The 72,089-nt window shown below is 47.1% G+C and overlaps 1 protein-coding gene, 1 long non-coding RNA gene and 2 other non-coding genes across 9 annotated transcripts; 3 read left to right on the top strand and 1 right to left on the bottom strand.

Moving 5' to 3' along the window:
• Nucleotides 1-39,752: 39,752 nt before the first annotated feature.
• Nucleotides 39,753-43,067, bottom strand: LOC123047153 (uncharacterized). Of its 6 annotated transcripts, none has more exons than XR_006422820.1 (4): nucleotides 41,665-43,067; nucleotides 41,486-41,544; nucleotides 40,643-41,284; nucleotides 39,753-40,472 (listed from the first exon to the last, which is right to left on the bottom strand). It is a non-coding gene; the product is annotated as an uncharacterized lncRNA (long non-coding RNA). The 6 variants fall into 6 exon arrangements; XR_006422821.1 differs by having other exon boundaries at nucleotides 39,753-41,284; nucleotides 41,665-41,735; nucleotides 41,860-43,067; XR_006422817.1 differs by having other exon boundaries at nucleotides 39,753-41,284; nucleotides 41,648-43,067.
• A 118-nt stretch (nucleotides 43,068-43,185) lies between these two features.
• LOC123042468 (uncharacterized) lies at nucleotides 43,186-44,764 on the top strand. Its single transcript, XM_044464913.1, has 2 exons — nucleotides 43,186-43,445; nucleotides 43,568-44,764. Exon 2 carries the CDS (start codon nucleotides 43,580-43,582, stop codon nucleotides 44,711-44,713), a length of 1,134 nt encoding a protein of 377 aa, XP_044320848.1. The 5' UTR covers nucleotides 43,186-43,445; nucleotides 43,568-43,579; the 3' UTR covers nucleotides 44,714-44,764.
• A 1,397-nt stretch (nucleotides 44,765-46,161) lies between these two features.
• Nucleotides 46,162-46,246, top strand: LOC123047902 (small nucleolar RNA U36a). The gene has a single exon (XR_006423213.1). It is a non-coding gene; the product is annotated as a small nucleolar RNA U36a (small nucleolar RNA).
• A 60-nt stretch (nucleotides 46,247-46,306) lies between these two features.
• LOC123047788 (small nucleolar RNA Z223) lies at nucleotides 46,307-46,402 on the top strand. Its single transcript, XR_006423150.1, has one exon. It is a non-coding gene; the product is annotated as a small nucleolar RNA Z223 (small nucleolar RNA).
• The last annotated feature ends 25,687 nt before the right edge of the window (nucleotides 46,403-72,089 follow it).

Raw genomic sequence — 72,089 nt, 5'->3', positions numbered from 1 at the left:
GTGGCCTCCATCCTGCTCCGCACGCCACCGGCGTCCACCTCCCGCCGCCATCCAAGCCTCCCGCCTCTGCCCGACTGCCCCCGACGCGCGACTCCGGCGGCCTCCGGCCGGCCGCCCGCCTCCACCGCCTAGTCGCCCGCCTCCGCGCGCCTCCGGCCCCGCCACTGTCGTGCTCGGCGCTGACTGCCCCATCCGGCATCGCCCCCGGCGCCCGCACTGCCTCGACGCCCGGTCTCGCCGGCCAACAGCTCGCCCGCTGGTCCCAGCCTCGCCGGTCACAATCTCGCCCGCCGGCGCGTCCACTTCCCCCTTCGCTGCGGGCCCCGTCCACTCCCGTCGAGGAGCTGCGGCGTTGGAGAAAAAAAAGGTAGAGGGCGTGACTGCTAGTTGCTCCAGCTCCGGCGACCACGGGCACAGGGGATGCTCCCAGGGATGCATGGGCATCGATACAAGTCAAGATAATGTGGTGTTCGTCGTTGTATGTTCGCTCTTGGAATAGAGCGGTTCTCCTGTAAAAAAAATATGTTTGTAATCCGTTCATATTATGAAATAGAACAGTTTTGCCTTGGATCAGCAAGTGATGATGTATTATATTGTGAAGTTTGTCCGCTCGTCATCGATTCTAAAAACAAAGTGTGGATTGATAATGTGATGTACTGTTTATTTATTTTAATAAACAAAATTCTTTGCCGTCTTTGATTTTTAGAGGCTGACAGCAAAGGAGCTTCTTTGCCGTCTGCTACTAAATCGACTGACGGCAAAACGAGCTTTTCTTTGCTGTCTGTTGTTATGTCGACTGGCGGCAAAATATCTCTTTGGCTGACGGCAAAGACTTTGCTGTCTTCCCGTTGAAAAGCTGACGGCAAAGTATTCTTTGCCGACTTATCTTTGCCGTCTGAGTTTGCCGCCTGCTTCCTGACGGCAAACTCTTTGCCATCTAGATTTAGGTCTTTGCCGTCTCTGATCCACAGACGGCAAATTACCTGTTTCCTGTAGTGTTATTGATGTGTACCTTACCAGTACTCTTAGTAGCTCCTGGGTATTTGATACCGGTGCGGTTGCTCATATTTGTAACTCAAAACAAGAGTTGTGGAATAAGCGGAGACTGGCGAAGGACGAGGTGACGATGCGCGTCGGGAAAGGTTCCAAGGTCGATGTGATCGCCGTCGGCACGCTACCTATACATTTACCTACGGGATTAGTTTTAAACCTCAATAATTGTTATTTAGTGCCAGCTTTGAGCATGAACATTGTATCTGGATCTCGTTTAATATGAGATGGCTACTCATTTAAATCTGAGAATAATGGTTGTTCTATTTATATGAGATATATGTTTTATGGTCATGCCCCGCTGGTCAATGGTTTATTCTTAATGAATCTCGAACGTAGTGTTACACATATTCATAGTGTGAATACAAAAAGATGTAAGGTTGATAATGAAAGTCCCACATACTTGTGGCACTGCCGCCTTGGTCACATTGGTGTCAAACGCATGAAGAAGCTCCATGCAGATGGACTTTTCGAGTCTCTTGATTACGAATCATTTGACACGTGCGAACCATGCCTCATTTGCAAGATGACCAAGACTCCGTTCTTCGGAACAATGGAGCGACCAACCAACTTATTGGAAATTATACATACTGATGTGTGCAGTCCAATGAGCGTTGAGGCACGCGGTGGCTATCGTTATGTTCTCACCCTCACTGATGACATAAGTAGATATGGGTATGTCTACTTAATGAAACACAAGTCTGAGACCTTTGAAAAGTTCAAGGAATTTCAGAGTGAGGTTGAAAATGAACGCGACAGAAAAATGAAGTTCTTACGATTAGATCGTGGGGGGGGGGATATTTAAGTCACGAATTTGGCACACACTTAAGGAAATGTGGAATCTTTTCACAACTCATGCCGCCTGGAACACCTCTGCGTAATGGTGTGTCTGAACGTCGTAGTCGCACTCTATTGGATATAGTGCGATCTATGATGTCTCTTACCGATCTACCGCTCTCATTTTGGGGCTATGCTTTAGAGACTGCCGCATTCACTTTAGATAGGGTTCCATCGAAATCCGTTGAGACGACACCGTATAAATTATGGTTTGGGAAGAAACCTAAGCTGTCGTTTCTAAAAGTTTGGGGATGCGATGCTTATGTCAAGAAACTTCAACCTGAAAAGCTCGAACCCAAGTCGGAAAAATGTGTCTTCATAGGATACCCTAAGGAAACCATTGGGTATACCTTCTACCTCAGATCCGAAGGCAAGATCTTTGTTGCCAAGAATGGGTCCTTTCTGGAGAAAGAGTTTCTCTCGAAAGAAGTAAGTGGGAGGAAAGTAGAACTTGATGAAGTACTGCCTCTTGAAGCGGAAAGTAGCGCAGCTCAGGAAGATGTTTCTGTGGTGCCTGCACCAGCTAGAGAAGAGGTTAATGATGATGATCAAGGTACTTCGGATGAAGTTACTACTGAACTTCGCAGGTCCACGAGGACACGTTCCACACCAGAATGGTATGGCAACCCCGTCCTGGAAATCATGTTGCTAGACAACGGTGAACCTTCGAACTATGAAGAAGCGATAGCAGGCCCAGACTCCAACAAATGGCTTGAAGCCATGCAATCCGAGATAGTATCCATGTATGAAAACAAAGTATGGACTTTGACAGACTTGCCCGATGATCGGCGAGCGATAGAAAATAAATGGATCTTTAAGAAGAAGGCGGACGCGGATCGTAATGTTACCATCTATAAATCTCGACTTGTCGCTAAGGGTTATCGACAAGTTCAAGGGGTTGACTACGATGAGACCTTCTCACCCGTAGCGAAGCTTAAGTCCGTCCGAATCATGTTTGTAATTGCCGCATTCTACGATTATGAGATATGGCAAATGGATGTCAAAACGGCATTCCTTAACGGCTTTCTTAAGGAAGAATTGTTTATGATGCAGCCGGAAGGTTTTGTCGATCCTAAGAATGCTAACAAGGTATGCAAGCTCCAGCGATCCATCTATGGGCTGGTGCAAGCATCTCGGAGTTGGAACATTCGCTTTGATGAAATGATCAAAGCGTTTGGATTTACGCAGACTTATGAAGAAGCCTGCGTTTACAAGAAAGTGAGTGGGAGCTCTGTAGCATTTCTCATATTATATGTAGATGACATACTATTGATGGGAAATGATATAAAACTCTTGGAGAGCATAAAGGCCTACTTGAATAAGTGTTTTTCAATGAAGGACCTTGGAGAAGCTGCTTACATATTAGGCATCAAGATCTATAGAGATAGATTGAGACGCCTCATAGGTCTTTCACAAAGCACATACCTTGATAAGATATTGAAGAAATTCAATATGGATCTGTCCAAGAAAGGGTTCTTGCCTGTATTGCAAGGTGTGAAATTGAGCTCAGCTCAAAGCCCGTCCACAACAGAAGATAGAGAAAAGATGAGTGTCATCCCCTATGCCTCGGACATAGGGTCTATTATGTATGCCATGCCGTGTACCAGACCTGATGTAAATCTTGCCGTAAGTTTGGTAGGAAGGTACCAAAGTAATCCCGGCATGGAACACTGGATAGCGGTCAAGAATATCCTGAAGTACCTGAAAAGGACTAAGGATATGTTTCTCGTTTATGGAGGTGACGAAGAGCTCGTCGTAAAGGGTTACGTCGATGCTAGCTTCGACATAGATCTGGATGACTCCAAGTCACAAAACGGATACGTGTATATTTTGAATGGTGGGGCAGTAAGCTGGTGCAGTTGCAAGCAAGGCGTCGTGGCGGGATCTACATGTGAAGCGGAGTACATGGCAGCCTCGGAGGCAGCACATGAAGCAATCTGGATAAAGGAGTTCATTACCGACCTAGGAGTTATTCCCAATGCGTCGGGCCCGATGACTCTCTTCTGTGACAACACTGGAGCTATTGCCCTTGCCAAGGTGCCCAGGTTTCACAAGAAGACCAGACACATCAAGCGTCGCTTCAACTCCATTCGTGAAAAAGTTCAAGATGAAGATTTGTAAAGTCCATAGGGATCTGAATGTCGCAGATCCGTTGACTAAACCTCTTCCACGAGGAAAACATGATCAACACCAGAACTCTATGGGTGTTCAATTCATCACAATGTAATTAGATTATTGACTCTAGTGCAAGTGGGAGATTGTTCGAAATATGCCCTAGAGGCAATAATAAAATGGTTATTATTGTATTTCCTTGTTCATGATAATTGTCTATTGTTCATGCTATAATTGTATTGATCGAAAACCGTAATACATGTGTGAGTATATAGACCACACCATGTCCCTAGTGAGCCTCTGGTTGACTAGCTCGTTGATCAATAGATGGTCATGGTTTCTGACTATGGACATTGGATGTCATTGATAACGGGATCACATCATTAGGAGAACTAGCCGGGTGACACGCGCATTTGCGCTGCTAGCTTGATTATCCCTCCATTAATAAGTATATTTCTTGTGTGTATATGTCATGTGAAATTTGAGATGTTGATTCATAGATTTCTTATATACCAATTTAATATCAATGTTGCTCAATCTGGACTTGGTTCTGTCTTGGTCATACCAATCTGGGCGTGGCCATGTAAGTGTGCACCACATATATGACTAATTTACTATTAAATATTTTTTTTGTTTTTGTCTACACAAAGAAGTAAATATGTGGACCTGTAATAGCAAATACTACAGCCATTGTAGATTCACATATTTATCTTTTTGTTTAGCCCACAAATAAATATACTTCTTCATGAAATTATGGAACGTACAATGAACATCTGTATGTCATTATAAAAAAAATCAGCTTATTAAAACTTTAACACAACTATGTAAAACCATGATCCATTTATGACTTGTGATGGTGCGATGACTATAACATAGTTTGCTCGATCATATATATTTCATTAGACCGACTCTGGTAGGGAAGCGGCGACATCGTCTTGTTCTCATGGCGATAGTATCGTTCAGTAATCTACACATCTTAATGTAATTTTTATTACGTTTGAGTTGCTTTGCACTTCCGATGACAAAAAATGCATGTACTGTGTTTTATTTGATCGTACATGTATACAGATAGTTTAGTGTATTTTTAGTCCATAATGGACACCGGAGCCACGCATGACCAAGACTCCATTACGAACCTTAAACATAGTATAGGTGTTTTTGTTTTTAGTCTTAGCAGTCCGAATTAGTAATCAATGGATTAGACATTTGCTCTATGTGAAAGCATCTGGTGGCTCGTTTACTTCCATTTAATTGTATAATATTACAATAGATAGATGCATCTTTGATTGCTTCTTTCTCTCCTCATCTAATGTAATATTCCAGCTGTGTATATTCACAAAAAAATGACTTCAAAGAATTGTTGCTTAATCATCATTGTAGCACTTTTTTCTAGCCTTCCACACGATGGCGTGAATTGTTGTTTTCAAATTTCCGTACAGCACGCGAACTTACCTGTAGTTGGATGGTTAGGAGTACATTGGTATCCCCTGGCCACCAGAGAGAGTTCAGGTCTCAGACTTGACATTAGTGCTCCATTTTTCTGTATTTATTCTAGACCTTTCGGCGATCCGCGTTCAGTGGGAGAAGACGTTCCCGTCGACTAAAAAAGCGTCTGTGGCAACTTCGCCAATCTCAAGATGATTTGCCGGCTCAGTCTTTTGGAGGTGCTAATAGGGGTAGGGTGTGTGTGTGCGCGCACGTTCATAGGGGTGACTGTATGCTCATGTACGTGAGCGACTTCGATTGTACTGTGTTAAAAAAACACTGCTTTTTAAAATGCCCTACAACACCAAAAATTTATGCGTTGTTTGCTAGGTTCGTCTTTGATCTTTTTAAAGGATGTTCTTATCTCCAAGATTTTTTCTTAGTACTTAGGCTTTCTTATCCTGCCCACACACATAGAGCGTTGTACTGATTTTTTTTTTTGAGAGAGCGTTGTATTGATACGTTTATGAGAAACTTCTCTTTTGTTATAGGGTTCTTTTTTCTTCTAGATTGTGTCATTGGGCTAAATTAGGAGGAAGTGCCACATTAATAGGCTTAGGAAATATAGGTACAATCATGTGGAAGCTGGAGGAAAGCGCAGGGTACTAATTGATGTAGTAAGTTTATCTAAAAACCTGACCGCAAATCTGTGGTCTTTTCTTTAGCTATGTAGCATGTCACCATTCGTCCGTACATGGTGCACATGGCAAGGCATACTCCTCCCTTTTCATATTTTATTTGTACGTATGCGGTATGCCACCCGGACCTGGACTGTGTTTTTCCTTTTAACGTGTGCAACTCGGTCGCTCAATGCAGCTGCTTGTAATTCCTTCTTTTTTCTTGTATTAGTTATAACTCTTGTCGGACATCAATTCCCGTTTCAAATATATGGTTGCACAGTCCGGTTAAACCTATGTATCCATGTGGTGAGCGTGTCAATGACATATATGTATGCACCTCTATATTGTTGTACGTAACTCTTAAAATCTTTTAATCTTAGCCCATGTAATTTAGATCAACGCATCAAATATTTTTAACCTATGTGGATTAACGTGATGGCTTGTTTGCCTTTTGTCTTAAAAATTATATAATAGATAGATGATGTGATGGACAAGACCCAATCCTAAGCATACCACAAAATTGTGTAGTTCGTTTCCTAGAGCTTTTCTAATGTCAAGTATCATTTCCTTAGACCATGAGAATGTGTAACTCCGGATACCGTAGGAGTGCTTTGGGTGTACCAAACGTCACAACGTAACTGGGTGACTATAAAGGTGCTCTACAGGTATCTCCGAAAGTGTCTGTTGGGTTGGCACGAATCGAGACTGGTATTTGTCACTCCGTATGACGGAGAGGTATCTCTGGCCCACTCGGTAATGCATCATCATAATGAGCTCAAAGTGACCAAGTGGTTGGTCACGGGATCATGCATTACGGATCGAGTAAAGTGACTTGCCGGTAACGAGATTGAACGAGGTATTGAGGTACCGACGATCGAATCTCGGGAAAGTAACGTACCGATTGACAAAGGGAATTGTATACGGGATTGCTTGAATCCTCGACATCGTGGTTAATCCGATAAGATCATCGTGGAACATGTGGGAGCCAACATGGGTATCCAGATCCTGCTGTTGGTTATTGGCCGGAGAGCTGTCTCGGTCATGTCTGCGTGATTCCCGAACCCATAGGGTCTACACACTTAAGGTTCGATGATGCTAGGGTTATTAGGAAGATTTGTATGTGATTACCGAATGTTGTTCGGAGTCCCGGATGAGATCCCGGACGTCATGAGGAGTTCTGGAATGGTCCGGAGGTGAAGATTTATATACGGAAAGTTGTCATACGGTCACCGGAAATATTTGGGGGCATACCGGTATTGTACCGGGGCCACCGGGGGGGTTCCGGGGGTCCACCGGGAGGGGCCACCTGTCTCGGAGGGCCTCATGGGCTGTACAGGGAAGGGAACCAGCCCCTTGGAGGGCTGGGCGCCACCCCCCCTTGGGCCCATGTGCCTAGGGTTGGGGGGGACCCTAAAGGGGGCGCCCCCCTTGCTTGGAGGGCAAGCCCCCTCCCCTTGGCCCCCCCTCTAGATCTCATCTAGAGGGGGCCGGCCCTCTTTCCCCTTCTCCCTATAAATATAGGGGCGAGGGGAGGGCTGCCAGAACACATCCAAGGCGCAGCCCCTCCCCTCCCCAACACCTCTCCTCCTCCGTAAGAGCTTGGCGAAGCCCTGCCGGAGAACTGCCACTCCATCACCACCACACTGTCGTGCTGCTGCTGGAGCCCTTTTCCTCAACCTCTCACTCCTCCTTGCTGGATCAAGGCGCAGGAGACGTCACCGGGCTGCACGTGTTTTGAATGCGGAGGTGCCGTTGTTCGGCGCTTAGATCGGAGTCCACCCCGATCTGAATCGCTTCGAGTACGACTCCTTCATCCACGTTCTTGCAACGCTTCCGACTCGCGATCTTCAAGGGTATGAAGATGCACTCCCCTCTCTCTCGTTCCTAGTTAATCCATAGATTGATCTTGGTGATGCGTAGAAATTTTTTAATTTCTGCAACGATCCCCAACACGTGCGTCTTCACGATCCGACCGATCCAAGTACCGAACGCACGACACCTCCGAGTTCAGCACACGTTCAGCTCGGTGACGTCCCACGAACTCCGATCTAGCAGAGCTTCACGGGAGAGTTCCGTCAACACAATGACGTGATGACGGTGATGATGTTGCTACTGACGCAGGGCTTCGCCTAAGCACCGCTACAATATGACCGAGGTGGATTATGGTGGAGGGGAGCACCGCACACGACTAAAAGATCAATGATCAACTTGTGTGTCTATGGGGTGCCCCCTCCCCCGTATATAAAGGAGTGGAGGAGGGGAGAGGCCGGCCCTCCTAGGCGCGCCCCAAGGGGAGTCCTACTCCCACCAGGAGTAGGACTCCAACCCTTCCAAGAGTAGGAGTAGGAGAGAAGGAAGGAGGAGAGAGGGAAAGGAAAGGGGGGCGCCGCCCCCCTCCTTGTCCAATTCGGACTAGAGGGGAAGGGGCACACGGCCTGCCCTAGCCGCCCCTCCTCTTCTCCACTAAGGCCCAATAGGCCCATTACACTCCCCGGGGGGTTCCGCTAACCCCCCCGGTACTCCGGTATTTGTCCAAACTTGCCCGGAACCTTTCCGAAGTCCAAACATAGTCATTCAATATATCGATCTTTATGTCTCGACCATTTAGAGACTCCTCGTCATGTCCGTGATCATATCCGGGACTCGGAACTACCTTCGGTACATCACAACACATAAACTCATAATATCGATCGTCACCGAACGTTAAGCGTTCGGACCCTACGGGTTCGAGAACTATGTAGACATGACCAAGACACGTCTCCGGTCAGTAACCAATAGCGGAACCTGGATGCTCATATTGGCTCCTACATATTCTACGAAGATCTTTATCGGTCAACCGCATAACAACATACGTTGTTCCCTTTGTCATCGGTATGTTACTTGCCCGAGACTCGATCATCGGTATCTCAATACCTAGTTCAATCTCGTTACCGGCAAGTCTCTTTACTCGTTTCGTAATACATCATACCACAACTAACTCATTAGTTGCATTGCTTGCAAGGCTTATAGTGATGTGCATTACCGAGAGGGCCCAGAGATACCTCTCCGACAATCGGAGTGACAAATCCTAATCTCGATCTATGCCACAAGTACCTTCAGAGACACCTATAGAGCACCTTTATAATCACCCAGTTATGTTGTGACGTTTGGTAGCACACAAAGTGTTCCTCCGGTATTCGGGAGTTGCATAATCTCATAGTCATAGGAACATGTATAAGTCATGAAGAAAGCAATAGCAATATACTAAACGATCGAATGCTAAGCTAACGGAATGGGTCAAGTCAATCACATCATTCTCTAATGATGTGATCCCATTAATCGAATGACAACTCATGTCTATGGTTAGGAAACTTAACCATCTTTGATAAACAAACTAGTAAAGTAGAAGCATACTAGTGACACCCTATTTCTCTATGTATTCACACATGTATTATGTTTCCGGTTAATACAATTCTAGCATGAATAATAAACATTTATCATGAAATTAAAAAATAAATAATAATTTTATTATTGCCTCTAGGGCATATTTCCTTCAAGGATTTGGTTGCACGAGAGGCATAGTCGTCCCTCTTTTGAAAAGGAAACAAATTGTCAGCTACCTATTTAGTTTTGAAAATCTCGACACGAGTATCCAATGGAGAAAACAGTTCAAAATTTGGATGCATAGTTTAAGAGATAAAACGTTTTGAATAAACAGATCTATGTAAAAAAAGAGAACTCTTGGGTTTTGACAAGACGCACATGTAGTGCGCCATTTGTCGTAACTTTATTTTGAACATCAATACAGACACAAGCGCTCATATACACGTGCGTACACTCAGCCCCTATGAACGCACACACGCACACCCTATCCCTACGAGCACCTCCAAAAGACTGAGCCGGCATATCATCTTAAGATTTACAAAGTCACTGTAGGCGCCTCGTCGTCGACGGGAACTCGACGAGCTGGGAGTGACATTTACAAAGAGTGCTCTGTAATAAGTGATTTATTTTTGTGCTTCGGAGAGACTAGGGCCAGAACTTTGTGGGCCTATGGTAATATGGCCCAGCCGTCCTGTGGGTTATCCATTCACCTCATACAGCTAAGAAAATTGCCTAGAAAATACAGCCAAAAAATAATAATCACCTCATAAAAAAGGGTTTTATAATAAAGCAAGAAGAGAAGAAAGGGTCGGGTGATGAGGATACAGACCTGAGGTAGGGTCATAGGCCTGACCTATACGTACTACCCAAGGTGACTACCCTAGCAGACAAGAAGTTCAAGAGGCAGCATGAGACCCCCGTCAAAGATGTCGTGTGCAATCCACTCCACATCATGTCACTCGGGAGTCTTCCTACCTACTGTCACTCGACCATCCAGAGAATCAATCCACCTCCTGAAGACTAGGAGTCACTCAGCGTTACAATGGGCAGGCATTCACTCCGTAGTCTTTAAGATCATTAAAAGCACTTAAGGCTGGCGTTACCAGTAACGCCCTCCACTTTATGTACATTAAGTCCCTTGTAATGGAGGGTGATGGGGGTCCTGGCGTACTCTATATAAGCCACCCCCCTCCTCTGGCACAAGGGTTCGCACCCCCTGTAACATCACACATATAATCCAATCGACCGCCTCCGGGCACCGAGACGTAGGGTTGTTACTTCCTCCGAGAAGGGCCTGAACTCGTAAAACTCGTGTGTACACCTTCACCATAGCTGAGATTTTGCCTCTCCATACCTACCCCCCTTTCTACTATCATTCTTAGAACCACGACAGTTGGCGCCCACCGTGGGGCAGGTGTCCTAGCGACTTGTTGGTGAAGTTGCAAGTTTTTCCGATCATCATCATCATGGTTTCCGGCGGCGAATTGGCTGATGGCCGCGAGATCCGTCTCGGCGCGCTCGTTTTCATCGCCGACGACTCAGCGTGGCTTCAAGAAGCTCCCCCTGACATTGAGTCACTCCCCGTCCGAGGGGCGACACATTTTCGCGCGTGCGTTCGCGGCGTGCTTGTCCGGCAGCCGTCGACCCAGTATCAGTCGGCTCCGATGGTGTCTTCCCTTCCCGCTGTCCGCCGCTACAAGCGATCCGGTCAATCGCGGCTTCATCGGTGGGTGAAACACATGGTGGCTCGGCGTTCGGCCACCCATCAAGTCGCGGCAATCGAGCCCGACGAATCTCTCCACGGCCTGTTCGATCTATCGACTGGCTCCGCGCAGACCGCATTCGAGTGAGATAGCAACGACCCTGCGGCTGAAGTCTTGATGATCGATGGTCCGCATGGTCCACCTGGCTTCCATCACGAAGACGGCGAAGATGCTGGCGGCGATCCGTCACGCGTCCATGAGGAATACCATCCCGAACCTCTTTCTTCACAACAAAGGGAAGAACTTCGTCACCGCAACATGGATGCACTCCACACGCCCATCGTTGGAGAAACCCCCGAGGCTCGGGCCTTGGAGGAGGCGCGCCTGGCTAATTTTGCTGAGTGCCCTCTACTGGAGAACCTGCAGCGCGCTCTCGACGAGAGGGCTCGGGAGCGGCTCCCTGAGTCCAGTCGACGGCAGCTTTTCCTGCCTCCGCCTGAGGTATACCGTACTCCGATTGAGAACCTCACAGCTACGGCCCGAATAGCAGAGTCGATCCAACCTTCCCAGTCGGAGGCTGGCAGAGGGTTGATGCAGATCCGGGCCTTGCTTCGGGCACCAGGAGAGCAAAACACAACAGTGTCTCAGTTGCGGAATAGGATTCACAGCAGATCTGTAGTAGCGGATACAGTTCAGTCGGCCCACAGCCCAAGATCGCCCCTGCAGCATGAAGGCCGTGGACAGTATGATTGTCAGCTCGACCGCGACAATCGTCGTCGAGTGCCCACACCCCCTCAGAGGAATACGTCATATGTGCCTCGGCAGAACAATGATAGACGCCGTCACAGTGCCGAGCGCAGAGCACCAGTCGCCCCAAGGGAGCTAGGCTTCGATGCGAGATCCATTCTCGTTCAAGGCCTAGTCGACCGGAATAGAGCGCAGAGCACCTAGAAGACCCTGGCAGAGATCGTCCAAGTGGCAGCAGAGTGCATGTTTCAGGTCCAGAGTGTTTCAGCAGGGCCAACAGGGTGGCAGTGATTCCTCCCAACTTCAGGTTGGCAACCGGTGTCAGTAAGTTCACTGGAGGATCGAAGCCTGAAACTTGGCTTGAGCATTACCGAGTTGTTGTACAGATTGGAGGCAGAAAGATGAAGTAGCGATGAAACATCTTCCTCTGATGTTGGAATGGTCGGCCCGAGCGTGGTTGACTCAGTTGGCTCCAGGCAGTATATACAGTTGGGAAGAGCTGGCTCGAGTGTTCGTCAGAACTTTTGAGGGCACTTGCAAGCGACCAGCAGGATTGACCGAGTTGCAGCATTGTGTGCAAAAGCCGAGTGAGACTTTGAGGGACTTAACTCAGAGGTGGACCACTTTGCATAACACCGTTGAAAATGTATCAGAGCATCAAGCAGTGTGCGCCTTCAAGGAAGGCGTCAAATGACGAGAGTTGGTCCTGAAGTTCGATCAGATTGGAGATATGACTCTGACTCGGATGATGGAGAGAGCCACCCGATATGCTAACGGAGAAGAAGAGGATTGACTCTATAGCGGGAAGAGTAAACCAGTCGGCCAAGAGGTCGGTGGAGGTAATTCCAATTGGAAACAGAAGCGTAAGGCCGAGCAGGTGGCACCCGGTGAGATTGCAACGGTGGCTCAAGGAAATTTTCAGGGAAAACCTAAAGGGCCCTGGCCACCTAAGAAGGTAAAGGATCAAGCATGGAATGATGTGTTGGATTTGCCGTGTCACATCCACACGAAGAAGGATGAAGAGGGTAATCTGATCTACCCTAAGCATACCACTCGACAATGTCGACTCCTGATCCAGCAGTTCCAAGATAAACAGCCTAGTGAGAAGGAGAAAGAGTCGGACAAAGATGAGGATGAAGAGGAAGATGACGGTTATCCCAAATTCAATTCCACCCTCATGATTTTTTCTGATGTTGAGAGCAAGAGTCGGTTGAAAGTTATCAATAGAGAAGTGAATATGGTCGCTCCGGCGACGACGACCACATACCTGAAATGGTCTCAGACAGCCATCACATTCGACACATCTGGATGACATTGGTCTTGGAGTCACTCGACTTCGCTTTTTTGACCGACTAGGATCGGATGGTAAAGATATGCTTCAAAAGACCCCAGTGCGGTCGACACCCCAAGAAGTTTTCGCACATCGACACAAACGCGGCCAGATACGTAATGGTGTTGGTAGAAAAATGGTGGAGTTGAGCACCGAAGAAGTTCAAGAATCCCCGGAAGAAGGGGTGCGGAGGAAGCGAAAACCCCAATCGACGTGGGTGGCGAGCAGTGCACACTCACCCGGTTGAGGCTGAGGCTCCATCTCCCCCTCCGGCAACCTTGCCGCTCCCTTGGCAATCAGTTCGGACTCCGCCAGCTCGTCTAGATCTTCCTGCCGAATCGAAGACCGGATCCAATCGCCCTGGATCCAGCCCAGTGGCAGCCCCGCGTGCGATAACGACCCGCGGTGTTGCTTGTTGCCCTTCACCGGCCCCTTTGCCTTCTTTGCGCCCTCTAGCACCGTCGTCTTGTCCTTCACCATGGCGGCAGAGCAGCAGCATCGAGAGCGGAAGAGCTGGGCGCGGTGGAGAAACGGAGGAAGAGAAGGAGGAACGGGCGTGCACAGTGTAGACGCCTCGACCCCGTCGCCTTATAAAGGGTTGCTTCCGAGTGACTGACGCGTGGGACCAAGCAATCCTGTCAAATCCTGCAACAGTCGCGCGCAACGTACGTGGAGAAAAAGACGGCACGGAAATCGAGGTATCGCTGTTTATCTTCTCCGCCCGCTTCTGCGCTCCCCGTCCCACGTGCTTCCCCAAATATTTGTATCCCGCGAAATCCAGGATACGCAGCAGTCAATCGCGCCCAAGATCCTGCACTCTAATATAGCACTCGGCAGACGACGCCACAAGTTTAGTCGACGACTCTCTGAATGGATCAAGGCGATTGAATCGACCCTGAAGTACCAACACGAGTTTTCCATCGTGCAGAAAATGCTCACGAAGATGCAAGGCTCTGAACAAGTTCAACTCCAACCTACTTTTCACTCGAACCTTAATCCATTCGGGGGCTACTGATGAGGATACAGACCTGAGGTAGGGTCATAGGCCTGACCTATACGTCCTACCCAAGGTCACTACCCTAGAAGACAAGAAGTTCAAGAGGCAGCATGAGACCCCCAGTCGAAGATGTCGAGTGCAATCCACTCGACATCATGTCACTCGGGAGTCTTCCTACCAACTGTCACTCGACCATCTAGAGAATCACTCGACCTCCTGAAGACTAGGAGTCACTCAGCGTTCCAACGGGCAGGCGTTCACTCCGTAGTCTTCAAGATTATTAACAGCACTTAAGGCTGGCGTTACCAGTAACGCCCCCCACTTTATGTACATTAAGTCCCATGTAATGGAGGGTGATGGGGGTCCTGGCGTACTCTATATAAGCCACCCCCCTCCTCTGGCACAAGGGTTCGCACCCCCTATAACATCACACATATAATCCAATCGACCGCCTCCGGGCACCGAGACGTAGGGCTATTACTTCCTCCGAGAAGGGTCTGAACTCGTAAAACTCGTGTGTACACCTTCACCATAGCTGAGATCTTGCCTCTCCATACCTACCCCCCTTTCTACTGTCAGTCTTAGAACCACGACACCGGGCATGACGGCTAGACCTAGATCGCACACCCTATCCCAATCTCCTCGCCGCCACTCCTCGTCCGATAGCGCCAGCTTCGATCGACCCAAGGAATAAGTCCTGTCGCGGGCATTACTCTATGTTTCTCTTTTCCATTTGGTGTGTATTCATTATTTGTTTCTGTAGATATTGTGGAATAATCTCTTCTGTAACATCAGGAGAAGATCAAATACTATGATCTAATTAGTGGTCTCCGTTTTGTAGGAAGTGAAAAGAATTAAAATGAAGGCGCGGTAGTTCCTGAATGTGGTGATGCAGAGGTCCGGCGGTTGCAGCCTGTACACGGTGAGACGCATCAAGCCTGGGGAGCAACTCTTCTACCCATCCACGGCGGAAGCGCAGGCGGCGGCAGCAACTCAATCCAAGGACGAGAACACGCCGCCGCCGTCATCACCCGTTGTTGCCCCGAAGATGCCACCGCCCAGGCTCAGATTCGAAGCGTACCGCGTAGACGGCCCAAGGCTCGATTTTTTGCCCTTCTATGGACGCGGCGGCGGCGGCGATGGTAAGATCCTCTCCATGGACTCAGCGGGCAACGCCGTGCTTTGCGACGCCGGAAGCTGCTCCGTCCAGCCCGTTGCCTGCCTCAACGAACCCAACGGGGACAGCCCCGTCTCCTTCTCCATCACTCATGCGGAGACCTCCCGTCAGGCCTTGTATGTCATGGACAGGGTTCCCGCCGCCCGCAATGCTTTCAACTTCGAAGCCCTCATCTACGGCAAGAAATGTTGAGAGTGGCACCGGCTCCCGCCGCCGCCCTACGTCAACGATGCAGCCTATGAGTGCACGGCCGTCCAGTCCTACATGCTGCTGGGTGATGGCTCGACCGTCTGCGTGTCCTCCGCTGGGCTCATCGGCACCTACTGCTTCAACACCGTTAGCTGCGCCTGGCAAAAGGCTGGCCGCTGGACCCTGTCGTTCCATGGACGGGCAGAGCATGTCCCTGAGCTTCGCAACCTCTGGCTCGGCATGGCCGGCAACAATGCCAACAACTTGTGTGCATTGGACCTCTCGAACCTTGGTTGGGCTCCCAAGTTGCTGCATGACTGGCAGGTCCTCGACACGCCAGATGGATGGGTACAGACAAGGGGTAGCTTGCTATACCTTGGAGCCGGCAGGTTTTCCATCTTTGGAAAATTTGACACCGGGGAGCAAGACGCACAACAGGACAATCCGAGCAACACGGCGGCTGTGCTCACCGGGTGGAGGTGGTCGACGGGGAAATATCTTGTTGATGCCAGATTTTGGCATGACATAAAAAGAAAATGAGATGGCTTCGAGTGAAAGGGTTTTCAGCATGGAAAGTTTCACGTCGCCGAGAGGAACAACTTTGATGTTTAAGTCATAGCCATCCGACCTTATCTCTAAGGCCGAAGTTGTGCTCAAAATATTGGATTTTGTATGCAGAACACTGTTCGGCTGATTACGCTCCCAAGACGGCCTCGTATGGAAGAATTATCCGCATGAATTGTCTTCGCCTCATTGAAACGATCGATTTTGATATAAAGATCGTCGCAATTCAAGGTCATATGCAAAAGTTAGAGCCCGCACAATGAGACCCTCCAGCGAGCAAAATATGACGCCCGGAACCAGACACATATGTGGGTGTGTCTGATGAGATGCGTGAATAATTTGCTGTTTTGCACGAGCGATTTGACTCTCGGGATGATCTCTAATGATAAAACGTTCAACATGAAAGATGTTCGTCTCGTCGAAGCGGTCAAGATTACTTTTGGACTCGTTTCCATCCGAGGTTGGTTGACATCACAAAAAAGACCCGCAAGGTACAGTCAGATTAAACCGAACATTTTTGGAAAGTTCGGATAAAACCAGTCCGAATTTGACTAGGGTTTTGGATGTGAATTGATGCAATTTTCTTGTAAGGTAAGCCTAGATGAATCCTTTTCTTGTACGGGAAGTCCAGCCGCCTCTTATATATGTTGGGGGTGACGGCCGATTGAACAACACACAATCGACAAATCAATATACTACTTTACCCTAGTTTTTACATCTCTCCCTTGTTCTTTCTCTCTCGTTCTTCGTCCATTCCTCGTGTTGAAGGGCAGCGATCCTTGAGGTCCTAGGGGCGAGCGAATCGACCTAGGGCAGCCCATAGCTGCCGCACGTCCAGACGGGGTCCCTCCCGGGTGCGTGGGGTTTTTGGGTCCTAAAAAGCACCCGCTAGATTGATTGCGTACCGCGCTTCCGGACGGGTCTCCTTCGGCGTGAGCTGCGGTGCATCACCCTCGGTGTTGGAGGTACACGGTGATGTGTTTGTGTGCGAACACATTTCAACTCCAAATGATCAAGCACAAGTCCTTTGTGAGGTATGCCGGCATCCAGTGTGTTCTTTAACTCATCAAGGCTATGTTCGGTTAATCCTCTCCCATGGTAATGAGAGGGGATTTCTGGGGGTTTTGACTTGCGGATTTCATTATGCGCAACTCCTTTCAATCTCCACCAAACTGAACGGAACAAGCCCTAATGTTTATGGGAGAAAATACGCTGACAACATGCCCCCTTCTACTTTGCAGCAACCAGCTCAACATAAAAAGTGGCCCAACCAACTAACTCATTAGTAACTCATTACCGAAAACGCTCGTGTCGCTCTCCAGGGGAGCGGCTCGGGCAAAACCCAACACCGCCGCAGCCACCCCCCACTTCCCTCCCGCTCCCCCTCGCCGCCGTTGGGCCGCGCCGCTAGGCAAAGCCCGTGCGGCAGCCGGCGGCGGCGGGCCTCCCTCGCTCGGTCGCGCGTGGTGGCCAACCCTGGACGGCGCGGCGTGCTTCGCGAGGCTGCGCGCCGGGGCGGATCCGGCCGCCTGGCCAGTGGGGGAGATAGGGGGACCAGCAGGGGCCCTGGCCCCCCTAACATCCCTCATTTTAGCCTAATATGCATGTGAGCAAGTGATTATCTGCTACTAAAATGATGTATTTTTATGCGTTGGCCCTCCCCAACACAGTTGAACAGCCCTCAGCCCCCCTCATTTGATTTTCCTGGCTCCGCCACTGCGCCTGGCCACATCTGCGGGACGGTGGCGCTGGGCGCTGGGGCCGCGGCCCCATGCAGTGGCGGCATCGTCCTCCCCTCATCCTCGCGGTCGAGTGGCGTGGTGGCGTGTCGTTTGGTGGTGGATCGGGGTTTCAGGCCCGGATCCGGTTTTCGCGGGCCGTCGGCAAGATGCGGCGGCGCTGGCAGCTCTGGCCCGCGTGGGCGGCAGGGCGGCTGCGTGTGATGGGGGTCTGCGGCTCTGGTCGGCAGTGGCTGGATCTGGAGCGGCCGCTCCCGACCTGCTTCTCCTACTGGACAGCGCTGCTCGCCGGGCCAGCGTTCTGGTGAGGTTCTTGTAGTGTGCTTCAGCCGGCGTGGTGCCGGTTTGAGCTGCTGGACTTCCTGGGCGGTGGCCTCTGCGTGGTGCGGGTGGTCCTGCCGGTGGATGGGTTTGGTGGCGCTACTTCCTCCTAGGTCTAATTCTGACCATATGCGGCGTCGGGGCGGTCATGGTCCTTGTGGTGGTGCAGATCAGCTACCCTGCTCACTCAATCGGTCATCGGGAGTGTGTCAGATCAACTTTGGGCGAAAGCCTTGCTTCACCTAGAGCCGGCGGCGGCGACGCCCATGGGCGCCGCTAATCTCCTTGGAGGCGTCGTTGTATTTGCTGTCTGTACCATCCTCGTCAAGACCCCGGGGGAAACCCCTAGTCCAGGTCATCCTGTACGGATGATGGCGGCGCAACCAGCGTCGCGGCCCTTCTTGAAGACGTCATCTTTGGGGTCAATATGGTTGTTGTGTGGGTGTAACTTGCTGGCGGAATGTTGGTGGTGGTGCAGCGGAGATGCTGGTGCTGTGTTTATGCTGCCGGCTAGGGTCGACGGTGGTGTGTGATGTGGTGGTGGTGGCGCGGCCAGCTTGCACTGGTATGCACGGTGAAGCTATCCGGGTGTAGACTCGGCTCCTTGATGCCCTTCGGCTTCGCCGGCAGTGCCGATGTCGTGATGTAGCCTCGGCTGCATGTGACTCTTCGTCCGGGTGTGGACTCGGTCTCTCATTGCCCTTCGGCTACGCCAATAGCCTTGAGGCACCATGGATGGTCTCGGTTGATTGGAGCTCTTCGTCTACGGTGGTGGTGTTCTCGTGTGGCTCAGTTGGATGGTTGCTCAAGACCCTCTCATGGTTGCCATTGTGTTGCAGCGAGCGTCGTGCTCTTGGTGTTGTCTCAGCTCATCTTTGCTCAAGGTCGGCGCAAGATGTTAAATTATGATCTAAATTCTAGTACCGTGTTGGACTAGACGTAGTACAACCAGTGTGGGCCTTTGCGTTGGCGTCGACGCGTACGAGTACAACTCGTTTACTTGTCCTACAAGGACTCCTATGTGTTGCCCCTCATATATACTCCATGTAGTCGCACCTCAGACGGCCTGTCGTCTCGCGCTTGTAATACTCCTCCTCATAGTGATTGCACCTTCATGCGTTCGTGGTTTTCTCCCGCAAGGGTTCCATGTAAAAATCCGTGTCTCTCTGTCTTGTTTATTTCTCGTTATTATCTAACAAGTGGTATACAGAGCTGAGTTACAGATACGAGATTGAGATCGAGATGGATTAGGGTTACGGTCTGTTCGGCCGCCGCCGTTCTGCGATTCATCCGATCGTTTTTTAATCCACCGAGACCGACTCGATTTCCAATCGTGCGGAGATCCCTCAAAGCTACAGCCTTCCTCGTTGTTCTGCTGTGTTGCCGCTGCCGCTCCGAACGCAGCATCCACATAAGCTGCCGCTCACGAGGGAATCAAGTCCCGAGGCGATCTGTCATCCGTCAAATCGCAAGCCGTCCACACCTTTTGGTTAGGCGCTGATCAGCCACGTATCAAGTTCGTGTACAAGGCAAATTTGTTTCTGCTACTGCTACTTCGCCACGTGAACGTGCTAGTGCATAGTACTAGTACGGCTCTTGTTTTCCATCATCGATTGCTACGGCCACTAGCGACTATCAGGTGCTATTTTTCTCTGGTTCTTTGTCCGCATATTAATTCTGTCAAGAATTTTTCTACCGGCTTGTACTACTTTGTGAACACAGATTTATCGACTCATGGCATCCATGAAGTACGATTTTCCGCTGCTGGACCGTGACACAAGGTTTACCCTATGGCAAGTCAAGATGCGGGCGTTGTTGGCACAGTCCGACTATGATGAAGCACTGGATAGTTTTGGAAAGAACAGAATTCAGGACTAGACTGATGAGGAGAAAAGAATTGATTGTAAGGCTTTGTCACAAATTCAACTCCATTTGCATAATAATATTTTGCAAGAAGTTTTGAGCGAGAAAACTGCCACCGCTCTATGGTTAAAGCTGGAAGGGATTTGCATGACAAAAGATATTACTAGCAAGATGCATCTGAAGCAAAAATTATTCCTGCACAAATTACCCGAGGGAGGTAATGTTTTGAATCATATTTCAGAATTTAAGGAGATTATATCCGATCCAGCTGCCATGGAGGTTAAGTATGAAGAGGAAGATACTGCTTTAATGTTACTTTGTTCACTGCCAAGTTCTTATACCAATTTTAGAGACACCATATTATACAGTCGTGATACTCTCACACTTAATGAAGTTTATGAAGCTTTGAACTCTAAGGAGAAGATGAAATTAATGGTGCCTCATGATGTGTCGAGTTCATCCCAAGCCGAGGGATTATCTGTTCGTGGCAGGACAAAGGAGAAGAACTCCAATAATGGAAACAGAGGCAAAAGTAAGAACGACTACAGGGGCCGGTTGCAATCCAGAGACAAGAAATATTGCAGATATTGCAAGAGGGACGGGCATAACATCTCAGAGTGTTTCAAATTGCAGAATAAAGAAAAGAGGAAAGGTAACAAACAAGGTGAAAATTCTGCTAACGTTGCTCGTGATGATAGTTCCGATGATGCTCTTGTCATTATTGCTGGATGTGCTGAGACCAATGATGAGTGGGTACTTGACACCGCATGCACATTTCGTATGTGTCCACATAGAGATTGGTTTAATGCTTTTGATTCCACTACTTCTGCTGGTTCCGTTTTGGGTTTTGATAATTCACCATGCAAGATTGAAGTCATAGGTTCTATTCGAATCAAGATGTTTGATGACATAATCAAAACTTTGACAGATGTTCAGTATATTCCGAAGATGAAGAGAAATCTTATTTCTATGAGTGCCCTTGATGCAAAGGGATACAAGTATTTAGGTGGAGATAGTGTTTTGAAAGTCACCAAAGGTTCCCTTATTGTGATGAAAGGTGACTTAAGTTCGACCAATGGTCTTTATTTCCTTCGAGGTTCTACCGTTTCAGGTAATGCTACTCCAGTTATTTCAAAGAATTCTGATTGTGATGCTGCTAACCTTTGGCATATGCGTCTTGGACATATGAGTGAACTTGGTTTGGCAGAGTTAAATAAGAGAGGTCTACTTGATGGATATGAACCTGGTAAATTGAAATTTTGTGAGCATTGCATCTTCGGCAAGCACAAGAGGGTGAAGTTCAACACTTAGACTCATACAACCGAAGGTGTTCTTGATTATGTCCATTCTGATTTATGGGGACCATCTCGCAAGAAGTCACTAGGTGGTGCTAGTTACATGCTGACTATTATTGATGATTATTTGAGAAAAGTTTGGCCTTATTTCTTGAAGCATAAATATGAAGCATTCTCAGCATTTAAGGAGTGGAAGATTATGATTGAAAGGCAAACTGAAAGGAAGGTAAAAATACTTCGCACTGATAATGGTATGGAATTCTGTTCTAAGCAATTTAAGAATTATTGCAAGTCTGAAGGCATTGTCAGACATTACACTATTCCTTATACTCCTCAACAAAACGGTGTTGCTGAGCGTATGAACAGGACCATTATTTCCAGAGCCCGTTGCATGTTGTCCAATGCAGGTTTGCATAGGAGTTTTTGGGCTGAGGCCGCTTCCACTGCTTGTTATCTCATTAACCGTTCACCATCTATTGCACTTAATAAGAAAACTCCAGTTGAGGTATGGTCTGGTTCACCTGCTGATTATTCACAGTTGAGAGTTTTTGGTTGCACGGCTTATGCTCATGTTGATAATGGAAAGTTGGGGCCTAGGGCTGTTAGGTGCATCTTTCTTGGTTATAAGTCTGGTGTTAAAGATTTTAAATTGTGGAATCTTGAAACCCAGAAGGTGGTTATTAGCAGAAATGTTATCTTTAATGAAACTGCTATGTTACATGATGTTTCATCTACTAATGTTCCTGTTGGGAGTGAACAGCAGCCTACTATTCAGCAGCCTACTGTTCAGGTGGAGCATGTTATTGAAACAGGTGATACATCTGGTAATGAAATTGTTGATGCACATGATGAACCCGTCGTTGATGATGAACATGTCACTCCCACTCCAAATCAGCCTATTGTTCCACCCAGTTGGAATCTTGCACGTGACAGAGTTAGGCGGGGTATTAATAAACCTGACAGGTTAATTGAAGAGTGCAATATTGTTTCTTTTGCTTTATCTGTTGCAGAAGAAATTGAAGGTAATTCTGAGCCTTCTTCATATTCCGAGGCTATTATTTCTGGTGATAGTAATAAGTGGATGACCGCTATGCATGATGAGATGGAATCACTTGAAAAGAATGGCACTTGGGATTTAGTAAAATTGCCTAGAGAGAAGAAACCTATTCGTTGCAAGTGGGTTTTCAAGAGGAAAGAAGGTGTTTCTCCTAATGATGAGACAAGATATAAAGCAAGGTTAGTTGCTAAAGGTTATAGCCAGATTCCAGGTATTGACTATAACGAAGTCTTTTCTCCTGTTGTGAAGCATAGCTCTATTCGCACTTTACTCAGTATTGTTGCCATGCATGATCTTGAGCTTGAACAATTGGATGTTAAAACTGCATTCTTACATGGAGAATTAGAAGAGCATATTTATATGGAACAACCTGAAGGTTTTGTTATTCCTGGAAAAGAAAAGCTTGTCTGTAAGTTAAAGAAATCTCTGTATGGATTGAAGCAATCCCCTAGACAGTGGTACAAGTTATTTGACACCTTTATGCTCTCTCAAGGTTTCAAAAGGTCTAATTATGATAGTTGTGTTTATTTGAAAACTGTCAACGGTTCAACTATTTACTTGCGGCTTTATGTTGATGATATGCTTATTGCTGCAAAGAGTATGTCAGAGATTAATGAACTAAAGAAGCAATTGAATAATGAATTTGAGATGAAGGATTTGGGTGCAGCAAAGAAAATTCTTGGCATGGAAATATCCAGAGATAGACCGTCTGGAAAAGTATATCTAAGTCAGAAGGGATATATTGATAAAGTTCTTCATCATTTTAATATGCATAATACCAAGCCGGTGAGTACACCGTTAGCTGCACACTTCAAATTATCATCAGCTTTATGTCCTAAGTCAGATGTAGATATTGAGTACATGTCTAGAGTTCCCTATTCGAGTGCAGTTGGTTCACTTATGTATGCCATGGTTTGTTCTCGTCCTGACTTATCATATGCATTGAGTGTTGTCAGTAGATACATGGCTAATCCTGGAAAAGATCATTGGAAAGCAGTTCAGTGGATTTTCAGATACCTGCGAGGTACTTCTAATGCTTATTTACAGTTTGGGAAAACTGGAGATGGACTTGTTGGTTTTGTTGATTCTGATTTTGCTGGTGATTTGGATAAGAGAAGATCACTCACAGGTTATGTTTTCACCATTGGTGGTTGTGCTGTGAGTTGGAGAGCAACTTTGCATTCTATTGTGGCTTGTTCCAGTACAGATGCCGAGTATATGGCTATTTCTGGGGCATGCAAAGAAGCTATCTGGTTGAAAGGTTTATACACTGAGCTTTGTGGAGATTCATCTTGCCCTACCATATTTTCTGACAGTCAAAGTGCCATATATCTTACAAAGAATCCAATGTATCATGAGAGGACAAAGCACATTGATGTCAGATTTCACTATTTTCACTATTAGAAAAACACCTATTAGTCCCGGTTCGTAAGGGCCTTTAGTCCCGGTTCATGAACCGGGACTAATGGGTCGTTACTAATACCTCCACACAGTAGTCCCGGTTCAAACACGAACCGGGACCAATGTGCCTCCACGTGGCCCTGTGCGCCGAGCCCAGTCAGGAGGCCTTTGGTCCCGGTTGGTGGCTCCAACCGGGACCAAAAGGCATTCACGCGTCTGCATTCCAGTGGCTAGGGTTTTTGTTTTTTTTAAAGGAGGGGGGTTGGGGGTTTTGGGTGGTTAATTTAGGTGTTTCATATATTGTGTTAGCTAGCTAATTAATAGAGAGAAGTGTCCTCTCTTATGTCCTTGCTTGGCCGACGCTACATAGTATATATACATAGGTGATCGAGAGAACCATTCAGTACAGAAGTTCGTCATGCATACCGAGAGAAGTGATCGATCGACCTCTCCTTCTCCGAGAGATTGGTCGAAGAACAAGTTTTTGTATCATGTATCCGACGCTACTGGCTACATACATGTACAATATGTATAAGATCTCTTAATTACAAACCCCTAGCATTTGAAATCAATTTCCACATGGTATTCTCCGGCTTTACTGATGACGTGTGCAAGAAAGAATCCCGCCAATTCCTCTTGAATTGCTTTCATGCGATCTGGTTCTAGGAGTTCATCCCGCATCTGCCACGTCTAATTTGAAGAAGGGGGTTAATTAATACATATATATGAATGAAATTCAACATAAATGATGGTGTAATAAAATGAAATTGTGAATATTATTGCTTACGCACTTCATATTGTCTTCTAGAGTAGCCCCGCTTGTTTTTCAAAGTCGCATTGTGGATGAAATCGCACACGTAGTATCCACAGAAATCATTCCCTTCCTCCTGCCACAAGCACTTTACGAGAAATAGAGGTCAATCAAACTGATAATGAAGCATTATAAATGGCATTGATGAAAGTATAGCTATAGAATCAACGGGAGATGCGCGCAACTAGCTAGCCAGTAGTACTTACTTTCGGGTATGTATATCGCAGCTCCTTCGGCAGTCCCGGAGCTTGTGCGGTGAACTTATTCCAAACCCTACAAGACAAAGAAAATAATTATTATTACTTGAGATATCAGGAAATGAACAAAAAGTTGCCGATATGGTGCGATAATGATCGATTGAACTTACTTGCTGAGCATTTCAGTGATGTCCGCATAGGTTTCGGGATCTTTCCGTCTCGAGTCTAAGACAGTTACTAGTCCATGCTCAAGCTTAATCTCCAGAAGAATATAGTGGTACCTGCGCACGCATGCATAACTCATCAATTACATTACTATAACCTCGCTCGAGTAATAAGGGAAACCAAATATGCACACGACAGTAACACTCACGGGCCATTGTAAGGAAAGAGTATGGTATCTTTGTTTTGATTTTTGATCAATGATTGTAGCAAGTTGTCCTCGGCCTCTTCGACGTGCTTTTCAACCATAAATACATCTATGATATTTGTGTTAATGAACCCAATATCATAAATTTCTTGTTTTTTGCACTCGACGATCTTCAATCTGCATAATATATTGAGGATAATTAATTATAAATACATGCAATGAAAGAGCCGAGCTATATATAGAGACTTAATGACAGAAATAGTACTTACAGGCAGTAGCAAAAGGCCATTAATTTATCGAGGGACTTTTGATTGAAGAACTCGAAGAACTCCTCAAATGGAACACACAACAGATCATTTGAAACGAGGTCGTGCTCCTCTTTAATGTTCAGATACAAACTGTTCTTCCCCTCAAACTCTCTGCAGGTTTTCATGTACCAACTATGGAATCTTCGCATCATTGTTGTCAGAGACTTTTCATCTTTGACGAGAGGCTTCCCGTACTCGTATCTGAATTCGTCCACCTCCATGAAATTAGGAAGTGCATCGTCAGGCAGGTAATCTTAAAGATTGCCATAACCGGCCACCGTCCCCGGAGGATTAGACACATTGAGCGGGGGGCACGATTGTTGTGCTTGTTCGCCGAGCTGGGCAATTTTTTCCCCTTTGCTCGTTCTTTTAACCTTTTATCACTGACAGTAGTTCCCGACCGCTTGGCTTGGAGATATGTCTGTTCAGTAATGCGCTCATAGTTGGTTCTCGGCGGAGACTTTGGTGGTTTCCTCAGGGCATCGATAGTGCGCTTTGCTTTCACCGGATCTACCTTCTCCTCCGGAGGTGGATGTCTCTTTGCTTTCACCCCTTCAAAGAACTCCTTCACATGGGTCTGCACGATCGTATTTTTTCCCTCCTCGGTCCTCTCGTACGGTAACTTATCTAGAGGCTTTAGAGGTGGACCGTATCTGTATTGCCTCTCTCCTCTTCTTGTGGTGCTAGACGCCGGAGCAGACGGAGCGGCTGCGGCGTCTGTCTTCTTTCGTGCTTGCTTATGAGGCAGAGGAGAAGGAGTACGACACGCCGGAGCAGTCGGGGCGGCGGCGGGTCTCTTCCGCCCTTGCTGGCGAGGCGGAGAAGGAGGAGGCTGCTGGCTGCTCGGGAGCGCCGGCGCAGGCGGGGAAGGAGGCGGAGTGCCGCCACGCGCCGGAGAAGGAGGCGGAGTGCCACCACGCGTACCCTGATCGTCACTCGCCGGAGGAGGAGGCGGTGGAGGAGACGGAGTGCCCTGACTCGCCGGAGGAGGAGGAGGAGGCGGAGGCGTCCAGTTCGGAAGGTTGATGAGCTCCTTCCGCCATAGGCATGGAGTCTTCAGAGCAGAACCCAGCCTAGTCTCCCCTTCACCGGTAGGGTGCTCAAGCGGGAGGTCTTCAAATCCCTCCGTTATTTCATCCACCATCACCTTAGCATATCCTTCTGGAATCGGCTGGCAGTGGTAAGTTGTGCCGGGTCCACTAGGATAAACTTGGCCAACAGCCGCCTTGACCTTTAAATTCATCCATCGCGCCATAATGTGGCAACTTTGAGACTCCATTATACCATCCACGGGATAGCTGGCAGGAGCCGTCAAGACATGCTCCGGCTGAAGCAGCTCGGTGGAAGCCACGTTGCTTCTCCGCTGAGATGGCGGGGTAGCTTCGGGGGAAGCTTTGGCAGGTCGTTTGTTGCGATCTACTACTTCTCGTTCCTCTTCTCGATCCTCTAGCCCCATTACCCTTTCGTGCAGCGACTGCAGTTGGTCCTGCTCCAATTTCTTCCTCCTCTCGTGGGTTTTGTAACCCCCTGCGTCCGGAAAACCAACCTTCCATGGAATGGAGCCTGGCGTGCCTCGTGTCCGTCCAGGGTGCTCTGGATTCCCAAGGGCCATTGTGAGCTCGTCCTTCTCCCTGTTTGGAAGGAACGTCCCTCGCTGCGCTGCAGTGATATATTGTCGTAGTTTCTTGACTGGTATTTCCAGTTGCTCGTCCGTCCACTGGCACTTCCCTGTTACAGGGTCCAAGGTTCCGCCAGCCCCGAAGAACCAAGTCCGGCAACGGTCTGGCTAGTACATTGTCTCTGGTTCGATCCCTTTTTCAAGCAGATCATGCTCAGCCTTGGACCACTTAGGTCGGGCTTTGAGGTAGCCACCTGACCCCGTGCGATGGTGAAGCTTCTTCTTCGCAGCATTTTCCTTGTTTGTCGCCGACATCTTCTTACTCTTTTCTGATGTCTTGTGGGCCACAAATGCGGGCCATTGATCTTTGATCTTCTCATATTTGCCGATGAATTCTGGTGTCTTTTTTTTCGACAAACTGGTTCAGCTCTTTCCTCCACCTCCTCATTAGGGTTGCCATCTTCTTAAGAGCACAAGACTTGATTAATTGCTCTTTAACTGGATTCTTCGGATCCTCCTCTGGCGGTAGGGTGAAATTTGCCTTCAGCTCAGTCCAAAGATCTTCTTTCTGCATATCATTGACATAAGACACCTTAGGGTCTTCCTCCTTAGCAGGCTTATACCATTGCTGGATGCTGATCGGGATCTTGTCCCTAACAAGAACCCCGCACTGAGCAGAAAATGCCTTCCTTGTCCGGATGGGTTCAATTGGTTCGCCGTCGGGCGCGATTTCTATGATCTCAAACTTTTCATCCGAGCTCAACTTTTTCTTCGGGCCTCGTCTCCTTACCGAAGTTGTGCTCGATCCGGAGGGCTAGAAATTATAAGGAAGAAAGACGAGAGTAATTAATATGTGTACATATACCAAAACAATGGAAGCATCAATTAACTAGTCAGCACGGGCTTAACTAATATATATATACCTGGACGGACTCGGTTCGGTCACCGGAGCAGTCCGCACGGTCTCCTTCTTGTACCTCCATTGTGTCACCGGAGCCATCATGAACATAGTCCTCTTCTTATACCGGCATTAATGGGCCGAAGCCATCATGAACATAGCCCTCTTCTTCACCCAGTCCTTCGAGCTGACCATCGGTGTCGAGGAGAAATGACGCAACCTCATCACTTCCATTTGCGATTATGTCCCCCAACATCGCTTCTGTTTCTTCATCTCAGGAGTGCTCCATAGTTTCTGCAAATATTTACAACATGTCAATTATTATTCAAACATGGTACAGATGGATATATATATATTAGTGGCAAACGTAGAACTAGCTAGCTAATCACAATAAAGAATCATGTTAGTGGCCTCGACGCTGCTTCTCTAGGGTTTGGGGTCGCCTCGACACAACGCTTCAAGGGTTTGGGGTGGCCTCGACGACAATGCTCTTTTAACTTGGCAAATTTGGGTGGCCTCGAGAGAGTTAATTTGTCGGGTAGGGGCACGGCGGGAGGGGGCAGGAGACCAACATCGTTTTCTAGGGTTTGGGTGTCCTCGAGAGTTTTGGTCGAGCGAGAGGGCCGAGGGCCGGGGGGTGCTGTTGTTGTATAAGTTATCACGGTCGAGAGGGGGTATATATATTGACCGCCCCTCATGTCGAAGTTATCTAGAGGGGGTTATATCGACAACGACGCGACATACATATACATGGGAAAATAATGTTATCGGGGAGGGGGTATCGGTACCACCCCCTCGTGTTGAAGTTTCTTCTTTCTCCTCTATTCCTTTCTTTCTTCTTCTACTCCTCTTTTTCTTCTTCTCCCTCGAGAAAGGAAAATAATTAAGGAAAAGGAAGAAAAGAGGAAGAAGGAAGAAAAGAGGAAGAAGGAAGAAGGAAGAAGGAAAAGGAAGAGAAGAGGAAGAAGGAAGAAGGAAGAAGAAGAAGAAGAAAAAGAAGAAGAAAAAGAGGAGAAGAAGAAAGGAATAGAGGATAAGAAGAAAAAATAGAATTTTTTTTCTTCTATTTTTTCTTCTTCTCCTCTATTCCTTTATTCTTCTCCTCTTCTTTTTCTTCTTTTTTCCTCTTCTTATTTATTTCTCCTCTTCTTCCTCTCTTCTTTTTCTCCTTTCTTCCTCTTCTTATTTTCCTTTTTCCTCTCATTCTTTTTCTTCTTCTTCTTCCTTCTTCCTTCTTCCTCTTTTCTTCCTTTTCCTTATTTTACTTTCTCCTCTACACTAACCTAAAATGCACTAACCTAAAATCGATATCTACTAACAACATAAATATAAAATTAATACATATATAAAAAAACATATATAAACAAAAAAAATGCTATGAACATTATATTCATACATACATATATAGCCACATCCATTCATCATATATATAGCTACCACATACATATATACATTATATATATGAAAAAAATGCAATGAACAAAAAAAATACACTTATGAAAAAAATACTATGAACATGTACACATATATACACATACAAACAAATATACACAAAAAATGCAAAAAAATACATATATACTTGCTACTGGACGCCGGCGGCCGGACCGAAGGCGGCGGCGTGTGGTCCGGACGACGGCGACGGGGTTGGGGAAGAAGCGGCACGCGCGGCGACGGCGACGGGGTCGGGGAAGGGGCGGCGCGCGCGGCGACGGCGATGGGGTCGGGGAAGGGGCGGCGCGCGCGGGCGAAGGGGTCGGGGAACGGCCGGTGGCGCACGCGCGGCGACGACGATGGTGTCTGGGCCGGCAGGGGCGGAGGGCGCGGCGACGGTGTCGGGGCAGTGGCTCGGCGGCGGCGACGGCGAGCTGGACCAGCCTGACGGCATCAGGGCAGGGCTCGACGGCGACGGCGACGAGGAGCAGAGGCGTCGGGGCGAGAAGAAAGAGATGGGTTTTGGCGAAAACTGCTAAGTCCTGTATATATAGCAAGAGCATTGGTCCCGGTTGGTGGCCCCAACCGGGACTAATGCCCCCTTTAGTCCCGGTTGGTGCCACCAACCGGGACCAAAGGTCAAGCGAAGGCCTTTGGTCCCGGTTGGTGGCACCAACCGGGACTAAAGGGTGGGCATTGGTACCGGTTGGGGCCACAAACCCGTACCAATGCACCCCCTTTAGTCCCGGTTGGTGCCACCAACCGGGACCAAAGGCCCCTGTGCTGCCCGCGTCACGGCCAAAGTTTAGTCCCACCTCGCTAGTTGAGAGGGGCGCGCAGTGGTTTATAAGCCCCACTGCCGCACCCCTCTCGAGCTCCTCTCCACTGCAGGCTTACGGGCCTACTTGCTACTACTTTGCCTGATGGGCCTTCTGGGCCTACTGCGGGCCTCAATCCTGGCCCATAGTAGGGTTTCAAGTCGTATTCAGGCCGTGCGGGCCCAGTAGGAGGCATTTTTTTGTTTTTTTGTTTTCCTTACTTATTGTTGCTATTTTTATTTTTCCAGTTTTTTTGTTTTGTTTTCTGCATTATTTATTTTGTTTTGTTTTTTGCTTTATTTTTTAATTCTTTTTTTCTTTTAGTTTTAGGAAAATTATAAACTTTCTGTTAGTGCCATTACTTTTCAATTTTGAAAACACTTTTTTTGTTTTTTTGTTTTCTTTCTTGCTTTATTTATTTTATTTTGTTTCTACTTACAACAAAATACTTATTGTTGTTTTTTTTGTTTTGTTTTCTACATTATTTATTTTCTTTTGTTTTTTTGCTTTATTTTTTAGTTCTTTTTGCTTTTAGTTTTAGGAAAATTATAAACTTTCTGTTACTGCCATTACTTTTCAAATTTGAAAACACTTTTTTTGTTTTTTTGTTTTCTTTCTTGCTTTATTTATTTTATTTTGTTTCTACTTACAACAAAATACTTATTGTTGTTTTTTTTTGTTTTTTTTCTGCATTATTTATTTTCTTTTGTTTTTTTGCTTTATTTTTTAATTCTTTTTGCTTTTAGTTTTAGGAAAATTATAAACTTTCTGTTACTGCCATTACTTTTCAAATTTGAAAACACTTTTTTTGTTTTTTGTTTTCTTTCTTGCTTTATTTATTTTATTTTGTTCTACTTACAACAAAATACTTATTGTTGCTATTTTTAATTATTACGAGGGCCGAACCATAAGACATTAAAGCATTTCAAATGAACTCTGAAAAAGTTGAAAGTTGGCATGGTATGATAAATTGACCCACACATAGCATGTGCATATACAAAACAGACAATGGTATCATAATCATCAATTACAAAGTTGGCATGGTATCATCATAATAGTTGCGGGAGAAATTCTTCACTTTTTCTTCGCTTGTGTCATTTGCTTATTGCGCCGTAACCATGGATAATCTTCATCGTTTATCAAGATGCTGGGTCAGCCTTGACTTTGAAGGGAGGAATTTCATGAAACTTTTCATAATCTTCAGACATGTCTGTCTTGTCCTCCACTCCCACGATGTCCCTTTTTCCTGAAAGAACTATGTGGCGCTTTGGCTCATCGTACGATGTATTCGCTTCTTTATCTTTTCTCTTTCTCGGTCTGGTAGACATGTCCTTCACATAGATAACTTGTGCCACATCATTGGCTAGGACGAACGGTTCGTCAGTGTACCCAAGATTTTCCAGATCCACTGTTGTCATTCCATACTGTGGGTCTACCTGTACCCCGCCTCCTGACAGATTGACCCATTTGCACTTAAGCAAAGGGACCATAAAATCATGTCCGTAGTCAAGTTCCCATATGTCCACTATGTAACCATAATATGTGTCCTTTTCCCTCTCGGTTGTTGCATCAAAGCGGACACCGCTGTTTTGGTTGGTACTCTTTTGATGTATTCCCATTTATCTTGTATCCTTTCCAAATCATAACAGTCGAAGATGGTCCCCTGGACAACAAGTATAGCTCATCACAAACAGTGTTGTCACCTCTGAGACGTGCTTCCAACCAACTGCTGAAAGTCCTGATGTGTTCACATGTAATCCGGTCGTCGCATTGCTCCGGGTGTTTGGAGCGCAGACTGTTCTTGTGTTCATCGACATACGGGGTCACCAAGGTAGAGTTCTGTAGAACTGTGTAGCATGCTTGAGACCAAGAATATTCGTCCCTGCATATTATTGAGTCCCTTCCAAGCGTGCCTTTTCCAGTCAGTCTCCCCTCATACCGCGATTGAGGGAGACCTATCTTCTTAAGGCCAGGAATGAAGTCAACACAAAACCCGATGACATCCTCTGTTTGATGGCCCATGGAGATGCTTCCTTCTGGCCTAGCGCGGTTATGGACATATTTCTTTAGGACTCCCATGAACCTCTCAAAGGGGTACATATTGTGTAGAAATACGGGACCCAGAATGACAATCTCGTCAACTAGATGAACTAGGACGTGCGTCATGATATTGAAGAAGGATGGTGGGAACACCACCTCGAAACTGACAAGACATTGCACCACATCACTCCTTAGCCTTGGTATGATTTCTGGATCGATCACCTTCTGAGAGATTGCATTGAGGAATGCACATAGCTTCACAATGGCTAATCGGACGTTTTCCGGTAGAAGCCCCCTCAATGCAACCGGAAGCAGTTGCGTCATAATCACGTGGCAGTCATGAGACTTTAGGTTCTGAAACTTTTTCTCTGTCATATTTATTATTCCTTTTATATTCGACGAGAAGCCAGTCGGGACCTTCATACTAAGCAGGCATTCAAAGAAGATTTCCTTCTCTTCTTTGGTAAGAGCATAGCTGGCAGGACCTTCATACTGCTTTGGAGGCATGCCGTCTTTTTCGTGCAAACGTTGCAGGTCCTCCCGTGCCTCAGTTGTATCTTTTGTCTTCCCATACACGCCCAAGAAGCCTAGCAGGTTCACGCAAAGGTTCTTCGTCACGTGCATCACGTCGATCGAAGAGCGGACCTCTAGGTCTTTCCAGTAGGGTAGGTCCCAAAATATAGATTTCTTCTTCCACATGGGTGCGTGTCCCCCAGCATCACTCGGAACAGCTAGTCCGGCGGGACCCTTTCCAAAGATTACGTGTAAATCATTGACCATAGCAAGTACGTGATCACCGGTACGCATGGCGGGCTTCTTCCGGTGATCTGCCTCGCCTTTGAAATGATTGCCTTTCTTTCGACATTGATGGTTGGTCGGAAGAAATCGACGATGGCCTAGGTACACATTCTTCCTGCAGCTTGCCAGGTATATACTATCGGTGTCAAGTAAACAGTGCGTGCATGCGTGGTATCCCTTGTTTGTCTGTCCTGAGAGGTTACTGAGAGCGGGCCAATCGTTGATGGTCACGAACAGCAACGCCTTTAGGTAAAATTCCTCCTGTTTGTGCTCATCCCACGTACGTACACCGTTTCCATTCCACAGCAGTAAAAGTTCTTCAACTAATGGCCTTAGGTACACATCAATGTCGTTGCCGGGTTGCTTAGGGCCTTGGATGAGAACTGGCATCATAATGAACTTCCGCTTCATGCACATCCAAGGAGGAAGGTTATACATACATACAGTCACGGGCCAGGTGTTGTGATTGCTGCTCTGCTCCCCGGAAGGATTAATGCCATCCGCGCTTAAAGCAAACCATACGTTCCTTGGCTCACTTGCAAACTCATCCCAGTACTTTCTCTCGATTTTTCTCCATTGTGACCCATCAGCGGGTGCTCTCAACTTCCCGTCTTTCTTACGGTCCTCACTGTGCCATCGCATCAACTTGGCATGCTCTCCATTTCTGAACAGACGTTTCAACCGTGGTATTATAGGAGCATACCACATCACCTTCATAGGAACCCTCTTCCTGGGGGGCTCGCCGTCAACATCACCAGGGTCATCTCGTCTGATCTTATACCGTAATGCACCGCATACCGGGCATGCGTTCAGATCCTTGTACGCACCGCGGTAGAGGATGCAGTCATTAGGGCATGCATGTATCTTCTGCACCTCCAATCCTAGAGGGCATACGACCTTCTTTGCTGCGTATGTACTGTCGGGCAATTCTTTATCCTTTGGAAGCTTCTTCTTCAATATTTTCAGTAGCTTCTCAAATCCTTTGTCAGGCACAGCATTCTCTGCCTTCCACTGCAGCAATTCCAGTACGTACCGAGCTTTGTGTTGCCATCTTCGCAATTGGGGTACAATCCTTTTTTGTGGTCCTCTAACATGCGATCGAACTTCAGCTTCTCCTTTTGACTTTCGCATTGCATCCTTGCATCGACAATGACCCGGCGGAGATCATCATCATCGAGCACATCGTCTGGTTCCTCTTGATCTTCAGCAGCTTCGCCCATTGTAGCATCATTGTGCACATCATCTGCTTCCTCTTGATGTTCAGTAGCATCACCGTATTCAGGGGGCACATAGTTGTCATCGTACTCTTCTTCTTCGCTGTCTTCCATCATAACCCCTATTTCTCTGTGCCTCGTCCAAACATTATAGTGTGGCATGAAACCCTTGTAAAGCAGGTGGGTGTGGAGGATTTTCTGGTTAGAGTAAGACTTCGTATTCCCACATATAGGGCATGGACAACACATAAAACCATTCTGCTTGTTTGCCTCAGCCACTTCGAGAAAATCATGCACGCCCTTAATGTACTCGGAGGTGTGTCTTGAACCGTACATCCATTGCCGGTTCATCTGCGTGCATTATATATAATTAAGTGTGTCAAAAATCATTACAGAAAACTAAAACCAAATTAATAGAAGTTCATCATCACACTAAAACCAAAGTACATACATAGTTCTCATCTAACAACATAAAGCTCTGCAGAGCATCTAAATTAATTAAACCATACACTGAAACTATGTAAAACAGTTCAATGCGAAAACAAATGTGATCATAATCGCAACCAATGTAACAACTGATCCAACGGCATAATGATACCAAGCCTCGATATGAATGGCATATTTTCTAATCTTTCTAATCTTCAAACGCATTGCATCCATCTTGATCTTGTGATCATCGACGACATCCGCAACATGCAACTCCAATATCATCTTCTCCTCCTCAATTTTTCTAATTTTTTCCTTCAACAAATTGTTTTCTTCTTCAACTAAATTTAACCTCTCGACAATAGGGTCGGTTGGAATTTCCGGTTCAACAACCTTCTAGATAAATAAAATCTATGTCACGTTGGTCGGCATAATTGTCATAAACAATAAATGAACCAATAGTTATGAAAAGATAATATATACCACATCCGAATCATAGACAGGACGAGGGCCGACGGGGGCGGATACCAAAACCATCGCACTATATAAGATGCAATAATAAAAGTAAGAAAATTATACACGTATCTATATAAACATACAAGTAAGAGGCTCACCACGGTGGTGCCGGCGACGAGATCGGCGCGGGCGATCGACGACGGTGAAGACGGGGACGGGACGTGACGAACCGCTAAACCTAAACAAATATTGAGGAAAATGGAGCTTGGAGGTGGAGCTTGGAGAGGAGAAAGCTTAAGTAGTGTGGCTCGGGCATTCCATGGAACACCTCGTGTGCATAGGAGGTGAGCTAGAGCACCACAAAGCTCCCTCCTCGCATGCCACAAAAAACAGAGCAGTGAGAGTGCTCTGCTCGTGGGGTATATATAGGCAACTAATTGGTCCCGGTTCGTGGCTTGAACCGGGACTAAAGGGAAGCCTTTGGTCCCGGTTCAGGCGACCAACCGGGTCCAATGGTGGTGGGCCAGGAGCAAGGCACATTGGTCCCGGTTCGTCCCACCAACCAGGACCAAAAGGTCCAGACGAACCGGGACCAATGGCCCACGTGGCCCGGCCGGCCCCCGGGGCTCACGAACCGGGTCCAATGCTACCATTGGTCCCGGTTCTGGATTGAACCGGGACTAATGGGCTGACCCGGCCTGGACCATTGCCCCCTTTTCTACTAGTGATTCGAGATGTTGTTGCTCAAGGTGATTTGAAGGTATGCAAGATAAGTACTCATGATAATCCTGCTGATATGATGACAAAGCCAGTTCCTACCAATAAGTTTGAGCTTTGCTCAGGCTTAGTTGGTATTTCTCATTAGTCTTATGGACTTTGACGCACAAGGTGTTTATACTGATTTGGATGGAGTTATTCAATTTCTTCGACTACTGGAGGGAATTTGGATCAAGGTGGAGATTGTTAAATTATGATCTAAATTCTAGTACCGTGTTGGACTAGACGTAGTACAACCGGTGTGGGCCTTTGCGTTGGCGTCGACGCGTACGAGTACAACTCGTTTACTTGTCCTACAAGGACTCCTATGTGTTGCCCCTCATATATACTCCATGTAGTCGCACCTCAGACGGCCTGTCGTCTCGTGCTTGTAATACCCCTCCTCATAGTGATTGCGCCTTGGTGCGTCCGTGGTTTTCTCCCGCAAGGGTTTCCACGTAAAAATCCGTGTCTCTCTGTCTTGTTTATTTCTCGTTATTATCTAACACAAGATGCCTCTCAAACTTCCTATCGTTCCGATTTCCTGTGGCGGAGCCCCAGTCAAGGTTCGTGTCTGGGATGACACTCGTTGATTGTGGATGCTCCTAAGTTGTGCCATTGGGGCCGGTATGCATAGTGAACAAGAGTAGCATTGAGTAGCACACTTTTGCTTCTAAAACTAGAGATACGCGTGCTGCTTCTCATACAACCATCCAGTACCGTTTAGATGTTCTTGCCTCTTCCTGTACATTTCAATACTTCTACAGTGGACGAGCTAGTTTCTTGGTTTCTTTTTCTCCTTTTCGCTGAAGCTATCAATTATCCTGGCTAGAGTTCTTTTGAGAATTTAATTGCTCTGAGTTTTTTCATGTGTTGCAATCTATCCAAGGTTTTTTCTCATGAAAACATTTGATTCGTTGCTTGAGCTTTCCATTTTTGTGTTTTCAACATCAGTAATTCTGTATGAATGATCTCAATTGCTTGATGAACTTTTGAAGTTCAGGAGTTATCAAGAGAATGTTATTTTTCTGTATATTGACTTATTACTTTTACCATTGATTTTGTAAACACAGATTTCTTAGCAAAAGATATTCCGCATATGCCCGCTAACTGAAACGAGCTTAGTCAATTTTGACATTATTTACTCCGTGAAGAATTCATAGTGTATTTATTTCTTTCCTGCTGCTTCTCAAGAGGAAGAAGAAAATCTCTGAATTATGTGTTATGAGGGCGGCCTGTTATGTCATTTTATTCTCTTACAGGACATCTTCTTAGAAGCTTACTTCTTGAAGTTATATTAGAAATAGGTAACTAGCTTCATTTCTTGTAGGACATTTAAGAGTGAGTTGTTTTCTGCGGCTGGAAGGAAAGGAAACAATTCCAATGAGACACTTATATAATTCATTTGACTGCTTTTCTTTTCCTCAGTTTCTTATTGAACTCTTCATTGCGTGAGCTTCTGAACACACATCTGAAGCTTCTAAGAAGCAAATTCCATACTCTAGCAATGACTTGCTTCCGGTGTTCTGGTGGGAGAAATTCTTCAGAAGCCAAGTTGTGTGATAGGACATAAACCTATATATGCATCCCAAGTTGTGCGATAGGACATGTAAACCTACATATCTCATTTAACTTCTGTTCTTGTGAACTATCATAATGTCCGCCTGATGCTTACTATTATGTGTACACACACCAGCCTATGCTAACGTGTAGATATATTACACCAAGGAGCTCAAAGGGGCTTTAGTTTTATCAGTGCTCGGGCTCAGGTCTGACTTATGCGGCCAAAGTTGAAGAATGGTCACATGAGTCGAGTCGGAGCAAGGAACAAAGGAATTTTCAGTTAACTGGGGGAGCATTTGACATATATCATGTGTGTGTATACACACGTTTACATGGAATGTGCTTATGTTCCAGGGAAATATTGTATGTGCTTTTTCTGATATTGCATGTGATGCATCCAACATAGTAAAGATCATCAACGAAGGGAGCGTGCGCATACAACTCAGTTTCTTCACTTCAGTAAGATTTATTCACGACGCTGGAGCGTTGAACTACAAGGCGCATAAGAATCTTGTAAAGAGTGTTCTCTCCCTTGATCACGGTCATTATCTTGGCTTCTTCAGCCATGGGATCCTTCTATTGTACTCCTCACTATAGAGCAATAAAGTGACCATGTGATTCTAAAAAACTCGAGAACGAAATGATAAGACACCAGGAGACTTCTCTCTAGCAAGTCACGCTACAACTTGGCCCCCTCTATCTGACGTTCATCATGTATCCAACGAAAAGGATCAGACCAAGGGTAAAACAGCCCACACTTCGCAGTTTTCGGCAGCAAATTTCTTATCAGAAACACATGGCAACGCTCCGATCAGGCTCAACGAGTTTGTTGTCTCCCACGTCGCGTCGCCGAGGAGAGGGTTTAGAGCGAGCAACACAACGGCCGAGGGGGGAGAGACCGGGGATGCCCCCCCCCCCCCCCCCCCCCCCCCCGCGGTCCGCCCGCCCCAGAGGAGGGGTTGTTGTAGACTAAAGGCCGCAAGACCTCCGTGGATTCCTTTCTAGTTATCTGCCGCATCGCTCGATTCCGTTGTAAAGTCAGTAGCAAGCTCTCCGAATTTAAGGATGTCAAATTGCATAATTCGTCAGTGCTTTGTAATCGTTAGTGCCTTGTAAATGGTGGGTGCATCTACAATTGTTCCACGTACTGATTCTCAATTTTAATGCGAAGTGCTAAAGAGTTTCTATGCTAAATGCTTATAAGTTCTAATGACAAGTGGTATTGAATTATTCAGTTTTTGCTTCTTTAACATTGTACGTTCCTGCATAATAGGTTCTGTTGTTCTTTTATAATTTACTAGTACAAATGCCCGTGCGTTGCACCGGGCGATCTTTTTTGTAAAACCTGCTCCTCTCGAGTGCCACCGTGTGCCACTTCTTATATCCAAGACAAATGTCGAAAATAAGGTTGCCCTCATTCGCTATAAGGTGAATATGCCTTCGTTTTGCCGTAGTTGAATTATCACGAAGCAATGCTTTAGGTTGAGGTATGAGTCTGCTCTTCAGCCACCTCCACAAGAAAACCTAGATCGCCTCTCCTCCTCTTGCCGCCGCCATGGTACACTGCCGGTCACAGCCCACGCAGAGCCGTCGGCGACGAGGACGTCCTTCGGAGATGTTGTGCCCTGGTGGGCCGCGCGATATGGAGGGGAGGGCCGGGTACTGCGTGTGCATCGGTGGGTGGTCTGGGCTGCGTCTCAGCTCCAGCGTGTTGGCTACCTTCAGTGGCAGCCCGACCTAGCCTGGTCATTGGAGAAGGGGGCTACATGACGGGATCCTAGACGGCGACGGGTTCTCAATTGTCTAAGGATTTTGGACAGGGAACCGAGAGAGCGTGTCATCCCCCCGTAGGAATATGGTTTTCCATGTCCTATCCCCGTTTCATTGTTGTGCTTATTCGCGGTCGAGGGTGTGTGGGGCTGTGTCTCCGACATGATTTTGTATGTTTAGGTTTCTGGGGGATTTGTTCGGATTCGATCAATTTTCATGGTCTTGCAGTTTCTACATGCCCTTCTCACACTTCTCACATTTTCCTATCTGGGGCAGTGATTTGCTTCACAAATTGCGACCGACGACATCTCCTGGTCTACATCAGCGACTTCTCAGCCACTGCTTCCATAAGCTCCTGGACTGAAAAAAGTTTGATCCGTCTAGGTAGAGGCTCATAGGGATGCAGGAAAAACAAGAGCTCGGCTCCCCGGAGATTTGAATGTTTCCGTACGGGTGAGTTTGTATGGACACGTGTCCCTTAATATTTGGCCTTAGGCCTTTTCGCAAAGAAAAAAGGATTTGTCGCTTTTTGGACAATGAAGTGTGGGCGTGAAGAACATACCCTAACGTCCTTCGTCAGTGCCTACTTCAACTTTGCACTGCCATCGGATGGAATAGTACTCCAACTAATCATACTTACAAAGCATGGCAACCCATCTTCTAGCTTACACGTCCTCTAAATCTCAAAAACATGCACCTGCTCTGAACTTTTGAACATTTACTCTGCTGCTCTCAATTTGCAACTGCTTTTCACATTCAGGAGTGGAGGGGAGCAGATTTGTGACAGAAATATGACTGCTAGAACAGAATAATCTCTCCCTCTCTCTCAGTATACACGCACATATGCACAAGCAAGTAAATCGAACTGCAAAACTGAATGAACCACACCTGCAGCCATAATTTTCTTGCTACCAGGCCAGCCGGAGGCGGACACGGTGGTACTGGTGGCAGCTGACACCGCCGATTTTGGAGCTGTAGCATGCGGTGGACGAGCTCACATACCTTCTCTGGCTTCACGGATCTCGCGTCCGCCTTTCCCCGTTGCCCCCTTGGCTCCTACCACGTGTACACGTCTACCTCTGCTTCGTCACTGCTCTCTTCTCGACACGGCGAAGGAGGGGGAGGAGGTGGCACGTGGAAGCCTTCAACTGGAAATTAACAAAATGTCTAGTTAGAAGAAACGAACCTTTTTATTATCTTATTCATAATCAGACCGTACTCTGAACATAAAGGGCATGCGATCCTAGGACATGAAGCACAACCATCTAGCTAATGAAACACTCAGCATAAGCTGAAGTAATTCTGTAATAGTACTTACATAATGCTCCAGCCGTATATCTGCAACCTTACAACTACATATATCCATCTCCTCAAGCACCATAGTTGACCATTATTGGCGCTTCACTGCTCCTGGCAACTTGATGCTAATTCGTAGAAACAATGTTTGGTCTTATTTTGTAATTGACAGTTATATCATCAGAATATGCAACTCTGAGCCTCCAACACCTCTCTAGCACAATGAAGGTTTTTTTTCTTGCATTATTCTTAGTTTGAATGTAACAAAATAATCAAAGAATGGAACATCCAACAATGATTTACACAGCGATTTTGTGTGAGGTTTCCATGTGAAAATAATTTTGTTATCCAGACAAAGAATATGACATGTCTAAAAATGGTCCACCTGTACTGTAACAGCCTACTTGTCAGCCTAATATATATATCGAGTTATAGATAAAGGAAGATATACCGACCGATGCAATAGATGTACCTAGAACTTCTTCCCAGGTGGTTGATGTAGGCATTAGTACGGAAGTCAGGCAAAGCAATTAGCAGCCAAACGAAGTTGTTAGTTACTACATCAATGGACCAAACGCCTTCAAGCTATGAGCCTCCTTTACCTCAACAGTTTTTTCTTCCCACAAAAGCAAACGGCACGGACAAGGACATTACTTCCATCTCCCTGTTGCATTGTCACAAATGTACAGTCAGTTTAATATAAGCAGAAAGCTAATTACGGAACATCAGTGGACTATTCCATAAATGAATTCTCAACCTACTATCAATGCAACTGCTACAGGAAGTAAGGAAAGAAATGAGCGATACACTAATTTCAACATCACAAGGAGCTGCATGAGAACCAATCTCCAGAAGCTTGTCTTACCAATCCTGCAGAATAACCATCATTTGGAGCCTGTCGGAAGAGAATGCATCACTACTATTCTGCCCAAAAGAAACCAGTATTAATCTCCATTCAAATTTATTTATTTTGAACTCTCTCCATTTTTTGAGTTCCAAAAAAGACATTTCATCAATGCAGAAATACCAGGTGTGTACCACCACCTGTCATTATAGATTGGGTTGTCTCCTCTGATTTGCCTAGTGACGTAGAACCACCATATTTTCCTGAGTTTCTGCAGCATACAAAACTTAGTTTTGATGCATATAAAATATTGTATGGACTATGAAGTCATTGATGCAAGCTATACAAGTTAACTGTTTCTTTTAGGAGAAAATTGAGCACAACTAAGCACTTACTTTTCTTATCGAATGACTTTTTTCAGGACCGTTTGCAGACATGTATTGCCTGTTGGATTGGGAGATTGATGCATACAACATGTCCATTGGTTGGCCCTGATCGGGCAGGATTCGCCATGCCACACACTTACCTGAATCGACACTATTGCAGGCTTAGACTGTCAAGTGATCGGCAAGGAGTCGCGCAGGCCTGCTACAGCTTGCTTGACACAGTCGATGCTGCCTGTCTTCGGTTGCCACTCCTCGTGGCGACTCCCTCTACCTCCAGATCTAATGGCAACGCCTACTGCCACCGTTGTCGGGGCCTTCGAGGCGCTCCATGAGCTCATTCCACTCGGGCTAGGGGTGCAGTAGCTCCAACTCGCTTAACTCAATTTTATCATCATTTCAACAAAACGAAATAACCCAAATTATTAGTACTCATGCACACAGAGCAAATTTTGTTGCACAATATAGTGTAGGAAATTAAAGACGAACACTTGTTAGAGTGTGACAGATGCCGAGTCAGAATGATCCCGCAAAGTTAGATATTAATCGTATAGACTGCTGATAGTAAATTGGTTATGTGGTCTTGCAAAGTGGAGGAAAATAATTACCTACTGATAGGTTATCTGATTGACAAAACGATGAGAGATATAGGCACATCCAGCCAGCGACTGGGAGATGAACTGCACGTATACAATAAATCAAAACAGTGGAAGGTCCCCTGAAAACAGTGGAGTGGCAAGAGAGGGATTAGAACCACGACCGTGAACTTGGAGTTGGAGACGGAGCAAAACCAGGAGATCCTCCTCTGCCTCGTTGCACCGGCAGGAGGCGGCGGTGGCCTCGATGACGGCCGAGGTGCGCCACCTGCAAGGACTTCGCGCCGCCGCGCCGGATCCCTCCGTCTCCCGTGCCCGTCCACCATCGCTCGGCTCCGGCAAGCTCCTGCCTAGGTCGCTGCGCCGCCCCTCCTTGCTCCCTCCTTCTCTCCCTCATTTCCTTTCCTGCCCAGGAGCTGCAGACTCCATGGATCCGCCAGGGAATCCGCGCTCCGGCCATCCTCGTCGTCACTCGTGACCCCACCTCGCCGCCGGCCTCCGGATCCGCCTCCCCGGCCCCTGCCGCGCACGGATCCGCCCCCTGCAAGCTCCAACCGCCGCCGCCGATCTACATCGAGCTGCCGCGCCGCCCCCAGCCGCTTGAGCCGCCACATTGACCCCGTCCCGATTTAAAAAGGATCACGGGTTGAATACTCCAAACCACGGGGTGTTTTGTGCAAAAACGAAGCGTTTTTCCAGATCCACTAAAAGGGGGACTGCGGGTTGATTTATGAAAAACAGAGGGTCTTTTCTGCAAAACGGCCGTCGACGTACGGCCAGGAGCAATCGCTGGTTTATTAGTACGTAAAGATAAAGATTTTTTGAGAATCTAAATATGGAGCTGTCTTCCCCTTGGGCAATCGCCTCCGTTAGATCTTGAATGGACGTCAGATATAGGGGGGCAAGTCACCTCATCTCTTTCCCGTCCTATCCCAGCCGCTGCCGCCGCCGTCGTCGTGCCGTGGAACTGGAGGTGGAAGAGACTTGAATCTGTCTGCCTAGGTATTACTCCTTATTTCTCTTACCCGTTTTATTTCCCTGGTCCATCTTGTTAGTTTCCGTGGAAGTGCCTGGTTTCTGGGGTATCATTCATCATCTAATTCGCAATCTCTCTTTGTTGGTAGGAGTGGTGAGCGATGAAGGCGCGGCAGTTCATGAATGTTGTGATGCAGAGGTATGGCAGTAGCAGCACCTGGTATACGGTGAGTCGAATCAAGGCCGGCGAGCATCTCTTCTACGGATCCACGGCGGAAGCACGGGCGGCAGAAAAATCCAAGGTCAATATGGATTGGCAATCACCAGGCGTGGTGCCACCATGGATGGAGACCGTCTCGCCGATTCCTCCGCCCAGGCTCAGGTTCGAACGGTCCATCCCAGACAACAAAAGGATGGATTTCCTGCCCTTCTATGGACGAGGCAGCAGCGGCGCTAGCAAGATCCTCTGCGTGGACGCCGAGGGGCACACCGTCCTATACGACATGCCCGCCGGTTCCCTCCAGCCAATTCCACACCTCAACAGTCCCAAGGGGAGCAGGCCTATCAGCTTCTCCGCCACTAATCGCGAAGCCTCTGACCATGAACGTGCTGATGTCTTCTACGTCATGGGAAGGTTCCCTTCCAGCTACGATCCCTACAACTTCGAGGTACTCATGTACTGTGACCCTTCCAATGGCAGGACGATGAGAGGCTGGAACTGGCTCAAGCTACCAACACCACCTGCCTATGCTGACAATTGCATAGTCAATTCCCATGCGCTGCTTGACGTTGAAGGTGACAGAATTCTTGTTGTCTCCTCCGGAGAAGAAAGCCTTGGCACCTACTGCTTCAACACGGCCAGTCGCAAGTGGTTCAAGGCCGGCTCCTGGAGGCTGCCATTCTTTGATCGTGCCGTGCTTGTGCCAGAGCTAGACAACCTCGTGTTTGGAATTGCTAATGATGAAGGCCACCCCTTTTGTGCAATGGATATCATCTCCCGTATTCTCACGAAGAGGGGTCGGCCTTCGGTGTACACTTGGCCACACCTTGACGATCTGCCTCAGGACTGGGCGATGATGGATTGCAGCTTTGTCTACTTGGGAGCTGGGAGGTTTTGCATCACCAAAATCTTTGAGTTTGGTTTCGACCAACGTACAGGCCACACGACTCACGCGGGTGCTGTCATGTCTGGTGTGGAGGTAGTGCGTCGTCACAAGAAGTCTGGACTCGTTATGGTCAACCATAGGTCCAAATTCTACAACTTCGTCTCGGATGAAATCGAGCGTGTCTTGTAAGGGTATCTCACTTGTGAAAAAAGGGGAGCAAATAAACGGGTATTCCCTCGAGGACTGGAACTGTGCGTCTTCCCCTTTCCATTTGTATTTAGTAGTTACAACTTCAGGTATGTTAGTTTTGGGGTAGTACTGTAGTTCACAGCAACATGGATGCAACTTGTGCTCATTTCGTGCGGAATCTATTTGGTGGAAAACACTAAAAATTGACAACGCAACCCCCAAATACGCGGGCATGAGCTCCGTCGCCTCTCGTTGTGGATCCGGCCGTACTCCACCGCTATCCTTTGTGGTTCCGGCCGTACTTCACTGCCTCCGCGCTACGGTCGTCCACCGCTGCTGAACGCCCCCGGCCATAGCCGGCCCCAAGCCTCACCCTCGATGGACCCCAGGCATGACCCCAGCGACTGCCCCCGACTGTTACCGCCCTTCTCGTTCACCGCCCAACGTCCGCTCCGCCGGCCACTGCTCTCTCCTGTGTGGCGACCCCTGGTTTGCTCCATGTAGATAGTACCCCTCCTTTTTTCTTCTGTTTTTAATATGCAAAATTAGGTTAGTATCATTTTTTATAGTCATATATTAAAGTTGATTCTGGTGATGATATTGTTTTAATATGACATGTGTTGTGCTTGATATCACCGAGTGGTCGTACTACATGTTGTGTGTGTGATTTTTTGGCCAACAAGCGGATGCAACAATTTGTTGTCCGTGATGAATTTCGCGCTATGTCATGGAATATACATGAGTGTCAACGTTTGGCGAAACATAGATTCATTTTCCTTCGTCAAATTTTTGGCACTCAATAGGTCCAGTTAGCCAAGGTCATGTCAATTTTTTATTGGATTCTACAGATATTTGTAACTAGTTTTTAAAAATTTATAGATATTTTTAAGTAAGTGAGTGGATTCCACTTTTACCCTGTAGTTGTACATTTGTGACACATATGACCCTATTTAGGTAGATTGTACTCTCTTAACTTGCAAACACATGGAGGTTATTATTAGGACATGGCCGTCTTGTATCTCTGCCTGTTTCTGTCTTGAAGTTCTTTTGTAGGAGCTCCTCTACACCTACGTTGTTCTGCTCCTATACTCTTGTTGCAATGACACCTGACCCAAAAAAAAAAACTCTTTGGTGCAGTGATAAGAAACTCTGCCAACTTCGTCAAGCACCAGGTGAACCATGAGATTATAGCAAGCCATCTCAGTTTGCTGCATTTTGTTGTTGAAATGTCAGATTATTTCTTGAGGTTTCTCATACTAATCCTTCAAGGTCTAATCTTTGCTTGTGTAAAATAAGAGTTTCTTCTGTTGTGAATGGGGTGTTCGCTTTGGTTGAAATGATGCCACCGATCAGCTTCAACCCATCTTTAAACAATCATTTGGAAGCTCTCTTCTGCACAATTTTGATACAGTGATGTGTATTTGTTTGCCTCAGTTTCATTTGATTGATGGTTGTTATTTGAATCTTACCCGTGCTACTGATTAATTAATGAAGTACAAGGTAAAACATGGCTGAATTTCTTAATATGAGTCGTACAAAAAATAGTAAAAACCTTATTCGTCTTCTTCTTTTCGATTTGCTTGTTCTTGTTTACCATGGCTGTGATGATAAACACTTTCAGCAAACATGCTAGTTCTGCTTCTGACAATTCATGACTGAAAAAACTTTTATATAAAATCCGAGCCATTGCATTTTGATAAAATAAGTGTTATCGATCTTGGCAGTGTCACCACCAGATAGCGGAGGCTGCACCGTAACCTCTCTGTCCAGCTACCATGGCTCAGCGGACTACCCCCTCCTCTACCTCGGCTTCTTCCTCAGTTCTGGTGAGTCCTTGTTCTCCTCCCTCTCCCCCTAAGCCATGTGATGGTCTGGCCATCGAGCCGCGTCCGGTTGTGGTGCTGGTCATTGCGCCAATGGTTTAGGGCTCGGTTCTATGTTCATGCTCTCTGCGGTGGTGCCTTGGTGGTGGCGTTCCGGCCATTTTGTGTCCTAGGTAATCCAAGAACAAAATCCATGCTAAAGTCTTCCAAGGTTGGTGTGGAATAGGTAAAGGCATATGTAAACCATAGGATTGCGATTGTGACTTAGCTTTGCAACATGTAGAGCACCGGTTAGTGAAGCGGGCGACATCACGAAACATCTTGGGCCAAACATAGTTCTTGGAGAGCGTAGCAAAAGTCTTGTCGTGTCCAAAGTGTCACATGGGTCCACCTCCATGAGTCTCTTGCAAAAGTAACAAACGAAGAGAAGACTCATGAATGCATAGTTTGTTAGCTCTCATAAGATAACCATCTTTGATATAGTATCGTTCCCAAGAAGTATGCGTCACACACTTAGCATAAGGAGTAGGAAAAGTCACATCATGCTCATATAAATCTTTGATATGATCAAATCCAACAACATTCAATTCAAGTTGAGTAAGTAACATGCATTTGCGGGAAAGGGCATCCGCCAAAACATTCTCTTTGCCCTTAATGTACTTGGATCACGTAGGGGAAAGATTCAATAAATTCACTCCACTTAGCATGTCATTTATTCAACTTGGTTTGGCCTTTAAGGTACTTAAGTGTCTCATGATCGGTCTGTATGACAAACTCATGCGGTCTAAGGTAATGTTCGCAAACATGCAACACACGCACTAAAGCATACAATTCTTTGTCATAGATGGGATAGTTAATTTGAGCACCGGAGAGTTTTTCACTAAAGTATGCAATAGCTCGCTTTTCTTGCATCAAAACTCCAGCAATTCCATTACACTTGCATCGCAATGAAACTCAAAAGTTTTGTCAAAGTTGGGTAAAGCAAGAATCGGAGCATGTGTAAGCAAAGATTTGAGCTCATCAAAAGCAGTAGATTGCAAAGGTCCCCAAATAAAAGGAGCATTTTTCTTACTCAAAGCATGCAACAGTGAGGCAATAGTGATAAAATCTTTCACAAAGCGACGATAGAAACCCACAAGGCCAAGAAAACTACGTACTTGTTGCAAATTGGTGGGTTGTGGCCAAGTTTTAATTGCTTCAATTTTAGACTCATCAACATGGACACCCTTTGAGGAAACAACAAAACCCAAGAAAACAAGCTTGTCAACACCAAAAGTGCACTTTTTCATGTTTTCATAGAGACGTTCCTTGCGAAGAGTTTGCAAAACAGCCCGAACATGTTTTAGATGATCTTTAATGGATTTGCTAAGAACAAGTATGTCATCGAAGTAGACCACAACAAAAACTCCAATGTAAGGACGAAGCACAAAATGCATAAGACGCATGAAAGTACCAGGAGCTTCCGATAAACCCATAGGCATAACCAACCACTCGTACAAGCCAAATTTGGTTTTGAAAGCGGTTTTCCATTCATCACCTTCTTGTATGCGAATTTGATAATAGCCACTTTTAAGATCAATTTTTGAGAAAATGGTGGCACCGCTAAGCTCATCTAGCATATCATCTAGGCGAGGAATGGGATGCCTATAACGAACGGTGATAGCATTGATGGGTCTACAATCGGAGCACATGCAAAAACTACCATCTTGCTTGGGCACAAGTATAACCGGAACGACACAAGGCTTAAACTTTCACGTACATGGTTGTTGTAGATGAGTTGTTGTACTTGTTGTTGGATATCCTTCGTTTCTTTGGGGTTCACGCGGTATGGAGCCTTGTTCGGAAGAGGAGCGCCGGGGATGAGGTCGATCCTATGTTCAATGCCACGTAGAGGAGGAAGACCGGGAGGTAGCTCATCGGGAAAGACGTCCTCGAATTCCTGCAACAAGTTAGAAAACACTAGAGGAAGAGGATTAGGATTGTTAGTTTTTGTCACCTCATCCTTGCATAGGAGGACAAAGTGGATGACACTTCATGGGTTCTCACACACTTCTCTCATCTCTCTTTTTGTGGCTAGGAGGACTAAGTTTTTCTCTCTTGGCGAAGAGGCGCTCAATTTTGGCTTGTGGCTCTCACTTTCTTTTTGGTGGTTCACTCTCTCACTAGGATCTCCATGATGGGTGGATGCTTGCTTATCGGTGATCACTTGGCTTGGTGACATTGGACGAAGCACATATTCCTTGCCTTTCATCTTGAAGCTATAGAAGTTGGTTCGTCCATTGTGGATGACTCCATAGTCAAATTGCCAAGGTCGTCCCAAGAGAAGGTGGCACACCAACATAGGAACTACATCACACTCCAAGGTGTCCTCGTAGGCGCCAGTCTTGAAAGAAACTTGCATCGTATGCTCCACTTGAATGGTGCCGGAGTCACTTAGCCATTCCACCTTGTAGGGACGAGGGTGCTTCTTCTTGACCAATTGGAGCTTGGAACATAGCTCGTCGCTTGCCAAGTTGTGACAACTTCCTCCGTCGATGATGACCTTCACGGAATGCCCGTTGATGCCGGCCTTTGTGTGGAATATGTGGCACCATTGGTCTTCATCTTGGTGGTGTTGGAGCGTCAAGACCTTGGAGACCACGAGAGAGGGACTTGAATCATTGTCACAAAACACTTGATCATCTTCATCTTCGTTGACGCGCCGGTGCATGGCCACGTGCTCAAGGGCTTCCATTTCTTCTTCACTCATCGAGTCATATGTGCCATCATCATTGAAGATCATGGTTCGCTTGTTGGTGCACTCGAAGGACTTGTGCCCTCGGCCACCACATGTGAAGCACTTGAAAGAACTTGTCTTGATGGGGTCATTTGGTGGCGCCGAAGATGAGGGATTCTTGGATTTGTAGGTGCTTGCCGGAGAACGAGTCGAGGAAGGCGTAGCTTGCTTGGAACTTGACTTGTCGCCGGTACTTGGTGATGCTCTAGTTGAGGTAGGAGGTGCCGAAGTCGCGGGAGTTTGAGAGTAGGAGCCATAGGTCTTGGATGAGTACTTGGCGTATTTGAAGTCATCTTGGACTTATCGCTCGGCCTTGGTGGCTTGATGAACTAGCTCGAGATGTTTGAGTATGGTTGGAAGTCGGCAATCCGCTTGATTGGGTGGTTGAGGCCGTTCAAGAAGCGTGCCATTGTTTGCTCGTCATCTTCCTTGACATTGGCTCGTATCATGGCAATCTCCATTTCTTGGTAGTATTCTTCCACCATCTTCATGCCTTGTTTGAGGAGTTGCAACTTCTTGAAGAGATCACGGGTTTAGTGTGTAGGCATGAAGCGAGCTCTCATGACATCCTTCATTTCCGTCCAAGTTGTGATTGGTGGTTCGCATCTTTTATGTTGTCACTCGATCACTTGTTCCCACCAAATGAGGATGCAGTCTGGAAACTCGAGGGAGGCCATGGTGATCTTCTTTTCCTCGTCATAGTTGTGAAGACAGAATATCTTGTCCACCTTCAAGGCCAATGAGAGATACTCTTCGGGATCATTGCTTCCGGAGAACTTGGGCATGGTGAACTTGAGCTTGCCGTAGCGGAGTTCTTCATCGAAGTAGCGGTTTTGATGTCGCTCTTGCCGTGGAGGGAGGTCCTCAAATGCTCGTTCCTCAAGATGTTGCTCTTGGCGTGGAGGAGGGTCTTGGAGCACTTGATTCTCTTGATGTTGTTCTTGCCGTGGGGGAGGATGAGGGATATGCGCTTGGTTGCGCCTTTCTTGTAGTTCTTCACGATGCATGGCTTCTTCTTGTATCTCCCAATGAAGAGCTTCATCTTGCTCACGTGCTTCCCGACCGCGTTGGGAAACGACACGTGTGGAATCTCGGAGTGCATCTAGGGCCGCTTGAGCTTGAACTTCTCGCCGTAGTTGTTGTTGTCGAAGTGCTTCGGCATCTTGCTCCTCTTGGTGTAGGCGCGCTCCTTCCTCTTGTTCCCTTGGTAGTTGCGCTTGTTGTCACGCCCTTTCACGTGCTCGAACTCGGTCTTGTAAGATATTGCCATGGAATGGATTTTCTTGAGAATGGCGATCTTGGGGAGCATCACGTCGAGGGACTCCAGCTCGAGGAGGACTTGTATCATAAGATGAGTAGTCCGGAGAGTGTCGACTTGAGCGGTGGCTTGAGTGGCGCCATCTTGTTGAAGTAGACGAGGAAGGCGGGCATCACACGATCATGTTGCGGAGCTCTTCCATTTGTGTAGTGAACTTGTCGTCGATGTAGTTGTGGTTCCTTGCTTCCGCTTGACGAACGTCGGCGGCAAGTCGGTCAAGGCGTTCACCCAAGGCCTCACTTTCTTGATGGAGAGCTCTTTGCGCGATGAATAAGTGGTTCTTGGTGACAAAGCCGTTATCACCATCTTGCTCCCTGAAAAGCGGTTCGCCGACGAACTTGGCCTATCCATCATAACCAAGTGGGGTGAGTAGGAAAGTGAGAGAACAATATCGAAGTTACCTTTTCCGAGGATTGAGGATGTAAAAAGTGTCACTCAATGTAATGCCACAATAGGAGAATTGGAACTGGGTTTGTTTCTCACACCTACAAGTAAAAGGCTTATGGAGTAGCTCGGTTAGGATGGTGGCAAAAATTTCAAGCAAATGTTAGTCAAGATATCGATAAGGTGGAGAAGGTTCACAGACATGCAAGTAAAGCAAATAGATCAAACCCGAGGATAGCACTAGGAACACACACATGGAAGATAGATGGGATCCGCACAACCAAGGGGTGAGCTCAAAATGTGTGACCACGGAAAATGCTCTTTGTTGTGCGAATGCTAGAGAGACGCTAGCTCGATTGCTCAAATGGGCAAGATACGCTTGTGCACCAACCTATGAGAGAAATGTGCCATCTTCAATCCCAACTATGCTATGTATGCGGTGACCAAGATGATATGCAAAATGGCTCAATGCTATTGCTTATAAGCTCTTTGTTTGTCCTCTTTTGCTTAAAAGCTTTTCTTTCTTTCTCTTTTTTTCTATGCTTGATGCTCAATCCAAGTATGATATGAGACAAGTATGCAAGATATGCACGGGAGAGACTTATGGCACTAAGATGATAAGAAGATCACTACGGTGCACAAGACGTGGCTCGACAATTCTCAACTCACTAGTCTTGATGGGGAAGCAACGCAGAAGGCTTGGGCTATCAATGCAAAAGCAAGGTAAGGAGTAAGTGTCGTTGAGGTTACTGTCCTTTCTTACGGTTAGCGGTGAAGATTACTTTGAGGTGATGATGAATGGCGGTGATGTCGATGCCACACGTTCCTAAGTAGCCGAAACACCTTAGGAAACAAAAACCGCAACTCAAAATCGGTCAAATGCGGAAGGTGGGTGTTTTTGTGTTGAATTTTGGATGGAGGCTAATGGTGGTGGTAATGATATATGTGGATGGGGGATGTCAAGAGCTTCCAAACGAGCCAAAGAACACGAAAACGGACTTGGGAGGTGGAAGTTATGGTCAAAACGGTGTTGGAAGTGGGCTGATTTGAGGGGGTGCGGGCACCCGGGGGTGGGAGGTGCGGGTGCCTGGGGTAGTCAGGGGAAAATGGCCCGGGGGTGCGGGTGCCCGGTGGTGCGAGGTGCGGGCACCCGGTGGTCGAAGATTTGGGCGGAAATTTTGGGGGAAAAGAAAAATTCGGTGGATTTCGTGGTGGGAAGGGTGGGGATTGTTGGGGAGGGGCTAGATCCACTTGCCAAACATCAAATCCATGGACCAAAACAACCAAATCTCACAAGATCCAACAAATTGCAAGAAAAAATTTTGGGGCTATTTTTGTGGGGAATTTTCGAATTTGGACGAAAAACAACAAAATCAAGCTAGCAAATGGGAGGATGGGACTCCAAGATGTGAATCAACCTTGCTCATGATACCAAGATGTTGTAGGGTGAAACCCTAGAGGGGATCTTTTCACACTTGGAGGGGGAAAAGGAGGAAGAACACTCAAGAACACAAGGCACAAATCACTCAAACAAACCCAAATATCACATCCACTAGAGTAGCATACATGAGATCCACAAGATTACATGAACAATTCAAGGAAAATAGCACTAGGTAAGTTCTTCCCACTAGGTGAGGTCTTGATCTTGATCTCCTCCAAGAGGAGGGCTTGGTAATCCCAAGGGTTCTTCCCAAAGAGGGGTCTTGATCTCCAAGAGGAGGAGGATACAAGGAGCAAAGCTCTCTTTGGTGTTCTAAAATACTTTGCTAACCCACAAATGACCTAGGAGATGAGTATATAACGGCTAGGGACGAAACTTAGGGAAAGAGGGGTACAAAGGACTAAAATGTCCCTAAAATGCGTAGCCACGGGGAAGGGTCCGGGCACTCGGGGTGGAACCGGCCGGGCACCCGGACCGGTCAGGGGCACCCGGGGTCAAAGGCCCGGGCACCCGGGGTGGCAGAGGGCGACAGGGGCGGTGTGGTCCGGGCACCCGGGGCCGGCTGGGCGCGGGCCAAGTGGAGGGTCGGGCACCCGGGGCCGGCTGGGTGCATTGGGCCGGGCACCCGGGGCCGAGGTGGCCGGGCACCCGGGGTGTCCAGGGGGTTCGGCCCTCCCCTTGTCTTCGAGTCCGGGCACCCGGGGTACTTCCGTCCGGGCACCCGGGGTGTCCAAGGGATTCTTCCCTTCCTTCTCCTTGGCCTCTCCTTCATTCTCTTGCTCCATTGATGCTCGCACCTCGGTCTTCTCCTTTCCACGATCATCTTTGATGTACCTAAGAATGCTTATCGTATCTCTTTGAGGTAGAATCCCGTTCTCATGTGAAACCGAACGAAACTCGGAGAGGAAAGAAGTGACCTCGTTCTCGATGTTGCGTGCATGTGCTCTTGTCATTGGCCCTCTTGGTGCTTGTGGTGGTGATGGAGTGTCGGTGCGGGTAGTCGAGGGATGCTCCGCATCACCTACTCTGCTGCTTCAAGGTAAGCTGGTTCTGGTCCTTGACCTCCTCCTCAGCGTCACCTATGAGTATGATGCTGCCAAATTGAGCCTGTAAAGGTTAATCCTCCTGGCTTCTTCTTCCTCTTCTGTTCTTTCCCTTCCTCTGAGCACGTGGTCATCAAGAGACACTGCTACTTAGGCTTTGGGTAAATGATGCCTTGTGACCATACAGACCATCTAACGTTTCTTGAAGAACTGCACTGTGATGCATCTCACTCCACGCACTACAAAGAATTATTCTGACAATTGCATTGTACTTCTTTATAATTAAACTGGAAGTGATGTGGCCCCCATTTTAGAATCCATACATCTTGTCATAAATTTGAAATGAATTTGATCATATTACCTGGGATTAATCTGGCAGAACATGCACACAAAAATATTGAGATGCCTCTGAGTCATGTAGACATTTTTATATAGAGAAACGTGTAGTTCTTTAGATTATGACTATATGTGCTACCAAAGGGAAATATGACAACATGTTGTCTTGTCTGAGAAGTCGTCGTCCATGGAGATCGTGGCCACTTCCTCTTCTTTTATTGACATGACACCTCCCTTGCCCATGGAGCTCTCTGGACTCTGCTCCCCAAGCATTGGGAATTTGACCAAACTCGAGACAATATAAGTTTCTCTAGTCATATGCAGTATATGTTAAGAAAGCATGTTTCTTTTGGGTGGGAAGAGATCTTACCTTTTCTTCTTCCTCTCCTCTTGGTTACAGTCAACTGGGGAACATGAACGTCAATGGGCGAACCCTAGCAGCCTTGGCAAGCGAACGAAGCTTAGGACGCTTGGTCTCTCCAGTGGCCACTTCTCTTGTGAAATCCTCAGTTTGTAAGTGCACTGCTGTTCTACTGTACCATGGTCATGGTCTGCTTTCATTCATTCTTCTTTTTTGTGGAGTATTCATTTTTCGCAAAATCATACCCTTGATCGAATCAGCATATGCTTATTCATTTGAAAAACATAGAAGAGGCCGAGTATAGGTGTGTGAAAATGAAACTGGTGTGAGATCTATTTTTTCCCTTTCCCATCGATCTAATACAAGGTGATGGTAGCCAGTCATCATCTTGAATTGTTCTTTTTTGTCCTGATTTCGCTGCCGATGAACTCTGGTTTGATCTGTCCATGCTATCCTGGCTGGTTAAGACGGTTCGATTCTATCTCTATGTGTAGATTTCGGGGATTGATCTAGAGGCGACTAGGCACCCGGGTGAGGGAGTCCTAGATTAAGGGGTCCTCGGGCGTCCGGACTATTGACATGGGCCGGACTGTTGGGCTATGGAGATACAAGACAGAAGACTTTGTCCCGTGTCCGGATGGGACTCTCCTTGGCGTGGAAGGCAAGCTTGGCATTCGGATATGTAGATTTCTTTTCTCTCCGACTTTGTACAAACCTAGCCCCCTTTGGTGTCTATATAAACCAGAGGGCTTAGTCCGTAGAGGCAACCATAATCACATAGGCTAGACTTCTAGGGTTTAGCCATTATGATCTCGTGGTAGATCAACTCTTGTAATACTCATATTCATCAAGATCAATCAAGCAGGAAGTAGGGTATTACCTCCATAGAGAGGGCCCGAACCTGGGTAAACATCGTGTCCCCCGTTCCTGTTACCATCGACCTTAGACGCACAGTTCGGGACCCCCTACCCGAGATCTGCCAGTTTTGACACCGACATTGGTGCTTTCGTTGAGAGTTCCGCTGCGTCGTCACCAAAAGGTTTGATGGCTTCGTCAATTATCCACAACTATGCAGTCCAGGGGGAGGTTCCCCTCCTCGGACAGATCTTCATATTCAGCGGCTTCGCACTGCGGGCCAACTGGCTTGGCCATCTACAGCAGATCGACAGCTACGCCCCTGGCCATCAGGTCAGGTTTGGAAGCTTGAATTATGTGACCGATATCCGTGGGGACTCTATCTTCGATGGACTCGAGCCCATGACGGCCGCCTCCCCGACACCACGATGGACTCGAGCCCATGCTCGGGAGATAGCACTTGTAACTGCTCCGGCCCTAGATCCAGAGCAGGTTGCACTGTCCGAGGACGGGAAGCTCAACCCCGCCACAGAAGCTGCAGACTCAGTGGTGTTGGAGCCGCACACAGATCCCACCTTGAGCGGGGCCCGTGTCACCGGAACCTCGGATTCGTCTCTGGCTATAGGTTCCGAACCACATACATCCGCTCCCATCGAACCTGATCAGGCGCCGATTGTTGAGTTTAGCTCTGCGGACATCTTCCGGCACTCACCTTTTGGCGATGTGTTAAACTCATTAAAATCCCTCTCCTTATCTAGAGACTCTCAGCCGAACTATATCCGGCTTGAATTGGAAGCTAATGATGGAGAATCCCACTTCCCACCCACCACCCACTTTATAGCCACTGTCGAAGAATTAACCGACATGCTCGATTACGGCTCCGAAGACATCAACGGTATATGGACGACGATGTCGGAGAGGAGCAGGCACAAAAACCACCGCTTACAGGACGCTGGACAGCCACCTCCTCGTACGATGTATATATGGTGGACACACTTTAAAAAAAGGAGGCCAACGGTGATAACAAGCCTGTCGATGAACCTCCCAACGTCGGAGTCAGAAGCGCTGATCTCAATCCGACAAAAGGAAAGATAGCAACATTGTCACTGACGACAGTGATAATCCAGACCAAGCCGAGGACCCCGCAGATCCAGCAATCGAGCAGGACGAGCGAGAGGACGGCGAACACAGTCCGAGGCGGTTGTCTGACCACAGTGATGCCGAAGATAGCAATTATCAACCTGTCTCCGAAGAGGAGGTCAGCCTGGGCGATGATGATTTCGTCGTCCCAGCAGAAACCTCAGAACAAGAGCGTCTGCATCAAAGGCTTATCACCACCGCAAGGATCCTGAAGAAGCAGAAGCAGCAGCTCAAAGCCGCACAGGATACGCTCAATGATAGATGGAACGAAGTGCTAGACGCTGAGGAAAAATATGGCTATAATCACCAAACAAAGGGCTATCCTAAGCGTAAACTGCTGCTCGAATTCGACGACGAGGCTATTGCGCCCATACCGCCGAAAAACAATATCACCGACAAGCCGGACCGACCACCTCGTGGACGAGACAAAGTGGCTAGCAACGGCGTGCACAAACCCGCACCCCCTCCCTGTAAAGGAAGGGAGGCCGCGGCTCAGGACCAGAAACACAATCTGCGTGAGGACCTGAACAAAAAAGCTTGCAAGACGAAATCTGTCTACGGATCCAGGGACCATGCCCCCACGCGGGACTGTGGTCATCAAGCAAAATATGCCGGTCATATACCAGTTCGGAGCCAATGCTGAACATTACAACCGTCGGACCCATGCCACGATATAACCAAATACAGGGGTGCCGCACACCCCCTGTGCTTCACCGATGAGGTTGTGGATCATGAATTTCCAGAAGGGTTTAAACCCATAAATATCGAAGTATATGATGGAACAACGGATCCTACTGTCTGGTTAGAAGACTTTATTCTTCACATCCACATGGCTCGCGGAGATGATCTCCACGCCATCAAATACTTACCCCTCTAGCTGAAAGGACCAGCTCGGCACTGGCTGAAAAGCCTCCCGGAAAACTTCATTGGAAGTTGGGAAGAACTTGAGGATGCTTTTCGGGCCAATTTTCATGGGACCTATGTCCGGCCCCCGGATGCTGACGATTTAAGTCACATAATCCAGTAACCCGGGGAATCAGCCCGTAAGCTTTGGAATCGGTTTCTCACTAAGAAGAACCAAATCGTTGATTGTCCGGACGCCAAAGCCTTAGCAGCCTTCAAGTACAGTGTCCGGGACGAATGGCTAGCTAGACACCTCGGCCAAGAAAAGTCAAGGACAATGGCAGCCCTAACTACACTCATGACCCGTTTTTGTGCAGGCGAGGACAGCTGGTTAGCCTGTAGCAGCACCAGCGAGCCTAGCATATCCGAAATCAGGGATGACAATGGAAAGCCACGATGTAACAAAAATAAACGTCGAAACAATGCTGGAAGCCCGGATGATACAGTAGTAAACGCCGGATTCAGTGGCTCCAGACCCGGTCAGCAGAAGAAGCCATTCAAAGGCAACAAAGATGGTCCACCCAGCCTGGACAAAATATTAGACAGGCCCTGCCAGATCCATGGCACCCCCGCAAAACCTGCGAACCATACCAACCGCAGTTGTCAGGTCTTCAAGCAGGCCGGCAAGCTCACTGCCGAACACAAGGGGAAGGGACCTCAGAGCGAAGACGAGGATGAATCTCACCAGCCGAACACAGGGGGACAAAAGAAATTTCCACCAGAGGTCAAAACAGTGAACATGATCTATGTCACTAACATCCCAAAGGAGTGCAAACGTGTACTCCGAGAGGTCTATGTTGTTGATCCAAATTGAACCCATGGTCGGCCTGTCAGATCACCTTTGATCGCAGGGATCATCCGACTAGTATCCGTCACGGGGGTTCGTCTGCCCTAGTGCTCGATCCAATAATCGACGGATACCATCTCACTCGAGTCCTTATGGACGGCGGCAGCAGTCTAAATCTGATATAGCCCGGGTGTAGAAGCCAATCAGCATGACCTTTAACGGAGTTATACCGGGTGTAGAAACCCGCTGCATGGGCTCTTTAACATTGGAGGTCGTATTCGGCTCTCCCGATAACTTCCGAAGCAAAGAGCTAATCTTTGACATAGTTCCGCTCTGAAGTGGCTATCATGCACTGCTCGGAAGAATGGCCTTCGCCCGCTTTAATGCAGTCCTGCATTATGCTTATTTAAAACTCAAAATGCCTGGACCACGCGGCGTCATTACGGTCAATGGAAATATGAAGTGCTCTCTTCGTACGGAGGAGGACACTGCGGCCCTAGCAGCCGAAGTCCAAAACGGCCTATTCAAGCCAAACAGTTCATCGGTCGTTAAGACCACGGACACGGCTAAACGTGTCTGGCGTACGCCTCAGAGCGGCAGCTCAGATAAACCTGAGCTCGATTAGCAGTTACGCCCCCGGCGACCAACCCATAAGGTGATAGCATACGTGCCTCGTGTACATAAGTATACCCTTAAAATTCCTTGGGCGGCGCTGGGGGCACACTGCATACAAATAGTCCATAGTCCGGCTCGACCCTATTTGGACTCTAAAGTTATCTTTCAAAGTTCGTTAAACAAACCAACTTTGTTTACGGCCACACTGGATTCCTTTTTCCAGGTTTCTTTTTTTTACAGATGGCCATCACATTCCCCACTTCAAGGACATATCACAAAGGAGAAAACGGCGCAGACGTGCAGCAGGACCCCACACTAAGGTTTCTTTTTAGATTAAGACCATGTGTAAACCTTTTATCTCTTTTTGCTTTATACTTTCCTGGCATGTAAAATGTCCAAGGAGGCCATCGGCATTATCTGTAAGTACATGGCTCGCCGTACTAGAAAGGGATATTATAGAAGCAGCTTGGTTCATATGGTGTTTGGAGTTTTCTTCCCTCACCACCCGCGTTCTCTCCCCATGTCAGATTGCCACACGTGCCTTGACACCAGGGTCCATTACCAGGGGCTATATCCGGTCCGGTATACTTTGAAAAAAGTCCAAACACCTATAGGTGTTCGGCGTCACGAGTTTGGCCTTATATGCATCAGCTCTAAATCATGTCTTTAGTCAATAGTTGGGTTGCCCAGCTCCTGTGCTTACTACCTTACATTCCGTTCTATCGGCTAGGGTAGTAAAGGGAGAACTACTGTGATTGTGTCCTGGTTCGTCCGGATGAGCACCTTAGTAGAGAAAGCCGAAAACTGACTGTCAAGATGCGGCGAGAGCTGGTCAACCACTCGATGACTCACTGGAATCTTTGTGATTCCTTCCGTATTAAATGAAGGACCGTTCTTCTGGTCACGTATGTCAATGCACCGTATCCGGATAACCGCGTACATACTAGGGGCTATATCGTAGACCCACCCTCAAACTCCTATGGCTAAGTGAAAGTGTTAAAGCCCTATAGTCCGATTGCCTGGTTCGCCACTTCGACACCTCCTTAATGGACCAAGACGTTGGGTCAAGAGTGATCAAGTGCTTTTCCGAACACCCCCGCGTTATTCGCGAGGGGGCAGAAGCCAACGACTGGCAAACTTTCATATTATACAGAAACAGCCGCACAGGAGGCACTAAAAACTTTTTTTGGCAAAAGTATAAAAAAACATAGCCTTAAATATATCATAATATTGTTTTTACAATTTCAGTGCACTTCACTCGAACATAATATCTTTTGAGAACTGACCCTCTATCAAGTGGGCACCCTCTAGGACATCTTCAAAATAATGTTCTGGCGCGTGATGGTCCTTGCCCTCGGGTGGACTTTTCGCAGCAATATCGCTGGCCTTCATCTTCGCCCAGTACGTCTTGACGCAGGCAAGGGCCATCCGTGCACCTTTTATGCATGTTGACCGCTTAACATCATCGATATGCGTCACCGCATCCACAAGTTGCCGCACCAAACCGAAATAACTATTCGGAATTGGCTCAGTCGGCCACAGCCGGACTACGGCGTCCTTCATGGCAGATCCGGAGAGCTTGTGGAGCTCAGCCCACAGGGCCATCTATTCGTTCAGCAACAATGGGCGCTTTGGCATGCTGAATTGCAACCAGAACAGCTCTTCCGTCGCATGTCCTTCTTGCGCTTGGAAAAACTGTGTCACATCGGAGACACTCTTCGGCAAGTCCAAAAATGCGTCTGGAGAGCTCCACATCTAATTAAGCGGGGCATACTTCGGGTCGCAGAATTTAGTTTGTAATAAGAAGGGCTTACCAGTCGCGATATCCCCAGCTTGTCGGATCTCCTCCCGGGCCGCTCTAGACTCAGACCGTGCTTTTCTCGCCTCTTCTAAGGCCTTATCAAGATCAGCTGCTCTGGTTTTGTTATCTTTCTCGAGAAAGACACATCAGCCAGTGGCATCCTTTAACTGGAGTGCCATAGTTGATATTCTCTCCTCGCACTAGCGCCGAGCAGCCTGTTCGGCCTTTAATTCAGTAGCTGCCTTTTCAACAGCTGCATTGCTCATCCTGGCTTGCTCCTTGGCCTGGGAAAGCTCAGCCCGAAGGGTCTCCACTACGGCGGCACTATCTGCAGTTATGAATATCTCAGTATACAATTCTTAGCGTCATGCTCATATCATAGTACTTGCATATATTGAGTGCCCCAAAGACATACCTTGCACCTTGTCGAGCCGCCTGTTAATAAGCATGATGTCATCATCCACCACATCAACTTTCTACTTCAGGTCTGCAATCTCTGTAGCTTGGGCAGTCGCCACGGATGTAACACCCTGTGTTTCAATTAGTCAAATCATTTCCTGGGCATATCTTTCTTGACCCTCTGATTATCTCCCTTTGGACGCCAATCAGAGTCTCAGGGGATACTATCTATATACAGGCGCATTTTGCATTTATAACACAATAAAAAATATTACATTACGTACCTTGAAGCCTCTTAGCAGGATCGTAAAGGCTTCATTCAATCCGCTTTTTGCGGACTGAACCTTCGCAACCACCATACCCATGAAGGTACGATGCTCCTCTGAAATGGATGCATGTCGCAATGTGTCCGTCAATGTATCCGGCGCCTCCAGATCCGGAGCAGATCGCGCCGTCCCTCAGAAAGTGGATAGTCCGGGGCCTTTATTGTTGGTCCCCGTAGGGGCCGCATACTCCGGAACCTGGACGGTCGAAGTGTTGCCTTCGGGCCCGGCCTTCACTGTCCCTCCCACCGCTTGCTGACCGGGAAAGATCCTCCGGGACGACACCTCGGCATCGTCTCCCTTATCGGGCGGGGAGATCGACAGAGGCGTCTCGCTCTCCATCATCTCCGGCAGGAGATCCCCCGAGGAGGAGGACTGTTGAGGAAGGTTGCATGCCGGACTGCAAACATATATTTTAAATGTTACCCTTACAACCAGGAAAGAACGGGATATTTTTAAAACACCCTTGTTCACTTACAATTCAGCTAAGGGCCTATATTTACGGAGGGACTGCGTGTCAATGTCACCTCCCGAACCAGAACCCCCTGACAGGGATATCTTCCCCCGCTTAGATGCTTTTATCTTCAAGTCTTCGGAAGCGATCCTCCTCTTCCCATGAGGGGAAGGTATGTCAGTTTTTCCTTTCCTTCCATCTTTGGAAGAGGGAGTTTCAATCTCACCGGACAAGGTGCCTGGTGTGCCTCTAGAATGGGGGCCACCTTGGGCCGTCTTGCTCTCCTCCTAAGCTTCCGTCACCGGTACTTGATATGGTGCCGGAGCCAGCATCCTTGTTAACACCGGATAAGCTGAGTCTTCGGGAAGAGGGGCCGAACGCCTAATTCTCTCCGCCTTCTTTATCCAGCCCTGGCCGAGTATGATTTTTTTCAGTATATTATGAGGAATTTGACTAAACTGTGTTCGGAAGTCGAATGCTTACCGAGGTATCCGGATGATTGCAATCAAGGCCGATGTCTTCTATAGTATCCGGCCACTGTTTTCGTGTCCCGAAGAATAATTTCCACATTCCTCTGAGCGTCGTGCCAGAGAAGTGCTAAAGGGTTCGTCGTCCTTCCGGATTGAACTCCTACATTGGTACAGGCCGTCGCTGGCACGGTAGGACCCGGCGTACTAGCATTACTTGGATTACGTTGATAAGACCGGTCTCCTTTTCGATGAGGCTCCGAATGCGGCTTTGCAGCGTCTGCACTTCATCAATGGATCCCCAGTCCAACCCCTTATTAATCCATGATGCAAGCTGTAACGGAGGGTCAGATTGGAACGCCGGTGTAGCTACCCACCTGGTACCACGGGGTTCAGTGATGTAAAACCATTCCCGCTGCCACAGGTCGGAAGTTTCTATGAAGGAGCCCTTTGGCCAAGTAGTATTGGCAAGTTTGCTCACTGCAGCACCACCGCACTCCGCCTGTTTCCTGTCGATTACCTTCGGCTTCACATTGAAGGTCTTGAGCCATAAGCTGAAGTGTGGGGGAATACGGAGAAAGGCCTCGCACACAATAATGAATGCCGAAACATGAAGAAAGGAGTCCGGAGCTAGATCATGAAATCCTAGCCCGTAATAGAACATGAGCCCTCGAACGAAGGGATGAAGAGCGAACCCTAGCCCCCGGAGGAAGTGGGATATGAATACTTGTTGGGGAACATAGTAATTTCAAAAAAATTCCTACGCACACGCAAGATCATGGTGATGCATAGCAACGAGAGGGGAGAGTGTTGTCTACATACCCTTGTAGACCGAAGCGGAAGCGATCACAACGTAGAGGAAGTAGTCGTACGTTCTCCTCACGATCCAACCGATCCCAGCGCCGTTACTCCGGCGCCTCCGAGTTCTTAACACACGTACAGCTCGGTGACGCTCCTCGGGCTCCGATCCAGCAAAGCTCCAGGGAGAGAGAGTTTCGTCAGCACGACGGCGTGGTGATGATCTTGATGTTCTACCGACGCAGGGCTTCGCCTAAGCACCGCTACAATATGACCGAGGTGGAATATGGTGGAGGGGGGCACCGCACACGGCTATGGAACGATCTCAAGGATCAACTTGTGTGTCTTAGGGTGCCCCCCTGCCCCCGTATATAAAGGAGCAAGGGGGAGGGCCGGCCGGCCCTAGAGAGGCGCGCCAAGGGAGGGGGAGTCCTCCTCCTAGTGGGAGTAGGACTCCCCTTTCCTAGTCCAACTAGGAAGGAGGAAGGGGGAAGGAAGGAGAGGGAGAGGGAGAGGGAAAGGGGGGCCGCGCCCCCCCCTCCTTGTCCAATTCGGACTCCTCGTGGGGGGGCGCGCCACCTCCTGGCGCAGCCCTCTCTCTCCCCTCGTGGCCCATTAAGGCCCATTACTTCCCCGGGGGGTTCCGGTAACCCCTCCGGCACTCCGGTATTATCCGAAACCACTCGGAACCTTTCTGATGTCCGAACATAGTTGTCCAATATATTAATCTTTACGTCTCAACCATTCCGAGACTCCTCGTCGTGTCTGTGATCACATCCGGGACTCCGAACTCCTTCGGTACATCAAAATACACAAACTCATAATATAACCGTCATCGAAACCTTAAGCGTGCGGACCCTACAGTTCGAGAACAATGTAGACATGACCGAGACATGTCTCCGGTCAATAACCAATAGCGGGACCTGGATGCCCATATTGGTTCCTACATATTCTACGAAGATCTTTATCGGTCAGACCGCATAACAACATACGTTGTTCCCTTTGTCATCGGTATGTTACTTGCCCGAGATTCGATCGTCGGTATCCAATACCTAGTTCAATCTCGTTACCGACAAGTCTCTTTACTCGTTCCGTAATACATCATCTCGCAACTAACTCATTAGTTGTAATGCTTGCAAGGCTTAAGTGATGTGCATTACCGAGAGGGCCCAGAGATACCTCTCCGACAATCGGAGTGACAAATCCTAATCTCGAAATACGCCAACCCAACATCTGCTTTGGAGACACCTGTAGTACTCCTTTATAATCACCCAGTTACGTTGTGACGTTTGGTAGTACCCAAAGTGTTCCTCCGGTAAACGGGAGTTGCATAATCTCATAGTTATAGAAACATGTATAAGTCATGGATAAAAGCAGTAGCAACATACTAAACGATCGTGTGCTAAGCTAATGGAATGGGTCATGTCAATCAGATCATTCAACTAATGATGTGACCTTGTTAATCAAATGACAACTCCTTTGTCTATGGTTAGGAAACTTAACCATCTTTCATTAACAAGCTAGTCAAGTAGAGGCATACTAGTGACACTCTGTTTGTCTATATATATTCACACATGTATTATGTTTCCGGTTAATACAATTCTAGCATGAATAATAAACATTTATCATGATATGAGGAAATAAATAATAACTTTATTATTGCCTCTAGGGCATATTTCCTTCAGTCTCCCACTTGCACTAGAGTCAATAATCTAGATTACATAGTAATGATTCTAACACCCATAGAGTCTTGGTGTTGATCATGTTTTGCTCGTGGGAGAGGCTTAGTCAACGGATCTGCAACATTCAGATCCGTATGTATCTTGCAAATCTCTATGTCTCCCACCTGGACTAGATCCCGGATAGAATTGAAGCGTCTCTTGATGTGCTTGGTCCTCTTGTGAAATCTGGATTCCTTCGCTAAGGCAATCGCTCCAGTATTGTCACAGAAGATTTTCATTGGACCCGATGCACTAGGTATGACACCTAGATCGGATATGAACTCCTTCATCCAGACTCCTTCATTGGCTGCTTCCGAAGCAGCTATGTATTCCGCTTCACATGTAGATCCCGCCACTACGCTTTGTTTTGAACTGCACCAACTGACAGCTCCACCGTTTAATGTAAACACGTATCCGGTTTGCGATTTAGAATCGTCCGGATCAGTGTCAAAGCTTGCATCAACGTAACCATTTACGATGAGCTCTTTGTCACCTCCATATACGAGAAACATATCCTTAGTCCTTTTCAGGTACTTCAGGATGTTCTTGACCGCTGTCCAGTGATCCACTCCTGGATTACTTTGGTACCTCCCTCCTAAGCTAATAGCAAGGCACACATCAGGTCTGGTACACAGCATTGCATACATGATAGAGCCTATGGCTGAAGCATAGGGAACATCTTTCATTTTCTCTCTATCTTCTGCGGTGGTCGGGCATTGAGTCTTACTCAACTTCACACCTTGTAACACAGGCAAGAACCCTTTCTTTGCTTGATCCATTTTGAATTTCTTCAAAATTTTGTCAAGGTATGTGCTTTGTGAAAGTCCAATTAAGCGTCTTGATCTATCTCTATATATTTTGATGCCCAATATGTAAGCAGCTTCACCGAGGTCCTTCATTAAAAAACTCTTATTCAAGTATCCCTTTATGCTATCCAGAAATTCTATATCATTTCCGATTAGTAATATGTCATCTACATATAATATCAGAAATGCTACAGAGCTCCCACTCACTTTCTTGTAAATACAGGCTTCTCCAAAAGTCTGTATAAACCCAAATGCTTTGATCACACTATCAAAACGTTTATTCCAACTCCGAGATGCTTGCACCAGTCCATAAATGGATCGCTGGAGCTTGCACACTTTGTTAGCTCCCTTTGGATCGATAAAACCTTCTGGTTGCATCATATACAACTCTTCTTCCAGAAATCCATTCAGGAATGCAGTTTTTACATCCATTTGCCAAATTTCATAATCATAAAATGCGGCAATTGCTAACATGATTCGGACAGACTTAAGCATCGCTACGGGTGAGAAGGTCTCATCGTAGTCAATCCCTTGAACTTGTCGAAAACCCTTTGCGACAAGTCGAGCTTTGTAGACAGTAACATTACCGTCAACGTCAGTCTTCTTCTTGAAGATCCATTTGTTTTCTATTGCTTGCCGACCCTCGGGCAAGTCAACCAAAGTCCACACTTTGTTTTCATACATGGATCCCATCTCAGATTTCATGGCCTCAAGCCATTTTGTGGAATCTGGGCTCACCATCGCTTCTTCATAGTTCGTAGGTTCATCATGATCTAGTAGCATGACTTCCAGAACAGGATTACCGTACCACTCTGGTGCGGATCTTACTCTGGTTGATCTACGAGGTTCTGTAGTAACTTGATCTGAAGTTTCATGATCAACATCATCAACTTCCTCACTATTTGGTGTAGATGTCGCAGAAACCGGTTTCTGTGATAAACTACTTTCCAATAAGGGAGAAGGTACAGTTACCTCATCAAGTTCTACTTTCCTCCCACTCACTTCTTTCGAGAGAAACTCCTTCTCTAGAAAGGATCCATTTTTAGCAACAAATGTCTTGCCTTCGGATCTGTGATAGAAGGTGTACCCAACTATCTCCTTTGGGTATCCTATGAAGACACATTTCTCCGATTTGGGTTCGAGCTTATCAGGTTGAAGCTTTTTCACATAAGCATTGCATCCCCAAACTTTAAGAAACGACAACTTTGGTTTCTTGCTAAACCATAGTTCATAAGGTGTCGTCTCAACGGATTTTGACGGTGTTCTATTCAGCGTGAATGCAGCCGTCTCAAGAGCATATCCCCAAAACGATAGCGGTAAATCTGTAAGAGACATCATAGATCGCACCATATCTAATAAAGTGCGATTACGACGTTCGGACACACCATTGCGCTGTGGTGTTCCGGGTGGCGTGAGTTGCGAAACTATTCCGCATTGTTTCAAATGTAGACCAAACTCGTAACTCAAATATTCTCCTCCACGATCAGATCGTAGAAACTTTATTTTCTTATTACGATGATTTTCAACTTCACTCTGAAATTCTTTGAACTTTTCAAATGTTTCAGACTTGTGTTTCATTAAGTAGATATACCCATATCTGCTTAAATCATCTGTGAAGGTGAGAAAATAACGATATCCGCCACGAGCCTCAACATTCATCAGACCACATACATCTGTATGTATGATCTCCAACAAATCTGTTGCTCTCTCCATAGTACCGGAGAACGGGGTTCTAGTCATCTTGCCCATGAGGCATGGTTCGCAAGTGCCAAGTGATTCATAATCAAGTGACTCCAAAAGTCCATCAGTATGGAGTTTCTTCATGCGCTTTATACCGATATGACCTAAACGGCAGTGCCACAAATAAGTTGCACTATCATTATCAACTCTGCATCTTTTGGTTTCAACATTATGAATATGTGTATCACTACTATCAAGATTCATCAAAAATAGACCACTCTTCAAGGGTGCATGACCATAAAAGATATTACTCATATAAATAGAACAACCATTATTCTCTGATTTAAATGAATAACCGTCTCGCATCAAACAAGATCCAGATATAATGTTCATGCTCAACGCTGGCACCAAATAACAATTATTTAGGTCTAAAACTAATCCCGAAGGTAGATGTAGAGGTAGCGTGCCGACCGCGATCACATCGACTTTGGAACCATTTCCCACGCGCATCGTTACCTCGTCCTTTGCTAGTGTTCTCTTAATCCGTAGTCCCTGTTTCGAGTTGCAAATATTAGCAACAGAACCAGTATCAAATACCCAGGTGCTACTGCGAGCTCTAGTAAGGTACACATCAATAACATGTATATCACATATACCTTTGTTCATCTTGCCATCCTTCTTATCCGACAAATACTTGGGGCAGTTCCGCTTCCAGTGACCAGTCTGCTTGCAGTAGAAGCACTCAGTTTCAGGTTTAGGTCCAGACTTGGGTTTCTTCTCCTGAGCAGCAACTTGCTTGCTGTTCTTCTTGAAGTTCCCCTTCTTCTTCCCTTTGCCTTTCTTCTTGAAACTAGTGGTCTTATTGACCATCAACACTTGATGCTCCTTCTTGATTTCTACCTCCGCAGCCTTTAGCATTGCGAAGAGCTCGGGCATAGTCTTTACTAACCCTTGCATATTATAGTTCATCACGAAGCCTTTGTAGCTTGGTGGCAGTGATTGAAGAATTCTGTCAATGACACAATTATCCGGAAGATTAACTCCCAGTTGACTCAAGTGATTGTAATACCCAGACATTCTGAGTATGTGCTCACTGACAGACCCATTCTCTTCCATCTTGCAGCTATAGAACTTATTGGAGACTTTATATCTCTCAATCCGGGCATTCTGTTGGAATATTAACTTCAACTCCTGGAACATCTCATATGCTCCATGACATTCAAAACGTCGTTGAAGACCCGGTTCTAAGCCGTAAAGCATGGCACACTGAACTATAGAGTAGTCATCAGCTTTGCTCTGCCAGACGTTCTTAACGTCGTCAGTTGCATCAGCAGCAGGCCTGGCACCCAGCGGTGCTTCCAGGACATAACTCTTCTGTGCAGCAATGAGGATAATCCTCAGGTTACGGACCCAGTCCGTGTAATTGCTACCATCATCTTTCAACTTTGCTTTCTCAAGGAACGCATTAAAATTCAACGGAACAACAGCACGAGCCATCTATCTACAAACAAACATAGATAAGCAAGATACTATCAGGTACTAAGTTCATGATAAATTTAAGTTCAATTAATCATATTACTTAAGAACTCCCACTTAGACAGACATCTCTCTAGTCATCTAAGTGATCACGTGATCCAAATCAACTAAACCATAACCGATCATCACGTGAGATGGAGTAGTTTTCAATGGTGAACATCTTATGTTGATCATATCTACTATATGATTCACGCTCGACCTTTCGGTCTCCGTGTTCCGAGGCCATATCTGCATATGCTAGGCTCGTCAAGTATAACCTGAGTATTCTGCGTGTGCAAAAACTGGCTTGCACCCGTTGTAGATCGACGTAGAGCTTATCACACCCGATCATCACGTGGTGTCTCGGCACGACGAACTTTGGCAACGGTGCATACTCAGGGAGAACACTACTTGATAATTTTAGTGAGAGATCATCTTAAAATGCTACCGTCAATCAAAGCAAGATAAGATGCATAAAGGATAAACATCACATGCAATCAATATAAGTGATATGATATGGCCATCATCGTCTTGTGCTTGTGATCTCCATCTCCGAAGCACCATTGTGATCACCATCGTCACCGGCGCGACGCCTTGATCTTCATCGTAGCATCGTTGTCGTTTACGCCATCTATTGCTTCTACGACTATCGCTACCACTTAGTGATAAAGTAAAGCAATTACAGGGCGTTTGCATTTCATACAATAAAGCGACAACCATATGGCTCCTGCCAGTTGCCGATAACCTCGGTTACAAAACATGATCATCTCATACAATAAAATATAGCATCACGTCTTGACCATATCACATCACAACATGCCCTGCAAAAACAAGTTAGACGTCCTCTACTTTGTTGTTGCAAATTTTACGTGGCTGCTACGGGTTTAGCAAGAACCGTTCTTACCTACGCATCAAAACCACAACGATAGTTTGTCAAATAGACTCCGTTTTAACCTTCACAAGGACCGGGCGTAGCCACACTCGGTTCAACTAAAGTGAGAGAGACAGACACCCGCCAGTCACCCTTAAGCACGAGTGCTCGTAACGGTGAAACCAGTCTCGCGTAAGCGTACGCGTAATGTCGGTCCGGGCCGCTTCATCTCACAATACCGCTGAACCAAAGTATGACATGCTGGTAGGCAGTATGACTTATATCGTCCACAACTCACTTGTGTTCTACTCGTGCAAAACATCAAACCATAAAAACCTAGGCTCGGATGCCACTGTTGGGGAACGTAGTAATTTCAAAAAAATTCCTACGCACACGCAAGATCATGGTGATGCATAGCAATGAGAGGGGAGAGTGTTGTCTACATACCCTTGTAGACTGAAGCGGAAGCGATCACAACGTAGAGGAAGTAGTCGTACGTTCTCCTCACGATCCAACCGATCCCAGCGCCGTTACTCCGGCGCCTCCGAGTTCTTGACACACGTACAGCTCGGTGACGCTCCTCGGGCTCCGATCCAGCAAAGCTCCGGGGAGAGAGAGTTCCGTCAGTACGACGGCGTGGTGACGATCTTGATGTTCTACCGACGCAGGGCTTCGCCTAAGCACCGCTACGATATGACTAAGGTGGAATATGGTGGAGGGGGGCACCGCACACGGCTATGGAACGATCTCAAGGATCAACTTGTGTGTCTTAGGGTGCCCCCCTGCCCCCGTATATAAAGGAGCAAGGGGGAGGGCCGGCCGGCCCTAGAGAGGCGCGCCAAGGGAGGGGGAGTCCTCCTCCTAGTGGGAGTAGGACTCCCCTTTCCTAGTCCAACTAGGAAGGAGGAAGGGGGAAGGAAGGAGAGGGAGAGGGAGAGGGAAAGGGGGGCCGCGCCCCCCCCCCCTCCTTGTCCAATTCGGACTCCTCATGGGGGGGGGGGCGCGCCACCTCCTGGCGCAGCCCTCTCTCTCCCCTCGTGGCCCATTAAGGCCCATTACTTCCCCGGGGGGTTCCGGTAACCCCTCCGGCACTCCGGTATTATCCGAAACCACTCGGAACCTTTCCGATGTCCGAACATAGTTGTCCAATATATCAATCTTTACGTCTCGACCATTCCGAGACTCCTCGTCGTGTCTGTGATCACATCCGGGACTCCGAACTCCTTAGGTACATCAAAATACACAAACTCATAATATAACCGTCATCGAAACCTTAAGCGTGCGGACCCTACAGTTCGAGAACAATGTAGACATGACCGAGACATGTCTCCGGTCAATAACCAATAGCGGGACCTGGATGCCCATATTGGTTCCTACATATTCTACGAAGATCTTTATCGGTCAGACCGCATAACAACATACGTTGTTCCCTTTGTCATCGGTATGTTACTTGCCCGAGATTCGATCGTCGGTATCCAATACCTAGTTCAATCTCGTTACCGACAAGTCTCTTTACTCGTTCCGTAATACATCATCTCGCAACTAACTCATTAGTTGTAATGCTTGCAAGGCTTAAGTGATGTGCATTACCGAGAGGGCCCAGAGATACCTCTCCGACGATCGGAGTGACAAATCCTAATCTCGAAATACGTCAACTCAACATATGCTTTTGGAGACACCTGTAGTACTCCTTTATAATCACCCAGTTACGTTGTGACGTTTGGTAGAACCCAAAGTGTTCCTCCGGTAAACGGGAGTTGCATAATCTCATAGTTATAGAAACATGTATAAGTCATGGATAAAAGCAGTAGCAACATACTAAACGATCGTGTGCTAAGCTAATGGAATGGGTCATGTCAATCAGATCATTCAACTAATGATGTGACCTTGTTAATCAAATGACAACTCCTTTGTCTATGGTTAGGAAACTTAACCATCTTTGATTAACAAGCTAGTCAAGTAGAGGCATACTAGTGACACTCTGTTTGTCTATATATATTCACACATGTATTATGTTTCCGGTTAATACAATTCTAGCATGAATAATAAACATTTATCATGATATGAGGAAATAAATAATAACTTTATTATTGCCTCTAGGGCATATTTCCTTCAATACTACCGTCTCGCCAGATCTGGGAGCAGGAAGCCTGTGGAGGATTTCCGTAGTCAGGTATCTTGCCTCCCGGAGCTTCGTGATATCCTTCTTTGTGACAGAGGAAGCCACCCGCCGGCCTTGAGGGCTTGGTTCAGACATGGGTGGGAAGCTCAAGGTGGGAGAGGTTGAGGAAGGACTTGGCGTAAAGGAAAAAGGACGAGTCTTAGCCCTTTTATAAAGACGATGAGTATCAAACGCCCCCTCCTAGGCCTTAAAACATGCCTATTCCCAAGGGATCATGCCAACGAAACGGTTGGGTTACCCACACCCGTATCAATGAGTGTCGGTGTCAAAACCGGCAGATCTCGGGTAGGGGGTCCCGAACTGTGCGTCTAGGCGGATGGTAACAGGAGACAAGGGACACGATGTTTTTACCCAGGTTCGGGCCCTCTCGATGGAGGTAAAACCCTACTCCTTCTTGATTGATATTGATGATATGGGTAGTACAAGAGTAGATCTACCACGAGATCAAGGAGGCTAAACCCTAGAAGCTAGCCTATGGTATGATTTTTGTAAAGGTTGTTCGTCCTACGGACTAAAACCCTCCGGTTTATATAGACACCGGAGAGGGCTAGGGTTACACAGAGTCGGTTACAATGGT

Source organism: Triticum aestivum, chromosome 2B, assembly GCF_018294505.1.
Source record: "Triticum aestivum cultivar Chinese Spring chromosome 2B, IWGSC CS RefSeq v2.1, whole genome shotgun sequence".
In the NCBI taxonomy this organism is placed as follows: Eukaryota; Viridiplantae; Streptophyta; class Magnoliopsida; order Poales; family Poaceae; genus Triticum; species Triticum aestivum.
Note: the sequence above shows the minus strand (reverse complement) of the source record. Positions and strands in the feature narration are given on the sequence as shown.

Coding starts and splice junctions, on each gene's coding strand:
- LOC123042468 (XM_044464913.1), top strand. CDS start 43,580: ATGAAGGCGCGGCAGTTCATGAATGTTGTGATGCAGAGGTATGGCAGT.